Source organism: Drosophila pseudoobscura, chromosome 3, assembly GCF_009870125.1.
Source record: "Drosophila pseudoobscura strain MV-25-SWS-2005 chromosome 3, UCI_Dpse_MV25, whole genome shotgun sequence".
NCBI classification, from domain to species: Eukaryota; Metazoa; Arthropoda; class Insecta; order Diptera; family Drosophilidae; genus Drosophila; species Drosophila pseudoobscura.
Genome location: NC_046680.1, coordinates 16,834,628 through 16,906,561, shown reverse-complemented (window position 1 = coordinate 16,906,561; position 71,934 = coordinate 16,834,628). Strand labels below are relative to the sequence as shown.

Here is a 71,934-nt window from a genome sequence, read left to right as displayed (position 1 = left end):
TGCTGCAGTACGTGCAATTATTCGCCGCGTTGCGCATTATTAGAAGTGACTCTCCGATGTCGATGATGTGGTTACATTTGATAGCATAGCCCTCCCGCCCGGTCTGTCCATGAACATGCCCTGCCCTGCCCGCGATTAATGGCTGATTAGACAGCCAGACAGATAGCGATTTGGCGGCTAGCGATTTGGCGATGGCGATATAGATACAATGTACGTGTATGTATAGGGCTACAAGTGCCGCAGATGATTGAAATGTATCCGATGGCAGGTAATCGTGTTATTTGGTATTTCCTGGCACTTAAAAGGTGGAAATTGACATTGAAAGAGCCTAAGAATGGTTTCTAAAATGACACTTGCTGATGGGAACTATCGTTCTATTTAATAACAAATGTGCTCTCTCCACAAACACTTGAATCTACTTTATCGGTCCCTGCAGTCCATATAAATCGTATATTTTATAGATTTTCCTCCACTTTAATAGAAAAATTCGCATAAATCACTGGAATATTTGGGTCACTAAGCAGAGGCCTCTTTAAATGGAAAAACACTTGAAGATTGCCACAGAATGGTATTCGGATTTGGATTTAAAGTCAACTCCAACAGCAGCCCCGCCACATCAATGGGAAAACCACATCCAGAAGCTGCCCCAAACGAACGGGTAATGTAAGTTGCACAATTTGTGGGGGGCAGTGGTGGGAGAGTGGGGCAGGGAGCAAACAATTATCAGAACAAGATAAACACAGATGAAAGGCAAATACGTAAAAAGGCAACAATCAGAGATTGAATTGAAACCAAAATCAAGGAGAATATGAATGGAATTGAATATGTATCTATGTATCTGTGCGATACGTGCCACCGTGTCTGCTTCTGCTGCTGTTGCTGCTGCTGCTGTTGCTGCTGCTCGTGAAAAAAAATGAAAATTTTCACTTTTCCAATATTGTGCGCCAGCAATCGAGAGACTTGAAATGCAAACAAACAATCGGTTGTTGGAGGAAAATAGAAATCCACTTGAGCTACTTTTAACGCAGCGGCAGCAACAGCAGCAGCACTACGTGGCTACATATGTATATACATGTAAGCGGCCACAACCGACAGATACAATAATTATTACGATCAATTTAGATGCAGATTGCATGCGGCGGCAATTGAGGTGGGTCCCGTCCCCGAACAACGCCCACAAAGTGTACACACACACACACAAACCCAACTTGTAGATACAATTTTGAAGTCTGCCATTGCCACTGCCTCTGCCTCTGCCTCAAACTTGATTACTGGCCAGCTGGCACTCGGACTTGTGCTCGGAGTTGGACTTTAGCCGGGTGTTTTGTTTGCATACCAACAGCAACTGCAACTGCAGCCCCCGAAAACATTGTCATAATAATTATGAACCAAAAATCAAGAAAGAAAAAAAAACAAGGCCTCAAGAGAAACGCCTTCGTGGTCAGTCGGGCAATTAGATCGGCGACTGGGGCTGTGGCCGTGGCTGTGGCTGGAGGAGCCGTGCCACAGCTGAGAGTGATCTCAACTATGAGATACTTGTATCTCCAGTCGGTGCCCCATAATGAAGTCGGTTCCCTGGCACTGGCAACAGTCATAAACAATCCATTGTTTGGCTTATCCTCTCATGTCTGTATTATGATTCGAAATGTGTATCCTTTGAAAATCTGTGGATCTGGCATACATCGTATGCACTCTCGTCAATTTCGAGATGTTTTATTGCTAGAAAAATACATGACGATTGATGTTTTTGGCTTGCCAAACAAATTGAAATCTTTTACAGAATATAAACAAATTGGATAGGATATAAATAGAGTCGTTAGTTCCAGGGGTATTTATACTGAGTTATCTGAAGATGGAGGGTTATATCTCAACTTGAATAGCAGTAGGAATACTAAGAGATTCCTGAAATCGGGGCTGGTATTAAGCCACATAATTCCAATCAATTCCGCTGCTCTTCTTTGCTTGAAATGTGACTCAGAATTCTTTGATTGATTTGAAGAACTACTTTCAATTGCTAATTCTTCAGCATTTCAACGAGTAGGTCAACAAGAAGCCACTTGAAAAATCTCTACATCTTTACGCCGTGCCGCGTCTTCAGTCACATATAATCAGCATTTCCACCACCATCCCGCCCCGATAAGCATTTCCATCTGTGGGGTGGAAAACTAATTAGAAGATGTTGACAAGAAAATGAATGGGGGAATGCAAACAATGTGCCGTCTTGATTGGTACTTGTCGCTTGGTCGAATGCAACAACTGCAATTTGCTGATAAGACACGCTCAATATTCGACTGTTGATGGAAAGCCAGCTGGAAAATTAACAACTATTCTTTGAGTTTACAAAATGCAACTTGTGGAAGCTCTCAGAAGCGCCAGGCAGTCTCTCTGCTACCAATTTCCATTCCATTTCCAATCCATAAATAATTGCCGACTAATGGAATGCTTCCGGCCTTCAACCGCCCGCATGGCTCCTCCAGATGCTGATGTTTTTCACAATGCAAACAGAAATCTTAACGAAATTAATTTTAAAGTGAAATTCCTAAGACCTTCACGACCCCGAGCCGAGCCTAGCCGAGCATTTATGAAAATGAATATCGGAGTCCGGTTGCCTGCCACAAAAGCCACAAAGTCCGAAATGACAAGCGGAAGTGCGAGCCGGAGAACCGTTGCGTTGTGGCTGAGGATGGACCCCCAAAGGTCTCTCTGGGGCGGAAACTGCAGCTTTGGCATAGCTCAAAACCCCTCATACATTTTTAATTTTCTATTTTCTTTCCAACGGATCTCAAATCAATGCTTCTATGCCTGTGCCGAGTGCCGTGCCGTTTGGTGGCAGCAACCGCAGCACGTTCATGGGGCAAAGCCCTGCCCGGCGCAAACCATGACAGGTGGCGCTCTTCCTGCCTCTTCGGCTGGTGGCACGGCGTTGCGTTTTTAGGCGGAGCGTCATAAAAATTGAGCTATTAAATAATTTCTGTCACACAAATTTGCTTTTATTGTTTATTTCCGTTAAAGGGGGGACGGGACCCAACCCGTCAGCTGCCTTCCCTTTCCTAGCAGTGAGTGACTGTCTTCCCAGGTAATTAGCATTATTATGCACAATTCCACATATTTACTTAGTCGTTGTTTGAAGTTCCATTAACTCGTCGAGCGCATTTTCCACTTAAAAGTTGCGTGCTGGCACTGGCACTCGTTTTTCCCCGTTGATTTTTGTCACTTTGTGTCTTGTTTGTCGTCTTTGAGGTGTCGTTGGTGTCTTTGAGGTGCCCCTTGGACATGGACAACGTTACTCATCCGGAGCTGCGACTTTGATCTCCGGTTTTTCTTTGCCCTTCCGCCGCCAAAGAAACACACGTGGCGAGGCCTCTTTGATGTCTGTTTGTAACAATAAAATTGCATATTGTTGCAAAAGTTTTCGCAGTACAAAAACCCATTAAAAACTCGGGGGAGTTGTCCCAATAGTTTTCCCCCCTTTTCCATGCGGCACGCAACAAGTGTCGTCTCTGGAAATGTGAATTACTTTTCTCCGACGATGGCGGTGGCGCTGGCGCTGGCTCTGGCTTGGCGGTACTTTTCCTTTAACTCTACCTCTATTATACGATGACAATAAAACGAAATGAAGAGGGGGAAGCAACACCAACTGTCTGTCCATATAATTGACAAGCTGTTCCACCTTTTCCGACTGTTACGACTGTTTGTCTGAGCGGCTTTTTTCTCACCCTAGTTTCTGGCAGTACCACTGCCAGTTCCGGGGCCAATCCCCCGACCAATCTGTTATCGGAAGAGTGTACGGAAAGGTAAATAACTGGCACAAATCATTGCTGGCCGCGTAAAAATCATTTTTAAATATTTATGTTTCAATGGATACGAAATTTTCAGGAAAACAAACAGTTATTTGCCATATCTTTTTTCGTTATTCACGTTTTCATATAAACAAATAGCGCGCGGTTCTGAATGCTACAGCAGTTGTGACATATTGACCCATCGTGCCCCCGGACCCGTGGCACAGCTCCAACCTCAGATGCACTCCCCGAACCGAACCGGGTCCCTCCCCCCCTCTGCTCTGGCATCATTTTCCATGGTTTATATCCTCCTGTTTTTTTCCACTTGTTTCGCTTCGTTTGTTTGAATCTCCTGGGCTGCATTTCGAAAGTGTGTCAATAATTGCAATGGCGAACAGTGGCATGGGGCAGAGGGGCTTGGCCAGTACAGGGGGAGTGCCTACCCATAAATGGTATTCAGTTCTTCTGGGCAATTCGATATTTATCTGAAAATTATCAGTTGCGATAGCGCTGGGCCATCAGATATCTGTAGAATTATTTTGAATCTTTTGTGTGCACACTTTATCAGTTTTTCAGTTTTTACTTTTGGGGATTTTGCAAACGAACTTAATCCAGACTTTGGACATTTTTTCCCTTCATTTGCAGTTTCATTTTAATACCTTCATTTATCATATTTTATACCAGTTCCATTCTAGATGCGGTTTCGCCCTACCCACTTCCGGCAGCCGCCTTTCTCACAAAGCCGCTCATCAGAGCCGCCTCAAAAGTATTTCAATTCTGGTTCAAGCGCATTTCCGCCGAACGTTAAACGCACCTTAGGACGGGTATGGTATATTTATCCACCAAGGAAAACAACCCAAAATGTTGTATAAATAAACAGCAGTAAAACTTAAACAAACCGTTTGTCCACAGTCCACACTCGTCGATATGCCCCATGCGCCATGTTCCGCGTTCCTTTCGATTTCGATGTGACGACGCATTGATTGCGGCCGCCCTCTCGTCTGCCGTGTGTGGGCATACGTCTGATTTTGCTGCGAGCCCTGGTGGCACCATTAGGACTGCTCTGACCTGGTCGTAACTGAGTTTCCTTTTGGGTGCACTGCTGCCATGTGACGGATAAGATCGCATACATAACTCATTACCGCCTGAGCGATATGATAGACGACTGCGTTCGGAATCCAACAAACCGAATGGGAGAACGTGAGGGGGAAGGCGCAATAAAACCAGAGCTGAAATCAGTTCGACTGCAACTGGAGTTCTATATCGGGGGGTATTTGGTATATTCTATAGTACTATATGGAGATTTGAGCTCTATAGATCCCTCTCAGACCCATATATTTCAATGGTTATATGCAGAGCCACAAAATCCAGAAATCTAAATATGCTATACCCCAGCAACAGATCTGTAAGTACACACACCTTTATCTATGTATCTATGAATTACTGTGTATTTTCCTTTCATAGATGTAGAGTATTTCACACTTCGTTTGTATACAAGCATTATATTCTAGTTTCTTGATGGGTCTGTTATTGTAGTTTTTCGATGGTCTCTCGCTGGCTGTCGGCTGTCGGTTGTCGGCAGTCGGTTGCTGATAATATGATTCGTGCCCAGTGCCCCGATATGAGTGCAGTGGGTGAAGAAAAATGAGACGTTGACATTGCTGCCTTTCCGATTGCACTCTGCCCGCTCCGATTGTTTTTCCACTGCCGATATGTGGTTGTGGTTGTTGTTGTTGTCTTTCCACATTGCAGTTGTTTGTGTTGTCTCCTCACGGAGTGGGGAAAACGCACACGCGTTAAGCACACAATTATGCAGACAGTCAGGCATTTGGCATTTGCTCCAATGCGAGCATACACCCGTACGGAGAACTATTCGTGCCGGACAGCTCCGTTTTACAAACCGAAATTAGATAAACAAACAGAGAGACAGACCCGAAAATTCCATAAACAAACAGCAATACTTTGATTGCACTGCAGATAGGCCATCGTCCATCGACACACAATATTTCAGAGTGCATCAACCAAAGCGCCCCACCTCCCCATTTCTCGCGTCAAAAATGACTCAATTTCTCTCGCCTGAGAAAATGAAATTGAGAAAATTTGTAACTTCGTGCTAATATGCTAAATCAATAGTGGCCCTTTGGGGTCGAGTGCATGGAGTGGTCAGACGCCGACTACCGTTTTGAAATTTCAAAGTTCCACAAAGAGAGAGAGAGAGAGAGAGGCGGAGAGAGTGGGGCAGAGTGTGGCAGTGTGTGGCAGTGTGTGGCAGTGTGTGTGTTTTCGATGGCAGTGAGCGCACTTTAATGCATCATTTATAATGCAATATTATCCAATGACAAAAAGCAATTAGCAGGCTTTATAAATCAAACAAACCCAGTGGGCGGCAGTGGGAGAAGAGGGGCTCGAGTGTACAGGCATGGCTGAGACCGAAACAGAGACGAAAATATTGTCAGTTTAAATACGAGTATATCTGCTATCTGCTACTGATTCGCTCATTCGCCTTTCCGTTTGGATAATTCATTCAGTTTCAATCGAAATTCTTTGCTAATGGGAATAATAAATGCATGCATGAAGTGGAAGTCGGAGAGCGGGGAAGTCTCTGATTTGGAAATTATTCTCATTGTAGAGCTAAGTTAATATTTAATTGACTTTAGATTGACAGAAAAGTTGATTATTTTTGTTAGATATTTTTTGTCTCAGCCCACAATCTCTCAGCTTTCAATCTCCAACGCGATATTTAATTTGAATTAAAGCTTACGATAATAATTGGCCAATCGTTGACCATTAAAGATAGATACTCGGTAGATGTTGTGCCCATGGCAATCTTAATTGCAGTTCTAAAATGAAACTAATATCGAATCAATTGCAAATCAATTTCTTCAGACACCCACAGAAAATATACAAGAGAACCCTCTTCCTGCTCCATGGGTACTCTTACCAGACGATAAATATTTAAAAGCCTGTCGACTCGGTTCGAAGCCAAAGTGGGCGGCGGCGCACTGTCTCAGCTTCCTTCCTTGGCAGTCCAGATACAGATACAGTATCTGAGCCGTCTCTGGCTCCTTTTTGGATTTCTGTTCTGTGTGCAATTTAGATAAGTATTATGACATATTTGACACTCTTTCACTTGGGCTTGTGTTTATTTACTCGAAATGAAAATGCAATGAACCCGACGCTGGATCTGTCTCTGGCTCTGGCCAAGACGCCTTTTGCTGGAAAAATCAATGAAATGCAATTACTGAGAATGCCGCCAGGCCAGACTAGACCAGACCAGACCAGACCAGACCGGGCGGACAGACAGGAAGAGTCCAAGTGGAACTGTACAACAATTGCTGGTGTTGTTATTAATATATGTGTGTATACTATATTGTATATCTGAAGTGGGCGTGGACTGTGAGACACGCACCACTCTGGCAGCCAGCCACCTTTAAGCCCAAACCCTCCCGAACGCGCACAGTATTTGTTGTCGCCTAAGCAATCAGCATAACTGATAAGCTGCAATTACCTGCATTGATAATTTCGAATGTATTTTCATATAATGCATACAAAACCCCAGCTATAATAATCGTAATACCATGCCATAAAAGCAAAATGACAGGCCCCAGTGTCTGTCTGTGTACATCCATGTGTGTGTGTGTGTCTGTTGCATCTGTCTCCTCTGTCCTGTGACTCCGACTGCTCCTCTGTGTGCCCTGGGCGCACCCATCATATAATTGAATAGCCCCAGCGACGTGTGTGAGATTGCGGGTGTTTCAGTTTCATTTTCAGTCTGGATAGCTTTCCGTTTGGTTTGGCTTTGGTATTGGGTGGCTCTGATTCTCACGTGTGCTTCTAATTTGTAAGAGTTTAATTTGATTATCGTCCGAGTATGAATGTGCCCCCTCCGCCTCTGCCCCACTGGAGCCACAGCCGGAGGCTAGCCTTTGAGGAAGGAATCTCTGGATGTTTTCCTCTCTGCTTATCGCAGATCTCTTACCATATGTTGCCCCATTCAGCTGCTGCTGAAGTAACTTCCCCTATCAGTGTCCCTCTCTTTCGGTAGCCCATATCGGCTCGAACATAATTTCAATTTTCCTCCGACATAGGAATGGTCATATCTCTCAGCATGTTCCAACTTCCATTGCTGATCAATGATAATATTTCCAATGAGGGAAACAGCTACAGTGCATTCTTAAGCAAGCAATCTTATCGGCCAGGGAGTCACGAAAACTGGCTTCGAGTGTTAAGAATTATTAATAATAAATTACAAATTAATACTGGGGACCAGGCCCAGAGGCCCAGAGAGCCAGAGAGTCATTGAGCCAACTCTTGTCTCCCCAGTATGCGCCCCACGCTAATGAAATTTCAATTAGCTTGTCATGTCGCAGAAGGAAGTGAGTTCCACAGTCGAGCGGAGTCGAGTACGAGCATGGCACATTTATCAGTGGGCCCGGGCTCCAGTGGCAGCCAGATCTCTTATGAAATCTTAACCCATTTTATATTGACAAGTGTAATTATGCGCACGACACAATTGTCATGTAAAATATGATCAAATGATGGTTCGGGCCGATGCAGAGCTATGCGTTATGCAACAGCAACAAGGCAATCTGGCAACAGTGCCATAGTGCACCAGAGACGACGCCCACGTGCAGCCAGCTGCAGTCACGTTGCAGTTTGTCATCCTTCTGGACATGCCACAATCGAGAGGACAGGAACAAGAGAACCATTGGCATGGCAGCAGCCAGAGGGAAAAGCATTCTAATGACACAGGCTACGTGCTGGCGTTGGTGGTCCTTTTTGGACAATTAGTGCCTGGAGACCGACCCGACCCGACCCCTCTCCCAGCACTCAAAACACACACAAACAGGCTGTGGGGGGCACCTGTACAACAGAACAGTTTGAATATCTTATGGATACATGCATAATTTATGACATACTTTTCTATTCAATAACAGAATTGGATGTGGCTTGGAAGTGAAGACACAATATCCATATTCCTCATCTCTAGATAAACAATGTGTCTGCTTTTGCATACAATAAATATTTATTCTAGATTCGTAGATGAATCGAAAAGGATATAAAAGATGCCATCGCCAATGGAAGTACTTTCAATGCGACAATGGTTTTGCTTTCCGATAATCAGATAAGGAGTTGCATATCTGTATGCTCCGGTATCCTTTCTTGGGATCTACTCTATTCTTTTTGGTGAAATTTCCCCTACAAAAGATCGTTTTCAAGATATGTCGAGTATATAGTGGCCATAGCTCCTTGGGAAGGGTATTTCGAGTTCCCTTTGTCATTATTTCAATTTATTTTTGTTTGAGTTTGGACCTGCTTACAATTTTAGTCATTGATTGCCCAAGTGTCTTGCACGATGGTTCGTTAGTAATTTTTTTGATTGGAAGAAAAATTATTTATGACTGTGTGTACAGGCGGGTGACGGGGGAGGGGTATATTGAAAATTCAAACGCACGCACACAAACGCTTTGTTTTTCCTTTCAGATTCTTCCACCACTTCTTTTTGCCTAATTGGAATTCATTCATCGAGACATTTGCATATTGTTTTGTTGGCCCAAGCACTTGACTGCCGTCGGCCAGGGCTCTGCTGCCGCTGCCACTGCCCCTATCGTAACTGTAGTTTGTTTTTCGAGTGCCTAGAAAGGTTCTGCTTAATTGTGGCCACAACGCAAGGCTCCTCGACTCAAAACTTAATCATAAGACATACAACCAGAGACCCGAGCGCTGAGCCCCGACTTGAGTCCCAGGCCATTTGAGCAGTCAACACATTATAAGGGGCTGCTGGCTTCTGGCTGCTGGCTGTAACTGTGGCTCTTGCTGTGTCTGCCCCAATCAAGCGTGCGCGTGAGTCCCATTCCCAGCCGTTTTTGCGGCGGCTAACTGAATTCAATTACCAAAGTGCCTGCTATATGCAAATAAGCTATAAGTGCACTTGACAAACGCACACACACTGTCCGCAAACACAGATATAGAGATACAGATACAGATACACTGGCTGAGATCTAAAGAGCGACCTCAACAGGCTGGCCTACAAGGCAGTCGTCGACGGCGTCGTCGTCGTCGTCGCTGGTTACAAATAAGTCGAGTTGTTGCACTCGAGCTACCGGCACTTGCCTCTATTTGGTCCCCTCTCTGCCACAGTCACTGCCACTGCCACTGCCACTGCTACTGCTGGTGGTGCCTCCCATGTGAAAAGTCAGCCGTGCAGATAAAAACCTTAATATAAGCATAATTAAGTTGATGATTTGTACAAAAAAGGGAGAGAGAGGAAAATGATAAACACAAGTGGCCTGCCTCTCTGTGGCTGGCTCTGTGGTGTGGTGCCTGCTGTGGCCTAGAGTTGCCACATTCGAGTGTGCGTGGCACAGTGGTTGCCCTTCTGGATGGTAGATCGAAGAAGGGGCTACTGAAATAATTTCTATCCCACTAGAAGCAACCCATCCGTCCATGTTCCACTGTGTCTTACTCTTGAAGTTCAGTCTCAGGATTTTTTCCTCCGCACAGTTATGATGCTATAATGGGCCGGCTGGTCTGCCAAAAACCGTGTCGATGACGTCGCACCAAGTTCAATGACTATTGTATCTGCTCTCCCGATCTTCTGGTTTGTCATTGTTTCAGAACTTTATTTTAATGCTTCAGTGCCCCCACCATTGCATAACAATTAGTTGGATCTCAGAAATGGATGGTAAAAAGTCAATCGAAATGGGCCACAAATAATAATTCACAACGCAGTCGCTCGGAATTTGAATAGATGTCTTCATTAGGCAGTTTTGATGGGGTTCTGGCGGGGCCCCATATGTGGGCTGGTGTGAGGTGCCTGGCGATGACACATTTCGAATGCCGTATCGGGCTGCACCCCTTTTTTGGCGGGCAAGGGGGAGGGGGCAGAACTCTTACACCATTGTATCTATGCTAAATTTATGCCTAATGAGCGTGGCATTCAGTTTGATAACTCATTTGTTGGCCTCTCGAATCTGGCTCTGGCTCTTGCCACTTCTTCTTTTTGGGGAACAGCACACATTATAAACGAATTGAGGCTAAATTGGTTCCACATGAGCTTCGTTCGGCTACCGATGTTGAAACGCACACACTTCTACGAGAGTATCTTTGATTTTGGTCTTTTGGGGCGGGTGAACCCTGTTCATAAATAACTTATTCCAGTTTCTGGTTGCGAATACCCGAGAATCTCCCCGACACACCACATCTGTAGGCAAACTAAAATCAAAAGAAGCTAAAAAACAGAAGCAATTCAAACGAAAAACCGGGGAGCAAAAAAAAAATAATATTAAGAAATTCTCCGGCACACACACACACTTTAGGAGTTTATCATTGTAATGCAAATGAAGGAAGTGCGCGATTCTGGCGTTGCCGTTGCTGCTGCCTCTACTTCTGCAGAATTCGAGGTGAGGCTGTGGGGCAGAAACAAAAGCAACAACAACAACCACATTGGAGGCAACATTTTGATGCCGTGGGAAATGCGAAAGCGGCACACGATTTGCTCAATCTCCTCTGCCGTTCTTCTGGGGGTCGAGGGTGGGGCGCAGAGTACGGTTAGTGCAGGCAGTTTATCAGTCAGCCACTCTCTCAGTCCGTCAGTCAGTCAGTCAGCGAAAGGAATTGCACAAGAATGGAAAGAAACAGACAAAGTTATGAATATGAATAAATAATTTTACGCAGATTGCCAAAGCTAAGATAAAATATGCTCACACACACTCGCATGCAGACTTTGCACACCTCACACAGATACTTTCTTTGACAATCAAAGCCAGCGTAGAGCGCAGAGGGTGCTAATATGCATATCCGTACCCATACTCGTATCCGTACCCGTAAGTATTTTGCAAGAGGCAGCTCTCCGAGTGTCGGAAAAGTGCAAAAGTGCGATAGAAAACAAAAGTTTGGCTCTTACAAAGCTACTGCCAACTCACTTTGTGAGTAATTTAAAGTTAAATGAATATTTCTCTGCATCTGCAGAGGATATTGTATCTTTTGGGGCAGAAGTACATGCTGTAATCATTTCTTAATGGGAATGACTTTTATCTGTGTTCTGTATAACTTGGAAGTCTTATAGTATTGATTTTCTTAGGCTGGTATTTTCCAAAATTTCTATCAATGCAGTAGCCTTGAAAATCCAAAGTACGTGGAATGACAGCAAGCAGTGTGATTTAGTTCAGATACACTCGTGCACCAGGGACACGGACACGGACTCGGATACGGAATAGCGGATACGGAACTTTGCACAGCACCGCAAAATAGTTAAGTATTCGAGTTCACGAAAAACCGCATGCATAAACATTCGGCTACAGGACAATAGTTTAAAACAAAGCTCTGCCAGCATTTCGGTGCCCGATTTGGAGAGGCCCGACCGAATCCACAGACCTATCCACCACTCCACCGCCCCACTCTGTCCATTACAGTACTCCACCTAGTAGCTGCCACCGACCCGACAGACCGACCGATCCAAGCGACCAACTTGTTTTGTAGTTGTCTATTTATGCGCTTAGTGCTGTATGCAAATAGTTGGCGTGGCGTACCTATCGTACTCCCCGACCTGCCCGCTCCCTGCCACCACTCGCTGCTGCTGCTGCTGCCACAGTGAACCAGTTTTTTGTTTCGAGTGCCCTTCAGCCCCCAAATCCATCCTGTGTTTGCATTTTTTATTAACAAACAGCAGCAGAAAATAAATGAATCCAAAAAAACCCCTAAATAAAGGGTATGCAAAATATTTGCTGGAAATGAAAAACCCTTTTCGTTTTTTTTTTGTTGTTTTTGTTTTGGTGTGGGCGGCGATAAGCCAAACTGAGGGGAGGTTTGCCGCCCTACCCTTCTATTAAGGGTAGCCACCCCTGTATAGGGACTGCTGTTGTTGTTGTTGTTGTTGTTGTTTTTGTTTGTGTTGTTACAACGATATTTCATGTATACCACGCATAATCGTTGTTGTTTTAGTGTATTAATTTTGGTTTTTAATAAAGCATAAATATTTGTGTTTGCGCTGTCGACTCGCCCCAGGATCTCACTCCTCCCTACCCCCCGCTCCGCCTGTTCGCTGACCGTTTTTATTGAAGTTTGGCAAGTCAAAGTTTAGTTTTATGCCCAGAGGGGCATATTTTGTAAAACGTTATTGACTTTATGGATGGTTATAACCCAAACATATGTGTGCGCCTGGGCCCCCAAGGGTCTCATTACATCGGTGTTATCCGAAAGCAAACTTCTATGTGAATAAAACAGCACTGCCACCAGATCGAGACGAGTGGGTGAATGTGGAGCGCTTTATCGAGGTGCTGCTGCCGGGCAGTATTAATTGCAAATTCCTCAATGACAGCTCCGACATATTGATATCCATATCCACAGCCATATGCCTTTTTATGGGCAGAAAGTGATTTGCCTTACATATGCATTTTGCATGTTTTAATTATAAAACAAATCAATTTGCCCCCCTCCAACCCGCTTTGAGCAAACAACTTAATGACATTTATCCATTTCTTACAGTCCCTCAAACACACACACACACAGTGCCTTATGCAAGTGCACAGCTGTGCAATTTGCATAAATGAATTTTTTATATTGTTACTCGCGTTTATTTTCCCCGCTTTCCCTTCTTTTGGTTCTGAAAGAACTTGGTCAAGAGGGTGCGTGGGCGACATTGGTTCCGGAAAACTTTAAATCGATTTCAGTAGTTCTACTCGACTTTCCAAGTAATTGATGATGGAAACTGATTAAGTTTTCCTCATTAAGGTTCCTTAGCCTTCCTCCTCCTTTTGCTGCTAAGATATATAATGCAGGCTTCAAATCTGTTCTTCGATCATTTGCTTTGAACTTATATAAACAAAGAGATATGTATGTTCTTTTAGGAAGATGTTATAAACGCTATTCGGGGAACTTGTTGAAGAAAGAGAGCTTTGAGGGGTTCTTGGCCCTGACTTTTTGACCAAAAACAGAAAAACCCATCAAAATGCCACCCCCATCCGCTGAAATATCTTCGGTGTCTGTATCTGTAAGTGCATTTTCCATTTTGCCATTAAATTTGCTACTTTCTTGAGGTTTTTATTTGTGTGTTTCCTGTTGATTTTCTCGTGTTGTATGTGTGTATATCAACTGCTTATTGATTTTCAATTAGTTTGTTTTGCTTTTCACTGTCGACTGTGCGGCAAATGTAGTTGCAGTTGCGATTTGGTTCTTCCTTCCACTTTTTCGCATTTTCCCCCACCAAAGTGACATACTTAATTTTCCATCGAGTGTACTTTTCGTGTGTCTATGTGTGTGTGTGTGTGTGTGTGTGTGTGTCTGTGTGACTTGCACTCATAAAATATGCAATCGCCAAAGCGCATCCAACGGATTTGGCCAACGATTGCGGCAAGACTTTGGCAAGAGCTTGTGGCTCTGACTCTGACTCTGACTTTGCCAAAAAAATGTGCCAGGGTTAGACCAGAAATAGACACATGCCAATATGCTGGGCCATAAATAAGAGAACGCCAGCAGACTTGGGCGAGGTCTGCAGTCTGGTCTGCCGTTGATTCCGGCCCTTAAAGCCTGCTCTTGTTTCAATTTAAATCCTCACTCAACTACAGCTAATTAGAGGAGAGGATAGTTCAGCATTAATTCATTTACCAGCCAGTTTCCCCAAGCGTCGAAAATAAATACATTTGACCTTTTGTTGCAGCGGAAATTATTAGCTCGATCGAGTTGGTGAGGTTTTTGTGAATTTTGCGGTCTGTCGGAGCGAAATTTATGCAATTACAAACGCAATTTTCGCATGGGACCGCATTTTAATTTCGTTTTATAATTTCGACAAATAATCATTTACATAAGCGAATCGCCATGCGAGTGCTTCGGTGAGTGTTTGCGGCATATGCAAAGTGTTTGTTTGAGTGCTTTTCCCCCAGCACCTACGACACACAATATATGTATAGCATGCACTATTTATATATAAAATAATTATTTACAAGCAATTAACTTTGCGCATAGCTTTTATTTAGTTAGTTTCGTATGTGTTTTAGTTAAAATTTTGCCATTGTAACATTTAACGTTTGCCCCGAATAACCGCATTAAAAATTAAATATGAAATAATGGCATTTGTGGTGTCGGCGGTCCATTGGGAAGGCTGTCAGCTGCATCAGTCAAATGTTGAAGCCTTGTTTTGTTGTTCGATCCATTTTCGGCCCTATAAAGTGACACGCCCATGGGGCTGCGATTTACTTCCACATGGGATATTCTGCTGCGGTCTTTCCGCTGCTGTTCAGCATTCCTCATGAGTAATCCGTCTCAACTCGTTCAGTTTTGCAGAATCGGATGTCTGCCATAGTCCAACGAATGATTAATCCAACGATCGGCGATTTCTCTCTAGAAATTGTATAATCTTTGATTCTGATTATCCAAAGAAATAAATCAAGAAATGGAGCTATCCGAAGGAGTCAAGGAGCGTTTGGGAGTGGACATTCCACTGGGGATTCGTGCCAATGGTGTTTTATCTGGGCTTCTCCAAGGGAGCCGGGCCCTGATGCCACCATTGCCATCCATCCTGAGCACACTCTAACCCGAAACAAGTCGTGGGACTTCCAATTTTCCTGGCAATTCCGTATTACCTGAAATACATTTCGATGATTTAACCCTTTCCCACCCTAAAATTTTCATTGAATAAAAGGAGATTCGTTTTGTTTTAATGTTTTCACAATATTTTGTAATGTTTTTGCGTTTATTTTCTCAGATATATTTCTTGTTCTGTTTTGTTTTTCTGTTTTATGTAATTGTAATAATTAATTTAATAATACATTTGCCATTAAGTAAATTGAATTAAATTAATTTAGTTCCGTCCTCTCTCGCTCTCTCTCTATACAGTATACGACATTACATACATTAATAAATACATTAAGTGCTCTAAATTGTTGGTTTTTTGTTGATTTTTTGCGATTCTTCTATATACACATTACATTCAGATTAAATATAATTAAATATTTCAAATAGTTATTGTTTCGTGTAGCTTAGGATGAGTGCTCCAATTGATGCGAACGAATGTATTTGTTTAGTTGTAGTTTATGGTTTTAGTATTTGTTTTTAGGTTCTTTTATGCCTGGCTAGAACTACTAAATACGTCTACGAATTACAGTGTTTTTGTGTTTCGTTTTTGGGGATAGGGTGGGGCAGTTCTCCCGCTCTCGGGCTCCCCGCTTTAACTATAGTTAATTAATATATCACATTGAATTTGAAAGTGTTTTAACAACATTTCTAGTAATTGTTTTGTTTTTTTGTATATAGATATATGCTAATTATGTAATTTTTATGGGTATTTATATACGTGTCCCTCTCGCTCGCTCTCTCTCTCTCTCTGTCTCTGCCTGTCTGTCTGTCTCTGTGGCTGTGGGATCGTTTTTGTGGTGCTGTGCTACACAACTACAAAACGACAACCACAACTACCTTAACGACAACGACAACGACGACACATGAACGAACACCAAAGGCGAAATGCAAATAAAATGTTGAAGAAAAATGCCTACGAAAAAGTCTTTTTGTTTTCTACTAGTGTGTGTTTGTGTGTGTACGTGTGCACGTGTGTGTTTGTGTTCTACTTCCGCCGGTTGCGCAAGCGAGCGAACAGCTTCAAGATGGCCGCCCCTGCGCAGGAACCGCCCGAGAGCAGTGCGAGGGAGAAAGAGATGGCAGCAGGAGCAGTGGCAGTGGCAGTGGTGGTGGCAGTGCCATGGGGCAGGGTCAGAGCTTACACCAGGAAAGCCTGTCCATTCTTATTGGCCGTCTCGCCGTTGGCAGCTGTCTGTTGCTGTTGCTGCTGCTGCTGCTGTTGTTGTTGCTGCTGCTGTTGTGCTGCCGCAGCGGATGTGGAAGCCTGCGCCGTCGACTGCGTACTGGTGCTGGCCTGACTCAAGCCGCTGCCACTGCGCAGATGCACGGGCGCCGTTGCCTGCTGGGGCACGGGCATGGCCGCGCCCACCGCCCGGAACTGGGGCTGCAGCAGGCGCTGCTGCTGCTGCTGTTGGTGGTGCCGTGCCAGCTGCTGCTGCTGGTGCTGATGGTGGTGCATCAGGCCAGTGGGGATCATGGAGAGGGCCTCGTGCTGGTCGTAGGCGCTGTACTCCGACTCGATGCTGTGGTAGATGTGCTCCGAGGGCGGGCGCATGGGCATGGGCATGGAGTCCACGATGCGAGCTGGCCCCCCCGGGCGGGTGGGCCTTGGCGAGGGGGTGGCTGTGGTGGCGGAGCTGTAGTTGGCCTCCATGTCCTCGGTGCAGTAGTAGGCCGGCGGTGGCGGGGCCTGGCGGAAGATCATGCCCGGGGAGACGGGCTGCTTAAAGCGCTCATGGTGGTCCAGGGTGTAGTTATTGCCGCGCGGCGACAGCTCGATGGGGATGGCGTAGCGGAGCTTCTCCCAGAAGTAGCGGTCGCAGGTGAGCAGGCGGTTCGATGGCACGGACTTCAGGTAGGGCGAGAGCTCGGCCACGTCCTCCGCTTCTGAGGAGACGCTGGTCTCCTCGATGATGACCAGCTTCTGGGCCAGTCCGCGGAGGGCCTCGTGGAAGGCGTTCCGGAACTCGACGCGATTCCATTCGGTGGCCAGCAGGTTGCGGGTAAGCACCAGGATGATCTTGCGAGAGGCGCGAGCGCCCTCCACCAGCTGAAGGTGGGAGGCCTGCGGCGGCAGGTCGCGCTGCTGGATGCATAGCCGGAAGGGGGGGCGGCCGTGCTCCAGCTCGGCGGCGATGTTGCGGCACACGAACTCGTAGTCCTTCTCCGAGTGCAGGATGATGGCGTCGTACAGCTTGCCGGCGTCCTCGAATCGCGGCTCGCAGACACGGACGCCGTAATGGGCGAACAGCCACATGCGCACGCTCTCGCGAAAGACGAAGACGATGATGAGGACCACTACCAGGAAGATGAGCACAAGGACGGCGGCCAGCAGAGGCAGGCGGTAGCCCCCGGCAATGTCCTGCGACGAGGAGATATTGCTGGCGCTGGCATCGAGAAGCTCGGAGCAGTCCGGTCCCCCGGCCACATTGCCGAGCAGCTCCAGCTCCCGCTTGATGCCAGCATCGATGCAGTAGATGTCCGCCGAGTCGCGCACCACCATCGCGTTGTCCGACACGAACTGGGCCAGTTCCCGCAGCTGCTGGCAGCGGCACGACCACGCGTTCCTGCCCAGCGTCAGGCCCTGCAGGCTGTTGCGGTACTGGAGATTGGGCAGCGAGCTCAGGCGGTTGTTGTCCAGTCGCAGCACCTTGAGGGAGACGAGCGGCTCGAAGCTGCCGTTGGAGATGTGAGTCAGCATGTTGTTGTGCAGATACAGCTCCCGGAGGAGGTTGAGCGGCTGGAACTCGGTGCCCTCGAGGGCCGTCAGCTTGTTGTTCTCCAGGTGGAGCACGCGCAGATTCGAGAGCTGCGAGAGGCTGCCATTCTGCAGGGTCATCAGGTTGGAGGAGTTGAGGTAGAGGGCGCGCAGGTTGCGCTTGCCCGCCAGCTGACCCGCCTCCAGCACGGGAATGTTGTTGCCGTCCAGATAGAGGTCGCTCACGTCCTGGGGAATGCGGGCGGGCAGGCTGACGAGATCCTGCTTGCCGCAGTCGACGATGTTCGTCGACCAGGTGGCATCGTGGAAGCAGCTGCAGTTGTTGGGGCAGATCACCTCGCACTCGCACTGCTCGTACTCGCAGCAGTGGCACGTGGGCGGGCAGTGGCTGTCGTACTTGCAGACAAAGTCCGTGGACGCCAGGCTGGAGAGGGGGCGCAGCGGGGCGTTGCGGCTGTGGGGCATCAGGCACTCGATGTTGGCCAGATCCACCACGCGGGGGTGCTGCCGGGTGGTCAGGTTGTTGATCCGCTGCAGCCACTCCATCGAGCAGTCGCACTCGAAGGGATTGCCGCCCAGGTAGAACTCGGGCACCGGCTTCTCGGCCGAAACGGGGGCCACGCGGAGCGCATTGAGCGAGATCTTGGACAGCACGTTGGCGTAGAGATCGACGCGGGCCAGACGGGTCTTGTCCACGAAGGTGTTGGCCTGGATCTGGCCGATGATGTTGTTGTTGATGAACAGCAGCTCGATGGAGTTGGGCACGGACATGGCGCCGATCTCCGTGATCCGGTTGTGCGAGGCGTCCAGCGTGGTCACGCGGATCTCCTCCTGCAGCTTGTAGTAGTTGCCCAGGGCCTCGATATAGTTGCCGTGGATGTCCAGCCACTTGAGGTTCGACGGTATGAAGGCGTAGTCGAACCACACCAAGTGGTTCTCCGAGAGATTCAGCCACAGAAGGGAGGCCAGGGTGGCGAAGATCCCATTGATGTCCGTGAGGAAGTTCTTGTCCAGGCGAATGGCCTCGATCTCCGTGTTCTTATCGAAGGCACCCCGCTCAATGTTCTGGATGCGGTTCTTGGCCAGATTGAGGACGCTCAGGCGGGGCAGATCCTGGAACATGCCCACGGTGATATTTCCGATGCGATTGTCGATCAGCCGCAGTCCCGTCAGCTGGTTGAGGTTGCGGAACGTGTTGTTCTTGAAGTCCGAGATCTGGTTCTCGCCCAGATCGAGCGTCTTCAGCATGCTCAGGTCCTGAACGGCCTCGGGCACCTCCATTAGCTGGTTGGAGCTGAGGTCCAGTTCCTTCAGGTCGGAGCAGTTGCGGAAGGCCTGCGTCTCCACGATGCTGATGAGGTTGTTGTTCAGCGTCAGTTTTGTGAGCACGTATAGGCCGTTGAAGATCTTGTTGTCGAGCGTGTGGAGCCGGTTCTCGGCCAGGTTCAAGGTGTGCAGGTTGTAGAGCGGCAGGAAGGCGCCCTCCTCGACATGGCCAATGGAGTTGTTGCGCATGTCCAAGATCTGCAGGAAGTACAGCTCCTTGAAGGTCTTGGCCCCGATGCGGGTGAGGGCGTTGTTCGAGAGGTTCAGCACGATCAGGCGGATCAGGCCGGCGAAGGTGTTGTTGTCCACATGGTGGCTGGTCAGCTGGTTGCCGCTCAGATCGAGGACCAGCAGCTGTTCAAGGCGGTGCAGCAGTCCCTTGGGCAGATCGTACAGATCGTTGCCCTGGAGGTGCAGCTCGCGCAGCTCCTTGTTGCCCGCAAAGGCGTCGGCGGGCAGCGACTCCAAGTGGTTGTACGAGATATTGAGCACGCGCAGGGAGCTGAGACCCGCCAGGGAGTTGGGGGCCAGAGAGCTGATGTTGTTGTGCTGCAGGCTGAGCGTCTGGAGACGGCGCAGCCGGGAGGCGCCCCAGGCGTCGGGCAGGGAGCGCAGCTCGTTGTAGGAGACGTCCAGCACCTGGAGCTCGGATCCGCCGCTGACGGCGCCGTTGGCGTTGCTCAGGGCCGAGCCCACGCACAGCTTCTCGGAGAAACCGAGATACTCGGCGGACCGGATGCGGTTCTGGGTGAGATTGAGCAGCTGGAGGCTGGGCATGGAGCACCAGAGGCCCTCGGGCAGCTGGCGCACATTGTTGTCGGCCAGATGGAGTTCGCTCAGATCGCGCAGGCCGTGGAATGACTGGGCGTGCAGATCCAGCGTCTTGCCGGGGCCCCACATGGCGTTGTGCGTCTGCAGGCTTAGGCGCTTGAGGGAGAGGAGGCCCTCGAAGGCGTTGGCCGGGATCCGCTGCAGCTTGCAGGCGTCCACCTGCAGCTCTTCCAGCTTTTGCAGGCGGCCGAAGATGCCCGCGGAGAGCTCGCTGGCGTGCAACAGATCCTGGCTGCACTGCAGCTCCAGGCGGTTGGCCGTCTCGGCCACCTGGAGGTCGAGCGGGGCGGCGGCGTCCAGCGCCCGCACGTTGCACTTGATGTCCATGGTGGTGCGGACGAACTCCCAGGCGCACTGCTGCGCATGCGTGCTGCGCACGGGAACGGCCGCGGCGGTCAGGAGAAGCAACAGGCAGAAGGCCAACATGTTGGATGCTTCGCTTGGTTCTTGTCGTTGGTTTGGTTTGTTGGAGAGCCTCTGTGGGAGAGGGCTCTTAACGGTTTCGGTTGCTCTTGGCTTGGGTTTTGGTTGTTGTTGCAACACTCTGTCACTTTCTGGTTTTCATTTTTTGATCGCTTTTTCCAACCCGCGTGTACCCGTAATCCTTGTGTGCGTGTATGTGTGGTTTCGGCTTGTGGCGTGACACTTAGCGATTTGCACTATATTTTTCTTTTCTGTGAAAACAATTTCCACTTCTTGTTGTTGGTTTTTGGTTTTTTTATGTTAGTATTTTTTGTACGTAATAGCTTTTCACGATACGCGAGAGACGACTCAGACTCAGAATCAGTTTCGTTTCGTTTCGTTTTGGTTTAAATATTTCTTGTCGGTTCGCGTCGGAGCTCGTTTCCTCAGAACATGTTTCGTCCGCCGCGTTTCAAGCCAAAGTGATTGCTGGAGTTGGCCGCTGCGACTCCGTTGGCTCGTTGAAAATGTGGAAACGACGAGGCAGCAGCGCCGACGACGCGGCGTCGCGCAGCAGCAGCACACCGACACGAAAGAGCCAAACGGCAGACGGCAGACAGACAAAATCTGTGTGTGTGCCTGCACGTTCGTGTTCTGCCGCGCGCACTCTTTTTCAATGCACATGCACTCACACACATGCAGGCAGGCAGGCAGGCAGCGGGCAGGCAGAGGAGCATGCATATGCATGCGCTGCTTCGCTCTCACACATTGCGCTCCCACATAGCAGAGGCAGCAGCAGAGTCACTGGCAAAACAGAGAGCTGAGAGCAGAGCAGCGTTAACAACAACAACAATTGCATTTCCTGCCTGCATATGTATGCTCGAACATGCATGCTCTCTCACGCTGCTGCTCTCTCTCGCTCTCGCCATAAGTAGGGGAAATGTTGCATGCACACACACACACACCCAAACACATGGCGGCAGGCCAGCAACAGTTAACCCTACAATGGCCGCACTAGCTGTAGTAGTAGTAGTGGCTTAAGTACATGTTGTGTGAGCGTGGAATGCTGAAGAATCTGCTCTCTCGCAGATCTCTGCCTCGCTCTCTGGAAGAAGAGAGGAAGAGTGGGAGAGCAGTCTACAATTAGCATTGGAAAGTGGATTAAATACTGGAGGAGTTCAGAATAGGTTATCAGTGAGGCTGCTTTCCAGCCAGCGATAATCATTTCAGTGTGCTATAAGCGGGGATTATTATCAGGGAATGCACTTGAAATTGAATCATCCCATACAAATTAGGGCACATATGCCTAGTCGCTCCACTATGAAATACCAGATTTGTTTTTAAGAGAATCACAAAGATCTTAAAATACCCTAAAATCTCCATAGATCTTTGGATATCGTTTGAAACTTGTAAGATCAGATCTCCAAATTCGAATGAAAAAAGTAGTCTTAAGTTCCAGCAACAAGTTCCTCCATACAGCCCGTGGCTTCTCTGTCTATCCCATAGAACCCCGTTCGGGTTAAATCAAACCTGCAACAGGCTGCTGTTGGCTGGCAACATTTCGCCCCCAATCCCCATTCGCATCCCACTCCCACTCCACCCTCCCTCTGCTCCCATGGTAGCCCAGTTCTCTGACTCAGTTCGTTTAGTGCCTCGTGTTGCATGCTACACACGACGTGCAGGCAGGCCCCTCCAAGGAGGAGTGTGTAGAGCTTCAGTTTAGCATGTTGCATGCCGCTTGGCTCTTAACAGCTGCCGCTGCTTCTGGTGCTGTTGTCGTTGCAGCGGCAATTGCTGTTATTGGTGGTAGCACATCCGTGGCCAGTGGCCTGAGTGGAGCATCAGCAGCAGCCGGCCTCTCTGGTGGCAAGAGGCCCGGAGAGTGTTTTGTTGCCATAAAATGTTGAATCTATTGTCGCATGTTAAATATATTTTAGCAATATTTGTTGTGTGTTTCTGCTGTCAAACATTTCTTGTGGCTTCTTAGTGGGAGTCCGTTTGGTTTTGCCATGTTTTGAATTCTGCCACATCTGCGGCTGCCTCTTTTTGCCGTTTGCTTGTGGCAATTGTGCAAATTGCTTAGCTTTTTTCAAGCTGGTGGCTGATCGGGAAGAGCATCTGTGTGTGTGCGAGGGAGAGACGGACGGCACCAAACTTGTTAGTTAGAGACGTTGTATTCTTTATTTCCATTTGCAGCATTTGTTCCACGCTGCTACTGCGCCTCATTCGGACGACTGACTCTGTTGCCGCCTGTCCCATAAACACTGCATATGAGTGTTGCAACCAGCAGTGGCACTGGCAGTGGCAGCGGCAACAGTGGCAATATTACAGTTTGAATGCCACTATTATGCCATTTCGAATGGCAACTGCATTCAGGCGTGCAACAAGCTGCTGCTGCCGCTGTTGCTCCTCTTGTCTCTACAAAAGGTCTTTGGGAAGTTTTCCATTAACTTTTCCGGAATGGGGGGGGGGTCTTCCTGCTGCACTAATTTTACCGGGTTCTAATGTACCCTCTATCGTGGGGCATTGCCCCACCTGGCCCAGATATCCCGAGTATTTTGTGCGAGTTTTGCCAGCTTTTTCGGCTGTCGACTTATGCCACTTAAAATTACATTAAAAAACTTTCCTCCTCCTCGCGGAGTGTGGCCACCCAGTGCATAGTACCCAGTACCCAGTACCCAGTGGCTGTGGGGCACGTGGGGCAGAGTTGCAAAGTTTGCCCGGCTTTTTGGATGTTTACGCTTCCACTTCCTCTTCCATTTCGGGGTCTGTTGCTTCTGTTGCTGCAGCAGAGAGCTTGTTGGCTTCTTTTTTGTTTTGTTCTGTGCCGTTTTGTTATTTTGTTTTTGCGGGACTGCAAATATGAAAGTTTTCTTACTTAATTATTTTGTTTGTTTGTCGTTGTTGTTTCTGTTAATGTTGTTGCTGTTGCTGTTGCTGCTGTTTCTCCTACGGTGGCTGTTGCTGTTGCTCTATTGCTATTAATTAATTGAGTTACGCTTGCCCCGTTTCTACTCCTACTTCGGCTTCTATTGCTGTTGATGCTGCTTTTGCCCTAGATGGTGCTCCTTCCCTGCTGTACTGTGGATGTTGCTGCTGCTGCTTCCCATATATGTTGCTCTTGTGGATGCTGCTGCTGTTGCTGTTCTTATTGTTGTTTGCTTAGTGGTGCGAATATTTTATGAATTTTTAAATTTCATTAACTCGACATGTGCCCGAAACTTTTGTGACAGACTGTGTCGTATGTCGTCGACCCTTGGAAAGAAACTGCGTGACATAACTATGGCATAACTAAACTAGATAAATAAAATAAAAAAAATATATTTCTAGAAGAGGTAAAATGGGATTTTCTGGTCATAAATTTTAAGGAATTTATGAGATATTTACCAACTGTATCATTAATATTTTCAGTTCAACTTCGTTAATTGGAAAGATATTTGAGAGAACTACGATTTTTTGACCTATTACTATGAACCATTACTTATCAGATGACTATACAAGAATTTCGCGCATCTGCCTGCGTGCTTCTTTAGAGACACCAACCTTGTGTGGCAGAAGGCTTTCATAAAAGATTCAAAATGCTTGTTGTTTTGGGCACCGCACGGATGGGTGTGAGGGGGCTTGCGCCTGAATATTATTCATACGCCGCATTGGCCACGGCCAGAATGAGAATGAGAATCCTCTGAATCCTCAGTGCAGCTTTCATTTCGACTCGCATAACTATGTCAAATTAGTGTCTGTCCGGGCGAGTGGCTCTGTGGCAGCATCGGATGCGCTGCTCCTCCAACTTTCCCAGCGGTGTATTTAGTCATGCCCCAGAGAGGGGTGGCAGGAGGTGGCAGGAGCGATGGTGCGGTGGAGCGAGGGAAACTTTCCCACTTGGCTCCGCTCCTGGGGAAATTGTATTCAAATGCAAACTAAACAGAAACCGAAACAGAAACCGAAACAGAGGAAAAAACTATTTTAATTGAATTAGAAAATGGCAATGGGTCAGAAGCACGTTTGTAATGCATAATTTATGTCTGTTCACTGAGTTTTGTTTTCTGATTTTCCATTTTGCAGTGGCAGTGGCAGTGGCAGCGGCAGCGGCAGCCGTTGCCAATCCGCATCCGAATGCGGCAAGCGTTTTGCCCGATTTTTTGAGGCCAAAATTTTCATAATCTTTTGGTGAAATAGAAAATTGCCAGAAGGAGCAGCAGCAGAAGGAAAACTCATCTTGTAAATGCAGTTATGAATATCTTTGGAGGAGTCGCTGCGGCGTAATGAATGAAATGTGCGGGGAGATGGGAATGGGGACGTGGAAGCCATCAATACACGTTTGTGTCTGTGGCTGTGGGTGTGTGTGGTTATCCAAATGGATATGGATGTGGCATCGAGTGGAAAGTGCGTCTGACAGCAACAGCAATGCCTGCTGCTCCTCCGGCTGTGCCCGATGCCTGCAGCTCCTGCTGCTGCTGGGGAAGAGTCGTCCTTCTGGCAGCTGTCAAGCGCACTTGCATTACATTACTCCTCCTAAAGCCTGCCTCCTCCCGCCTCCATCGAGGAATCGTACTGATCAACAAATTTCAGTTAGATGAAAGATCGAAATTATAGTAGATCAAATCCGCAGAAGTGTTGCCACACTTAAGAAAGGAAGCAAACTACCATCAAACCATTTTTTGGGATAGTGTTTTCTGTAAATGTATGGATAATTCAGATCCCATCAGTTCTATTAAATATTTTATAGATTTATCTTTTGAATTTTTAAATTCCTGTTGGCTAGTGTGATTTGCTATTGAATCGAGTGCTTGTTGTTGGTTGGTCTTCAGACCAGGACTCTCATTTGATATGCGGGTTCGGTAATGCGCCCACACGTCGATACGATGGCTCTGAAACAATGCCAGGCATTTTTATATATGCCAGGCGATATTTATAATACATATACAAGCGTGTTCGTGTACACTATGGTACAGTATAGTATAGCGACATGTTATGTGAGTAACGAGCGAGATGCCGACGACCGTTCAAGTGCATCTTAAAGATACTTTTGCTGGTTGGATGGCGGCGGCTGCATTGTGTGCTGCTTGGCTTGGCTTCGGCTCGAGTGGTGTTGCCGCCTGCCTATTGTTGCCACCAGCAGCCAGCGCCCACCCCCGCTGCCACTCCACCACTTGTAGGGGTTGATATATGAGCTTTAATGTGCATTAACTCTTGTGCCATATTTCTCTTCAGCCTTTGCCATGGAATGGGGTTAATTACGCGGTTATGGAGGACATTCTTGGCTGCAAACTATTTATCGGTCGCTTTTGATTAATGCTTCTGTCCGTCTGCAGAGGAAGCGGAACAATTCGGTATTTTGCGGTGAAAAATGTTGTGACTGTAGTGATTTGCATGTCGGGCGATTATTCTGTTTACCAATTGAAAGATTCCAGAAGCAACGATATAATCACCAACTTCCCCAAGTCTTTTTCGAGTAATTTAAATATTTTTATAATTTTCTAGAAGTCCACCAAAAATATCCCCAAAAACCAAACAAAAAAATACCAATTCATTCTGCCGCTGCTGCTTTCGGCCACAACCTGTAATCATGGCTAAGCAGAAAAAGCCGGCCAGACAATTCTAATTGTCAGCCGCTCTTTCGCTTTATTTTTTTTTTTGCTGCTAAAGATTTCGTTTCGTTTTTCGGGGTCGCAATTTTTCAGCGTTTTGCTAATGCCACACGAGAGCTGCTTTAAAGATCAGACAGAACCCTTCATTAGGCACACGAAGAGCAGCCCAACGACGACGACGATCGTTCGACAACTCATGTTTATAAATTGGTCTATAATTTCGTTTCGTTTCGTTTTATTATTTGTGCAGCTTACAGCGGGTACCCTCGGAGTTTTCTTGTGGCTTTTCTGTGCGGAGGAAAACGGCTAGCTGGCTGGCTGGCTGGCTGGATGTTTTTGCAGGCCCAAACTAATTGCCAAAAATCTCTGGAAAAATGGTCTAAAGTATAAATCTTTTTACTGCTGTGCGGAGTCTAAAAATAACATTCCGTTGAATGCCGGCGATGTTGTTTCAGCAAACAGTTTAGACGCTGGTTGTGGTGGTGGTGGGGGGAGGAGGCGGCCTAAGCCCTCGTCTGAGCCTACATTTGTAATGGGTCTATCTGCAAGATACTTAGATACATTGGCAGGTAGCTGGTCTGTGAGAGAGTTGAGGGCCAGAGAGTGAGAGCGAGCAAGAGAGTAAAAGAGGGGAAATGTCACGCACACCACTTCAGACGCTGCTCTGCTCGCACCAATACTTGCGCACCGGATCTGTCTCTCACTCATACTCGTGCAGCAGATCTGGTTCTCGCTCTCCCGCTGGTCGACCATCTCTTTCACGATCAGCTTTCGTTGTATCTGTCTTCCCTTTCGCACAGTTTCCGCAGCGATCTGCGCTTTGCCTGTGTGCGTGCGCCGCTCACTCACACACTCTCAATGGTCGCTCTCTGGCTGCTCTCTGGGTTGCTCTCTCTCGCGCGTTCTCTTTGTGGCCCGCTCTCATTTTGCTGTCATTGACACGCTGAGCGGCAGGTTTTCTGTTTCTGTTTGCTGGCAGCAATTATGTATCTTGTATCTGCAACTCGCTTGCTTGCTGTATGCTGTGTATCTGTTGGGTTGGCCGAACAGCCTCAAATGCCTGACATTTTACGCTACTATCGCCGGCGATTTTTGCTCGGATTTTCGGCCCCGTCGCGCCTGAGCACTCACTGAATCCGCGCTCGCCTATAAACAAACTATAATCCTTTCCCCCCGCCCCTGACAGTGCCACACAAAACCCCGTTGCGGCGTGGTGTGGTTTTCTTGTCCCTGATTGAGACAATATCGTAAAATATCGCCTCATGTGAAATTCGATCGCTAAGCAGATCCCAAGCAGCCCCTCTACAGCCCCCGTCCTCTCTCTCACTCCTTGCTGTATCGCAGCCGCAAAATTTAGTTGCTTTTGTCGCCGTTTATTGCCGCTTTAAGGCCTGCGCTCCTCTCCTCTCCGCCCCACTTTGGCCACTCAACTTGTTTTACCACACAAAATGCTCTCATTTGGCCATAACAGCCACAACCACAGCCCCAGTCGCAGCAACAACAGTTTCAGATATATTTTCCTTTTTATACTCTGCAAAAGAGGGTATTTATCGGAGAAGGAATCATTTTCGTCCACCCATATATATTTAGCCGTCCCTCAGAGTATGATCAGAATATGATTAAATATTCTGCCAGGTCTCTACCAGATGATCTGCATATGACCTGTCTTTTTGGATGTAAAGGAAGTATTACAAGAGGAAGCCAGCAAGGTAGGATCGCTGTATCTTCTAGCTGTCAAATAATGGGATCTGTGAGAGTATCTGAAGTTTCGGCCATCGGAGTTAGTATTTCTTTTCTTTTTACAATGTATTTTTTTGTTGTTGTCTTGGTCTGGCGTCTTTGGGCTTAAATGAAACTAAATGAGGCAGTAATCAAGTTGTGCTCAAAGAGTCTCCGTCTCCCGCCCCCCTGCCAGGCACCTATCCTACCTCTCACACTCTCTCTCCTTGTGGTATTTTCGTTTCGCATTTTTTTCCCCATATACTCGTATTTTTTTCTTATTTTTTTAATATGTTTCTTGTGGTTTACAGCAAATTTCACACTTGGTCTGGCGGTCTGGCGAGTGGGAAGTATCTGACGCTCTGTACTCTAGACAGTCACAAAACATGGCTGAGGCATGGGCTGATTGATTTTTTTAAATCGAGCAGAAAGGAGAGAGAGAGGGAGGGATTGCCAAAGAATGGGAAGTTGGGTGGGGCCTTGCAGAGCCATTGTGTTCGGGATCGGGATTTTCAAAGGAAACCAAACGAGTTGACAGGATGGATCCGCCATTCGGGTTGGAGATGGAGTACTTGCCCTGTGTTCCAGTTATTGTCGAGTCAGCGGACTGATTTATTCATTGGCCTCGACCCACACTAGCTTTCACTATGGATCCCCATCTCTTGACAATTTCATTTCAATATTTTCGTTACACTTGAAGGCGATCCCGGCTACCGCTTCGCATCCGAAATGCAGTCGGAGGAGGGACCATCCTGGCCACCACTTCACATGCGGCTGCTGCTGCTGCTGCTGCCACGAATTGTATAATAAATATTATTCATTTGGCTCTGATTTTTCGAACCAATGATGCCACTGCGGCCACTCGAGGCCCACTACAGAGGCACACACTCTTACCCATCCCCAGTCCCAGCCCCCAGTCCCAGCCATGACTCAATTAAGAGCCGCACGTTTATTGTGCTTGCCCGCGTAGTTTTGTCTGTTTTCTTCTGTTTTCTGTATTTTTTTTATTAACTTTATAGCCTGTTCAACTGTTTTTGTTCAACTTACTTACTGTTTTTCCCGTCGTCTTGTTTTTGTTGAAACGTCATCGTAAATTGCAATTAATTTTGAGGCCCGAACCGAGCCGGCGACAGATGATGGCTCATAATTTCTGCCTGTAGGTGTTTCATTAAACGCAGCCTTGAGAGTGGCCTGTCTTCAATTATTTTCACACCTTGGAGAACAGAGCAACAAAGTTTACGAAAAAAAACACGAAAGCGAAACTCCACTTAAAATTATGCCAATCACGAAGCCCAACTTTTGTTTTTGTCTTCGAGGGGGCGCACTTCACACAGTCGCGGCTCAATATTTTCGAAAAGTGTTTGAATAAATCACGCAAATATTTATATGCCAAATCATGGCCAAAATGGAACTCAATCTATTTTTGGATAAATCCAGAACTATTTTTGGAATTAAGCAAATATTTATTGGGGATAGGTTGAGAGTCCTTGAATGTATCACTGAAATATCTTTAAATAGTGGCGTTTTTTTTTGTATTACTTTATGGAAATATATTAAGTGCCTTTTATTCAAATTTCAGTTGGTTTTATCAGAGACTCCCTCTCTCTGAGGAATAAAGTGGGGCAGGTCGCGGCCTTTAAAAGTCTGCTGTGGTGTCTCCAGAACCCAACACTATCTCCATCCGTGGCCAGCCATTGGAAAGCAATAAAGTCGCCGCTCTATCCCATTCTAAGAGTTAATTTCTAGCCTTTTACGACCCCACCAAATGTCAATTGATACGGAATTTCATTTGATGTTACAGCTGCTTGAATGGGGCACCGCTCGCGTGTTGATACACGCCTACTGTTGCCTGTGGCAGTGGTAAGGGAGGCCGCCGAATGCAATTGGCCATTGCCATAAAAAACACTTTGTGGAAGAGTTGTTGTTGTTGTTGTACCTTTTTTATGCATCGTCGAGCGGAAAGTGTTGCATTTATCTGCTACAGAAAGCCCGGACCTTAGCGAGGATATCCAAGGAGTTGTCTCAGCCGCAACGCCTTGAGCACTGAGCGAAAAACTTTGATGAATAACACCTATAGATGAAGGGAGAGGCACCCATCACCCATTGCCCATACGAGATGATTCACCTCCCATTAACATGCGGCTGGCTGCCATTTGCTTCTGTGGGCCCTGTTTTGTAGCAGTTGGATTTGCATATCGCCCATCGAGCATCAGACATTTCTTGGCTCTCAGTGTGGCTGGTAGAAATTACAATAACCACAGCATAAACGAGGGGGAACGTTGTGAGTTGCTGCGGACACCGCAACTCTAGAGTTATACCCGATACTAAGTCAGTATGGCTCTCCTCCGGCAGACGCCGCTAATATTAAACGACACGACAAAGAGTGCGTGCGAGAGAGACAGAAAATCAGTCTGAGCGTGACGTCACGCGCTGCGTAGCCACTGCAAATTGATTTGTTTCCTTTCGCTATAAAAATGATCTGATCTGATCCAGATTCAGCAACCGGATAGATATGGTCATTCTCTATGATTCTGCGTTTTTAGTTTTCTCGAATCTGCAATATTGTGGATTCAACAGATTTTCGTCCTTTGTGTGGGCGGAAGGGGGTGGGGCGAAATTTTGAGATAAAGGTTTTATAGTGAGATCTAACAGAAGTGCGAATACCAAATTTGGTTACTCTAGCTTTAATAGTCTCTGAGATATGTGAAGATCCCCAGATTTGCATCCTTTGCGGGGGCGGAAGGGGGTGTGGCGAAATTTTGAAACAAACTCGTCTCGGTCCGATATATTAGGAGTGTGGATACCAAATTTGGTTGCTCTAGCTTTTATAGTCTCTGAGATCTAGGCGCTAATGTTTTACCCTAAGCAAAGCCGCCTATGCTACGTGTGTGTTAGAGAGAGACAGGGCGAGAAAAAATGAAATTGTTTTCTTGATGCTGGCTATAATAATAATACGATCCAATTCAGATTCTGCAGTCTAAAAGATATGGTTATTGTCTACGATTCTGCGTTTTTTGTTTTATCTTATCGTCGAAATTGTGGATGCCACAGATTTTCGCCCTTTGTGGGGGCGTAAGTGGGCGGGGCAAAGTTTTGAAATATTTTTGGAGCAGTGACATATCACAGAAGTCTGGATCCAAAACATCGTTGCTCTAGCTCTTATAGTCTTTGAGCATTAGGCGCTGAAGGGGACGGACAGACGGACAGACGGACAGACGGACGGACGGACAGACGGACAGACAGACATGGCTCAATCGACTCGGCTATTGATGCTGATCAAGAATATATATACTTTATGGGGTCGGAAACGATTCCTTCTGGACGTTACACACATCTACTTTCACCACAAATCTAATATACCCCAATACTCATTTTGAGTATCGGGTATAAAAAGGATATGCCCCGCCACTTGCTTTTAGACTTTGTCTCCCAGCCAGAGCCTGGGAGCCTGGGCCTCGGCCTGGGTCTGGCTTTGCCTCTGTTCCTTTGCTTTTATTATCATCGGGCTAAGTCGGCGACTTAAGGGACGACGGGACATAAAAAAACACACACACACTCGTTGATAGACGGAACAACAGGGAAAACTGGTAGCCTAGGCCATTAGACATAAAACTCAAGTTGGGTAAGTGCAGACTCGACTCCCGACTATCTGTGGCAGGCAGGATAGCGCTAGATAGATAGAGTGGAGGCGGCGAGAGGGAGTGTGTGGCAGGCAAAAGGTGCTACCACTAAAAGTTGACCCAAATTTTATCATCAATGTGACAGAAAGTAGCGATTAGATGATGCCTTTTATGTGCCTCGTCTCTCTGTGTTGCGGTTGTCGGTTGTCTGTGCCGCCGCCGCCGCCGCCGCCGACAAAGGTGGATTGAATGGATGCCACTGTGCGGGCTGTTCCTGGTCGGGTTACGGGCAACGGGTGCACTCCACACTATCCTAGTACTACTGCCGATATGAATGGGTTTTCCCGGGACCATAAAGCGTTGCTGATATCTTAATTTGCCGCATCTATCGGGGACACTTGAGTGAGTGAGTGAGAGAGTGAGACGAGTCTGAGACGCCACTCGAGTTGTTGCAGCTGCCGACTCTGCTGCTGCTGCTGCACTTGTTTGAATTTCCATGGGCCCATATCCGGTTGGCTCTCTGGCGAGGCGCCGCCCGAAGGCAAATAGAGGCGCATCCTGTGTGCCCCTGTCACAGGCCCTTGAGATTTGAAACGATGCAGAAAATCGCTGCCTTGCCCCGCCGAGCCATTTGATTTGTGTTTGCTTCCTCGTCCCATCTCCAACTAGCCATGAAATGTCCGAGCCTATCGGAAGCTGATAGCGGCCCGGGATGACTGGATGGTAACTCTAGACGTGGGCTGCTGCTGCTTCCTTTGAAGTGGTCTTCCCGGATAAAGTGTTTGATAATCCAATTTTCGAATGCAAATCTCAGCTGCCGTTGCCGTTTCCCGGAAAACTGTGGGGGCCTCGCATGGTCAGGAGAAAAGAAATTGCCGGAGCTGTTTACGTTGGTCCTTACGCCATAAATATTTATGGGACTTTGAAAGGTTTTCTTTGGCGTAGAAAATAAAATTACCCCCGTCCTGCTCTCTCTTTCTCTCTGTTCTGCCACTCAAAAGGCGGCCGCAAAATTGTGTGGTAGCCGCCGTCCCGCGGCGGTTTCTTTCAATTTATATCAATAATGCCGTTAGCCTTAGCCCCTTGGACTTGTTTAGCCAGAGTTTAGCCAATTTTTAATCTTTAGCAACTTTCCAAGGCTGGGATTTTCCTCGTAGTACTGGGCTCCATCGTACTATTTGACACGCAACACGCGGCAAAGAGGAGCGACGACATGGCCTGTCGTGCACTTTCCAGTGCTGGTCTTGGGGCTCCGCCCCCACCACCATCTTCCGTCCTACACCCCAAGTTTAGCTCAAAATCAACTGCTAACATGACATAACTTACGAGCGAGCGGGTCATGCAAATTCCCTCTTCTTTGGGCAAAGTTTTTCCTCTGTTTGGCTCGGCCCGTTATGGTGGGAACTAGGCTGAGACCGGGGCCCAGTAATGGATAGCCGTCCGGCCAGCAAAAAAGGGCTGCGACGTCAATTTAAGCCAAAAGTTATTGGCACTTTGTCAGGCATGGAGTAATGCACTAAGCCATGGCACCACGCATCGGTTATGCGGTTTATACGGAGTCCAAAATTGGGATAAATATATGCTTTATTAATGGGAAATCATATACCGAAACGTTGAGGATATTCAAGGGCTAATCCCAACAGACAATGACTCAAATTAAACGTCATAGCCGGTCCAATCAAATAAACCCCATAAATGACTTAATCTAGTCATAACTTTGCTTGCCATTATCCTGGAAAAGCTCTGCCGCATGCACCCCTGGGGCGGACTTGCTGCTGCTGCACTCCTTGCGTGTGTTCCACATTTGTATGTGTATGTGTACGAGCATTCGGCGGGGCATTGTTACGAGCTCTCGTAGCAGTTTGCGGCGGTATCTAGGCCTGGCCAGCACGATAATTGGCCGCACTAATTTACCTATTTCACTGGATTTTCCCGGGAGGGGCGGATGGCCCCGAGGCATGCCAATCGGGGACTAGAATCGAGCCCTTTGGGGCTACCAATGGCTGCGGGTTGGTTTTCTTGGAAAGCACTTGGATGTCAATTGGGGAATTGGGTGAAAGCGGCCTAAACCCTTTACTTGGCCTAACATCAGTGCAAAGTGGTGCCAGGCACGTCATCCGTCATCCACTCTGCCCTATCATCAAAAGGTGGTTTAAGATTTCCAAGTTGTAATCTGCAAAAGTTTGTCAATATTTGCGCTACTCAAACGGGGCGTTGTTGCCACATAATTGTGCTGACAGAAGACGGGTGGGGGCTGGATGCTATCTAATCTCTGTGCCACTCTTTCTCCTGCTGAAGCCACATCTTGCAGACGCAGAGGCAGAGTCAGAGGCAGATGCATATATGCTAATTGCATTAATAAATGAACAGCTAGCCGCGTGGTAGCTCGTGTATGTAGCTCTACCCTCCGGCTGCAGCGGCCTGCCACTGTCATTCAATTAAAAAAGAAAACAACGACACATTAGGAAAAAACAAAAAGGTCTTGTCTCCGGGCCCCCTGCCTCTTGCTGACTGGAAAAGCCAAGGAAAATATTTAGAAAGTAAAGAAAGAAGCAGAAAGGCCAGCCAAGGCCCAGGCCCAGGCCCAGCGACAACAATGGTGGAGCAACATATGTACCCGAAGGTAATTGTCAAGTAGAGCAGCGGCAGCGACAGACAACGATGGCGTGGCACGAAGCTGTCTGCTGCTGCACGGCCTGCTGTGGCACCACCGCAGACACACGGCCAGCGACGCTACGGAGACGTAGATGGAACGGACGGAACCGCCTCCCCCTGGCTCTTGGTCCCAGTACGGGCTACTGCGCACACACACATTAACCCATTGCAGATCCCCCCTCCCCACCACCAAATGACACACAAAAATGGTAACACAAACAAGACGGAAAACACACACACACTTGAATCGATCAAAACGAAGCTGAGATGCTCTTTGAAAGGCCCAGCCATGCCGTACTGCAGAATGCATGTGGATCCGGCTATACCCTCTCGAAGGCAGGGCACAAACAACAAACAGCAGCTATGTGTGTCTGGCTGGGGCCCGGAATACCTTGCTGGCAACACTTTTTGGTAACATTCTTGTGGTTTTTGGCCTTTCAATAGACCCAAAAATATGCGCGGTCGCGGCGGGTTGTGGTTTGTGGGCCCGCCTCCAGGGGTTGTCGGGAGGTTAGAGACATATGCGTGACAATTAATACAAGACCCCCCCACGGGGGTGGGGTACGGGAACGGGTTGCGACGGGTCGCTGACAAAGGTACACAAAACGGAACTGCAGACACACCGCATCGCTTGTGCTTGCTGTTGTCTTTGGAGGAGTCGTTGTCGTGTCTTCTTGGCGGCATGCAGGAATGGAGTGGAGTGGAGTAGAGTGAGGTGGAGGGGGGGTTGGCCGGAATATCCATGTTCCCTGCATTCAAGTGACAGTCACAGCGCCAGGAGCGACTGGATGTGGGTGGGAGAACAGCCGCAGACCCGCAGAGCCGCAGAGCCCTGGTCCTAGTGCTGTGCTGGGCACCTGCCCCATAAGCTCCAACTCCAAGTCAAAGCGAAACCAATTTGCGGGCATAAAACAAACTGTACCTGTACCTGTACCCTCACCAGTTCCTGCTGCCCGGCCTCCGTTATTACATGGGACCTGGACCCTAGGCCTGGTCGCGTGTCGCTTATCAGGCTGCTTTATCAGCCCAGGAACAGCAGCAGCAGGAGAGGCAGAGTCCAGTTGGGCAAAAACTTTGTTAGCGTCTTAAGTCCCGAGCTATTTTGCTACTTGTTTTCAGTTTTCTGTCCCCTGTCCCCAGACCCTTTCCTGTGTGCCTCTCCGGACCGACCCTTAAGGTGGCATTATTATTCCTGCTTCTGCTGCTGCTACTGCATATTTTAATTCTGCATTGGTTTGCCGCTTTTCCCCGCTGCCTCGCTTTTCATTATACTCTCGTATGCATGTACGATATTGTGAAAATGCATTTCCACTTAGATCTTTGCTGATTGCGGGTCTCTCGCTCTCCCTGTGTGTGTGTGTGTGGGGCAATTGACAGAACTGGTGGCATATGAGTTGGAAAAAGCATTTCCAATTTGCCACAGGGTCTTGGTTGGTTGGGGGTGGCAGAAGTCATTACTTCAAAGGATATTCGTGCAAAGGAAAGGGTTTTCAAAGAAAATACCTTCAGTTTGTACTACAGGATGTACTTTAGGATGTGGAATCTGAAGATTTAAGAACCTTCCACAGCTGAAAGAACTCCCCCAGGTATCCGGTTCTTAAGCATTCACTACATCCTTATTATTCCTAGAACTACGAAGGACAATCCATTACAAATCGCTCCCGATGGGGCAGCTAATTGCGCGACAAATTTAGAGACGATTTCCACTTCAATTTCAGCGGAAACTCCTCCTGGAGCAGAGCGGATATATCCGCCGACTCCAGAAACTACAACGAATTCAAGTGGGAATCGAGTGCGCACTTGCCACAGAGGGGAGGGGCTCTCGATCTTTGGCGAACGCGTGAAATAGATACTTAAACGTCGGGTCCGGACAGCTGTCAGGATAATGCTCGCATTGCCCGTCGAGGGACCTGGGCAGGGGATGGCATGGGGGTGGGGGTTGCATGCAATAACTCAATTTGCTGCGGAGGAGTGCACATACGAGGAACAACAGCAAATTGACAGAAATATGAGCACGCCAAATGAAAAAAAGATGGAGTATGGGAGTAGGATTGAATGAAAGGACCAAACATCGACTGGCACTGTAAATGGTACTGTGAATGCGCTCCGCGAGATGCATTTTAAGTGGCCCCCGACTCTGTGGCAGAGTCATAAATTTGTCATTGATTGCATGTGAAATTTGAGGAGCAGCAGATCGGTTCGGTCTGGTCTGGTTGGGTCTTTCTGGTGCATCTGCCTCTAGATGGGTACCCGTCTCCCTTGTTGCGTTGTTTGTGTATCTGGCTGTTTGTGTTTGTTATCCTTAGAGCAGTTTTATTGCTTTATTATGTCGCTGCGGCATCCTCATTGTGTCATGTTGATGCTGAGAGAACTCCTCAGCCTGTCCAGCCTGCTGGGGATCTCTCTGTATCTCTGTATCTCCTCCGTCTGCCGAGGTGCAATTTATGCGGGCCTACAACCAAAAGCGAACACTGCACGGATTTACCAGTTTCTCACAACTTAAATTACGCCCCGAAAGAATATTGGATTACATTTAGTAAGTTTTTCTGTATCCTTGCATCAATATCTTCCCACTAGAATGCACTCCTAAAGGGAATATGTATCTGCGGGGAGAGGATATCCAAAGTAGCAAGAGGACGAGGACGTGGACGAGGACGAGGACTCTTTGGTTTGTTGCTCACTTAACTGGAATAATTGACATGAACGATTCCTTGGCCCAACTCTTTTGTGTGGTTTCATATTTTAGTACTACCAGACCCAAGTGAGAATCCTCCTGCCGCTGCTGCTCCTTAGAGGGCCCATCCCCTCTCCCTGAGCAACGCGCCCCGCAACCGCACGGTTGAGTGGCTCCGCTCAAGCTGCAACAGTTTATATTGCATTATTCTGCTTGAATGGCATTTTCACTCGAAGAGAGAAGAGAGAGGAGCCACATAAAAAAAACAACCAAAAAGAACGTCGAAAGGAGCGGCCACAAAAAAAAGCAAACCCAAAGCGGAGCAAGAGGGGGAAAAAGCTCGCACTGCCCCAGCGAAAACAAAGTGAATTTCATTATGCCATTCCATTATGGAATTCTCCTTATCCCTGATGCCCGGCCCTTTCTCTGTCGCAGGACACGGTCAATTTGAATTATGAAAATCACGGCGCAAGGAGTCTGAGGAGCCCTGCGTCTGCAGTGACTTTTGAATGGGTTTTACTTCCATACCATTGAAGCGTTAACGGCTCCAGCTGTTGCCCACGAAAGGACACAGGGACACCCCCCATTGTAATCCTTCGAACAAACTCTGGGTTAACGGATAATTCCCCTGTGTGTGTGTTTGTGTGTGCTAGGGTCCTTCCTTGGCATTTTGTGGCACTTTTAATGGTATCAGGGCCATCAGGTGTGCCTTCTTCTGCGGTCCAAATGGAATTCTCACCGTTCTTTTTTTGATCAGAGAATTCCCAGGCTGGAACAGCTGTTGGAATGTCGAAGGATACAGGATTCTGTGGAGAGATTCGGAATTCCACATCCATTTTCATACCCTATTCCATCTAATCGGAATCTCTTGGGAGACCTCTGAGAAGACCCACTCTTTCTTTTCTTTTTTCCTAGCTTTCCGTGGCACGTATTGTCTGGGCAACGATCTCGTTGGGTTTCCTGCCAGCTTAATGCCCCACATAAACCATTCCCTGCCACAAAACTAAAGCAAGACAACAGAATTTGTCAAGGCTTGATCATGATAGTGACACACACACACACACACACAATAGGAGTACTCCTCGTGGCAGTCTTCTCTTCCTTGTACTTGGACTTGGCCTCATGCGCCTCGTGCGTGCTAATGGCCAACAATGTTCGGTTATACCCACATGCCGCGGGTAGCAGCACAGCAAGCTGCAATCTGCAAGCAGCAACAAAAGCCAAACAAAAGTGTGGCACAAACTTTTTGTCACACGTAGGTGTCCGCGGCCCAGTCATACACCATATATAACAGGGACAGAGTCAGAGGCAGAGCTGTAGCAGCTTTCTTTACCCAGAACGATGCCATCAAACTGAATGGACCGTGGACCACGGACCACGGACCATGGACCAAGCGGTGGTCAGGCTAGCAGCCATAATATCACTTTGGAGTCCGCTTATTATACCCTGGCTCTTGGGCGAGTACGAGGCTATATCGCACACGCTGAAGGAAGACTTTCAGTCCTCGGCTCTGCTTCAAGTATTGGGTATTTAATAGTCCGAATACCCCCCACACTAGCCATCCCTTTTCCCCACTTTGAATGCTGGCAAATCGACAAACAAGGCCCAAAGAATTTTCTACGTTTTTACGAGCACTCGTATTGTGATCTAATCGTCTCCCGCTCACTCGCTCAGAGACGAGACTGAAGGATGTTGAATGTTGAATGTTGGGCTCTTGAATGTTGGCTGGTGGAAGCCCACGCTCTTGCAGTTTTATTATTATTGGTTTCTGCAGCATTTACCGGAGGAGCTGTAGCTCTAGCTGGAGCTGGAGCTGCCTGCCATTTGCATTTCTTATTGCCTCGAATTGTCATTTGAACGGGCCAAACACTCTAGCGATAATGCGCGAAGATCGCCTCGAGCTGCGATCTGTGGCCTGCCCCTGCTCCAGCTCCTGCCCTGCCCATGCCCATGCCTCTTCTGGCAGCTTGCCACAAAATTAATTGCTTTGCTGATTTGAAGCTACAAATTTGTGTATGTTTGTCTGCGGAGGGAGTCCAGCCACAACTCCAGTTCAAGTCGTGCCTTGTGACCTTGCTGTGGGGATGAGCGATGTAAATTGTAGATCTCAATTGGGCTTCGCATGTACGGAGCAGTATCTGGCGGACAACCTAATAAAAGCCCTTGACCATCCATCTTCGACCCCAGATCCCAGACCCCAGAGTCCCGACCCCCGAGCCCCGACTACTCGCGAGACGAGTCAGAGCCGCCTTTTGATCAGTCAGTCCGGATTAGCTAGGCGCGCCATTTCCTTTGCCATGAGCTTCCCGACTTCGATTGAAGCTCACTCTCGTTGTTTATAATTAACTCAGTGTCCATGACAAGAACTTGGGAACAACTCGGACTCGGTCCGTTCCTGGGCTGCTCTTCTGCTCTTCACTTCACTCCTGTCACGCGTGCCTGTCACACACGCTGGCCACTGCCTCCTCTACTACACCCATTTGCCAGTTCCAGCCTCCAGCTCCAGCTCCAGCTCCAGTCCCAGCCCAGCCCCGTTCCGTTCCGTTGCTGTCTATGGGCTTTGATAAACGAGCACATCAGAAATGTGACTTGTCATAAATTTGCCTGCGTGGCCATTACTCATGTGTCATGTGTGGAGCGGCTGCAGCCTCTTGCTGCATCATGTCACCCCGCCTGCCCCTTTGCCGGCCCGCCGCCTGCTTCATCCTGGCTGTTTGGTAGGTGCCATGCAATGCGCGATTCCCGGCAAGTTCGACAATATGCCAAGTATGTGAAGTAATCGCCGTTATCAACTTTCGTGACATGATCAGAGTCGGAGTCGGAGTCAAAGCCAAAGCCAGAGCCAGCGCCAGTGCCAGAGAGCACTGCTCCACATTTGCGAGACTCCTTTCTTGGCTTTGGTTACCATTTGGCAGGTTGGCTTATTAAACCCATCGATATCCGATATCCGAGGCTAGAGATGCACTCCAGAGGCCCATGAGAACGAAGCCCAGACTCCAATCTATCCAAGTTGATTGAAAATTCGACCATACCACCAGCAAAGTGTCGTTCATTAGTCTTGCGATGTGTAATGTCTAAATCGGTAACCTGTAAACTGTTCTCACATCAGACGGCGGCCCTCTTGCGGCACAACAGGCGAGCTTTGCTCATTAACCCGATCGGTTGGGTTCTTTTCGGCCGTGGCCCCACAAATGAAGTCATTAAACAATCGACGGCAGCGCGGCATGGATCTGGATCGGGTTCTGACTGCTGTTCTGACTGCAGATGGGGGATGCTGCCACCTGTACAAATTTCTCAATAAATTGTTCACACTTAATTTCTCATCAAGACAATGTAAAGAGTCCAGGCCCAGTTCCAGGCCCTGTTCCAGTCCCAGTCCCAATGCTTAGTCCAGTCTGAAGAAAAATGAACCACTGACAACTCGTGCTGGGTGCTGCTGCTGCTGTTGCTTCCCTCCCCCCTCCCCACCCAAAAGAAGCGGCATGGCCGACCCCAGCGGAACTTCACGCCGCATGCAGCGCGCTGCATAATAAACAAAGCATCAACAACGGCACTGAAAAGCAACAACAGGCCAGGCCTGTGTGGTATCTACTCGAGTAACCTGCAGTGCATACATTTAAAATTTATTAATTGGTTTTTAAAAGCACTCACACCCGTGGAGCCATTCATAATTCCGAAAAACACTCTTGAGGAGTCCACTGGGGACTGGGGCGTGTGGAGTTCCTATTCCAAGTTCAATTTCCGCCTAATTTCATGCACTTTTATGCGGCTTTTGTGTGGATTACGCAGCAGAAAATGTTGAAACGAAAGCAATATACGGAAACCGGAGCGGAAAAAGATACAAAATATGCTGGGAAATACATAAATGAAATGAATCCAGAAATGAGCATGTTGTTTCTATGTAATTTGGCAAATACCCAGCGTGTAAGAGTGAATGGGAATGGGAATTGAGCATGGGATGGGATGGGCGGGAAGTGCCTTTCAAATTTGTTGAATGTGGGCGAGGTCTGTTAATTACTTTGGCAACAAAATTCATGTTTTACCAGAAAACTCTCATTATGATTAAAGCGAAGAAGGGTATCCTCCCAGGATACTGTTTCCATTCATGGTAGCTTTTGGAGTCTGCTCCAGATCTATGCTGTGGGTCAATGTCTTCTTTTGGCATAAAAACATGAATGAAAGTTGGTCTGATTAATGGACATCGATTTGGAGTGATAGTAGAACAATTAATTAGCATTTGCAAGACTGAAACACTCTTTTGGCTACCTCAACAGAGCCCGCATGAGCAGAATTCCTACCAAAAAGAGTGCCACATAAACTGCGCGCTAACAGCGACGCTTACACCGCTTCCCATAAATATATATGCAAGTATGTGTATGAATATCTGTCTGAATTTATGTATGAATTCATAAGCCATAATGAATTGCTTTTATAGAAGGCTTCAGTTCGCCCCGATCTGGTCGCCTGCTGTGCCAAAAGCTGTGGCTGCTGAAGAAGTGCTGGGACCAGACCCAGACCCAGACTCAAACTCAAACTCAAACTCGAAGGCGGCATGAGTAAGTGTTTTGCTTAATTGCCTATGGCTTATTAGGCACCACTTCGGACACAGCGGACAGACAGCGGAGAATAGTCAAATTAATTTTGATAGAAAAGCAAAAAATCACCAACAGATCTATAGATCTGTATGCGGTGATTGGGAGATTTGTGTTGGTCTGTGCGTGGTCTTCTCCCCATTGCTGACTCTGGGTTTGGGTCTGTCTAATGATGATGGCGTTACGAATTTCGACTGCCTGCATTGACCGCTGGGACCCACAACAATTACAAACCGAAACTTTTCTCCATTCTCTGGCCATTGTGCCGGACACAAAAGAATCTCCAGCAACGGTGGCAATAGCCAATCGAACAAAGCAGAATCATTAATTAAATTCCTCTGGCTTTGAGGATCGATCAGAGGAGTTTGAGCTGCAGCTGATGGGGGCCAACAGATAAAGATTTGGCCATTTGGGCAATAGAAGGGGAATAGTATCGGGCAATCGGGAATATCTCGAATAAAGTTTAAAGTTTGCATTACATACTGGGGTTTTTTGCATAACCTTTTTTCCCAGTGTATTCTGTAGAGATGATCACAGGAAGATCTGGATTGGACTGGCTTAGGTTAAGTCTTATGCTTAGGTGTTAACTATAAACAATACTTGTCTGGCTGTTCGAGTATTTACGACTTCCCCCAGCTCCTCCCCCTTCACTTCCTCCTCCTGCCACCCCTTCATGCCCATGAGCGTAATTGCGCAAGCGCAAAGGCACAGAGAACACAAATTTTTAAAATATTCGACTTGGCATCATTTTTCAGGCTCCAACTCCGACTCCGAACTCCACATACAATTAACCATGAGCAGCAACTATCTTGTTACCTGACGCGTTTTTATGATTTCTGCATAAAATTAAATCGTTCTTTGCACCTCTAAGTCCCCCTTCTCCTCCTCCCTCCTGCACCATTCGCAACAGGTTGCCAGGCCAAGCAGAACTAGTTTCTCCCTCTCTCTCTCTCTTGCTGCCTCTCTCTTTCTTTCTGTGCGCGTCTGCTGCTTTAATAATTTTTAGTTTGGTTTAATTATAGTTTTGCGCTTAATAAATTTCCGCTGGCTGCCAAGAAGAAGGCCCTCCTACGGCTGCTACTTCTAGCCCTTTTGCAAAATTTGTTGCCATTCCTTTAGCGAAAAAAAAATGGAAACGGCAGCAAAATAAAAGAAAAATATTAGCAGCAGCAAAGAAAAATGCTAGGCATTTGTTTTTAAATTTACAATGTTAGCCAATCCTGATGCTGGGTCTCTAATTACGGGACATTATCAGAAATATCTAGGAATAAAATCGTTAATAAATTATGAGGACGGCAAATTCCAGCAAGGAGACCAAGAAATACCCGTTGCTGCCTGTAGAAATTTTTTGCAATTGAATTCTCATTTGTCACTTTAAAGCTGATTAGCGTTTTCAATGCTGATTACTTATCAATTAATCGGAATACACTGTATGTACAATATATTTCGTTTCATTTGATTGGATCTCACGGAAACATTCCATCTGTTTCATGTACGATAATATACATATTGGTTTGGCACTTGGTTTAAACATACATAGGTATATATGTACTTAAAATATATATGTCCACATGTATGTACCAGTATGTATGTGCAGATATTTTCCATGGGCATTCGTTTATTATTAATTGCACATTTTATGCTTCATTCACCTTTCAATTAATTAATAATCACCATGCTAATAAGGTTTTTTTGTTTGTTTTTTGTTCTCATCTGTCTGTTGGCTGTTGTTTTTCCGTGGGAGTTTTCCCATAAACCCCTCTCCGGCCAGCCATCATCTGCCACCAGCTTACGTTTATGCAACAGCATTACGTTAACTGGAAATGCTGTGCGCAAATTAATTTTATTTAATTGCATGTCAATGACATTTCTTTTTCCATATGTTCGAGGAGAGCCTCTTTCTTTTCAATGTTATATGCATTTGTTTACAATTAATTTACAATATCGATGGATTTATTGAATGCTTCAATTCAAATAGTAATGAGTTCTGCCTTTACCTGCGCCAAAAAGCATATTGTTTACCCACGTCTGTTTGGGTCAGAGTGCATTAGCCTTAAATGATCCGACTGGCAGACGGAGACGGAGAGGACAAGCCTAGAACATGGTTTTTGGCTGCCGGTTTTTATGGCGGTTCTACATGTCCGTACAAACGGTAGACATGGCAAATAAAAAGCCTCTAAATAGAGCATAAAATGCAGCAACAAGACCCAGACACCAGACCCCAGAGCCCAGACTCCAGAACCAGAACCAGACGTGACCAGCTTGCAGCTCCATATAACCATATAGACACGAAATTCAAGAAACCAAAACGATCTCGACACACTACATGAAATTTCTCATTGAAGTGCGAAACGCCGCGGCGTCGGCGGCAACGCCTTAGAAGTAAGCGCCGCTCGCACAATATCCGGAAGTGCACCAGAGACTCCTCCAGAATCTGGACTCCTGTGTGCGGGGCGAGGGGCAGGCGTTTTCTCTATCTCTAATTAACAACAACAATGGACATGTTTCTGTGTATGGGCGGGAGATGGAGATGGACGCCCCCCCAATTACCATTTCTGAACTTTTACGCACATTTGTCAAGTGGCAGTCCTCGAGGGGATTGAGATTGTGACAGGGGCTTCTTTTGGGCTCTGTCTAATTGCAGTTCCGTTAACGAGCTGCGGTGGTTGCATAACGTTTGTTTGTTGCCACAGCAGGAGGAGGAGGGGCCGAAGGAGCACTGCACTTTCGAGTGCCTTACGCATAAATGAAAAATTTTCTTAATTATTGCATTGATTTGCATGGCAGCGACGAAGGGGAACCGGTCGGATGGTGCACTGGTGACAGCCACTCGAGTGCAGGGACTGCAATTTGTCGCCAGTGTTGCACCAGGGGCCAGTGCTCGAGTGGCTGAAGTGGCGGCTCCGGGCCCAGCTCCGAGCCCAGCTCCGGGCCGCAGTCGAAATTGTGTGAGAGCGTGGCGTGCGTGCACGAGCTGTAGTTTGTGGTGGCTGCCACTCGGCATTGCCTCATCGCAGTCGTCATCTCTTCAGCCCCGTCAGCGTCGTCATCCGGCAGAGGCCACTTCAGAGTCGAGTCCTCTCGCTTTGACAATGGCTTTGGTGAGCGGCCGCCGGGCAGCACCGCTAGCAGTGGCAGCGGTGGCAGCTGGCACGTTTGGTGGTCGAATGGCACCACCACCGGCGGGGGCAATTTCGCTCAATATTTATGATTAAAGCTATCGTTTGACTAAGTTCCAAAGATTAACACATTTTCAGCGATGACACGCCATTCAAGCCATCAAACTTCTAATGTGACCAAGGCACGGAAGGAGTTACGGATACGTTGAACTGCCAAACGAATCTGGATTGCCCTTTAAAGTATTGAAATCCTGTATTGTGGGTTAAGTTTTGATTAAAAATATACAAAATTTAGCAGGAATTGGCCTTAAGTTGGGAACGAGTCATAGGTCTTTTGCTTAAATCTTCAGAGAGAGAATCTATCTTAATGGGAGTCTCAAACAAATCTCACAGATATTCATAGCTCTGTACATTTTCTAGTTTTAATGTAAGCAATGGGAGCCTTAAGGTTTTTCCTGTTCGTTTAATACCCAGCACAAATACTAAACCCCCTCGTAGTAGTTGGTATTAGAACTAGCACAGCCATTAAGGTTGTACGGAGGGAGTACTGTTGATGGCAATTAAAATATTTCTGTGCGAAAAGCAGCGCTGTACATTGCGACTCGGAGGTCCTGCCACGTCTGTGCTGTGTGTATATGGCTTTCAAAGTTGGTAGAAGATCAGCGAGAGGCAGAAACAAGTACAAAATAAATAAATAAAATTCCGTACATAATTCACAACATGCCAAACAGCAAACAGCAGGCCACAACGACAATGCAGTGCAACATGTTGCATTGTGTTGCCATGGTATTTATGCAAATTTGTAGTGCTCCACAATGTCCGGACTCCGAACTGTGAATACGAGTTGTTTATTTATTTCCCTTTTTTTCTTTTTTTTTACATACGTCCACAGATTTTTCTGTGTTGTTTAATGCTTGAAAAATGTATGCCTTCAAATAAATATGCCTACGATATGTGTAAATCGAGGCAGATTTCACGCAGAACTGAACGGAACGAGCCCTTCTTGCCACACATTTTATTTGCACTGAACCACAGATATTTCTCCAATTGATTTTCATAAAGAAACACTTTATTGTAAATTAATTTAATCATTGAAATAACAAAATTACATTCCGGGCAGCATCATATTTTCGAGTTTGTATTTCTTTGACAGACAATGTCTATTACAATTTAATAATAAATAAAAATACCAATTTTTAAGGTCTTAAACTAAAACCAAATATTAATTTCTGAATACATTCAAAGGTTTACCCAATAGTTTTTCCTTTTAAATCACTGGCGAAAATGACTTTAACGCCTACGCTTTACAAGCAGCAGCTGAAGGCTGACGGAAATGCAACACAACAGTCGGCAACAATGTGCAACAAGGGGCAAATAAAACGCTTTGACGCATGCATCGCGCCACACAGCCAATTTGGCCAAAAGGTGGACCAACATTAGGCTGTCTCCAAGCGAGGTGCCTCCACTGATTATCGGCATTACTTTTGTGTTTTTCGTATTCCGCTTTTCGTCTAACCCAAAATTAAGTGGAAAATCAATCACTTTCACTAATTTTAAAGTGATTTTTTTACTCGAATGCAGGAAAATGGGGCTGCCAGTCGGCTCGGATCGACTGGGACTGGGCTTGTTATCATGTGTTGAAACGAATGCCGAATCGGAGTGGAGTCGGGATCGAGACTATGGCCTGACGGAAGGCGAGAAAGAAACTCTCAAATGGGCCTAATGACACGACATTTGTTGGGCATCGGCATTGAAATAAAGAGATTTTTAACTCGCACCAAATGAAATTTAAATTAAAGAGTGAAATTCCCCCCAAGACCAGACGAGAATATTGTCGGCATTAAAGTGCGGATTGATTAATTGCTGTCTCTCTCCTGCTCTCTGTGTCGTAGGCGATTTTTAATTTGGTTTTCAGTGGCTGTTGTTGGCTGCTGTTGCTGCTGTTTGTGGCTGAAACGGTTTGTGGGCCGGGTCGATTAATCAGGAAGATAGTGTCGAGAGGTGACCCTCCCTCTCTCTGGGGTCTGGCGTATGGTGTCAGGTATCTGGGGGTCTAACTAACGGTTTCTTTCAAGAGTTTTGAATTTCGCACAGAAATAATTTGCCAATCGTGAACGGAAGCGCGGTGCATGCGTCATGAGAGGTGGCAAGAGCTAACACTCTTCAGCTGCACGTTGCACGTTGCACGCTGCACGCCCTGCTCTTCCTCCACTCTCCTCTCTCCACTCACTCCCTGTGTCTCCTGGCCGGGTCGTGCGTGCCGCCGCGGATTCGGTTTCGATTTTGGCCCAGACTGTTGACTGTTGAAAATTTCTTATTTATTCTCATGTTAATTTTCTCTTGGCCTGGCCTGGCCGCAACTTGCGTGACTTGATCGTTTTGGCCAGATATTATTTTGTTACATTAAAAAATAATTACCGCATTTGCCTTTGCGTTTCTTCTTGTGGCAGTTCTCCTTCTCCTTCTCTCTTCTTTCCCTCTGTCCCTCTTTCTCTCACTGGTTCTTAATTTTTCTATATCTTGGCTATAGCTTTGAGGGTTTTTGGAGCCAAAAAATTGGTTCATTTGGCTGGTGGCTTAATCATTTCGAATGCGTTGCTAATTTGTTGATTGCCACTTTGCTGTGATTGCATTTTCGTCTAAATAGAGCTGACAGCTGTATTTCCATTTAAGTGTGGAAAAAAATGTTTTGATAATCGTACGACCAAGCAGTTTCCAATTTAAATATAATTATATTCTGCAGAAACGTAAGAAAACTGTGCGATTACCCGGCCAAGGGATCGATGACCGATGTGACCTCGTTTCCAGAGCTACAATGGTGATCATTCTAACTGAGACCTCTTTCCTATCACCAGCCATTACCAGCAATAAGCTGGCAATAGATGCGATTCCATTTCCGATTTCTCCACAAGTGCCCTTTATTTCTTAACCCTTCCACTGTTCGTGTCCTGCCACAATTTCTGTCCTTCCCCATCCTGTCCTGTCGTGCCAGACAACCAGGGCAACAACGAGCATGTTCAGCAAACAACCGAAAGCCAAAACAGAGCATAAAATAAAGTTTTGTGACAAATTTTTCATAAACATAAACCCCAGCGCCATACATTTTGATGGTTTTAATGGACAAAACTGCGCAAAATGATGGCCGCGAAACGTGTTGTTTGGGAAGCCGAAGCCGAAGAGACCCCAAGGGAGACGGGTGGGGCAGGGACAGGGACAGGGAGCAGTCTGCGGAATGTGTTGCCAGGCACCTTCTGCATTCTGCCCAGACATGGATGTGTCTGTGTCTGTTCCTCCGCCTGGAGCTGCAGCTCCATCTCCACAGCTCTCCTGCAGCTCCCCGACAGCGAGTGACAGCGGCAATGTGCAGGCGCGCGCCCATTTAAAATGCAGCAAGTGTCACCATTGACTGAAACGAGGCGCAATAAATATATATGTACAGGGGGCGCTGGCTATATACAAAGTGGCAGTGGCAGTGGCTTGGGCTGCTCGTCTTGGCCTGGCTTTATACGGGCAAGGCATGCGCTGCATATTGGCCACAATGCAGCAGAGCAGAAAAAAAGAACCAAGTAAACGGTTGTCACACTGCCTTTTGCCTGGCTACAGGCGAGTGGGGGAGCTGAGAGGGGGCTACGGCTACCCATCCCTCCTCGTCATTTAAATAACAATAAAATTTGATGACAAGCCGTAATGCAGATCCCCGTCCCTTTGCCCGTCCCGCTGCAGTTTCGATTTTGGCCATGGTTGGAGCTGATTGGCTTTGCCAGCATAATAAAGACATTCGATGCCTTTTTAAGCGTTTCACTTTCGCACGTAGCCGTCGTGGCAGCCCGTAAAAAGTTTGCACCATGTCCGGCTGTAAAAATAAATATCACCAAGTTCTCTCCCAGCTGCCGTTGGATGGTGCTGTTGCTGTTGCTCCAGGATGACAGTCGAGGGGAAAGTTGAACACAGTCTAGACAGACGGACCCAAAGGCCACCCAACCATCCAGTAAGTCGCTGTGTTGGGGGCCACCCAGCCAAACGCTTTCCATTTCATTAGACAATGCCAAGTTTTAATTAAGAAATCGTGCTCTTCGACTCCTCGCCCGATACTCAGCTCAAATCACAAAAAAACGAGCTAAAAGTTTGGCCAAAAGCACAGGAGAAAGAAAAGCAGAACAATGGCAATTAATCGAGGACCGGACTGAAAGTACAGACAAGCCCGAAATTTAGTTCCTGAATTGGAGAACTCTTTATATAATTTGACAAATTTCTCAGTTGCAGTGGGTATTTATTACACTTACATCTTTCTGTTGCTCAAGTACTTCAATACGCTCTTTTGCGTACTCTCACAGGATATTTCTTCGCATAAAGATGGCTCTCCAGCTTACGATTTACCTGGCTCTACGCTGAAGACCTCTTCAAAACTGTTTTTTCCTGGCTTTGTCTTTGCAAATCCCATCAAGCATCCATTGTGCTTTACAAGCGCTCTCGGGGTTCGCCTGCCCCAAGCTGAAATGTCGAATGTGTTCTATATGCCACATGGTGCCCTCGTCCCGTGGGGGAGAAGGCAGAATGGCTATGGCTCCTCAATGGCTGTGGCTGTGGCTGTGGCGGTGCGGTGTGAACAAAATGCACGTTGTCAGAGGATGCAAACAAGTTTGTGTCTCTCTTTCTATCAACTCGCTGCTGCCACAGAGTAGAGGGCCTGTTCCACTAGTAGATGTTGCTCTTGCTGCTGCCTGCCTGCAGTTGCCATCGCCGACGCTTTGTTTGAAATGTTGCTGACAAACCACTCGAAGTTTTTTCCTCTATGGCTCGCATCGTTTTTTCGGGGGTTTTACCCTGTCAAAGGGGTATATCGGCTTTCTCAAGAATATCGTCTGAGAGGTTTGAGACGTGGCTGTGACGAAACACCCAACAGTGAATCCTCATAGAAGGGTATCTGATCTTCGTTCCGTTCAGCCATATTTCGGTTTTCGTTTTTACTTGCCGCTGATGTGTTTCATAAGAAAATCGAGTGACAAGTCGGCCCTCGCTTTCCACTTTACCCAGTTGCCGAAATTATGCCGCCTAGACTCGCCTGCAGTGGAATGGAAGGGAAGGGATGGTGGGGAAAAGGTTAAAGTGTAAGTGGGGAAAACAAATTGTTGGCTGGACCAGACAGACTGGCTGTCAGACAGCAGTCCCCATCCCCTCCCCCTCTGTTCCCAGCAATCACTCTGACGGCGATGCGTTCACACTTGGACAAGTGTCGAAAACTGGCCTACTCGGCAGCGGCAGCGGCATCGGCATCGGCGGCCTCATAGTTTTTCTTCCCGGCCTTCAAAGAAATGAAGAACAGAACTTTGCGTGGTGATGACGATGATGCTGGGCGGGGGGGCATGGCATGCCAGTGGGGACAGAGGCCGAAGAAAAGATGAAGGAAAGTTTTGTTCTCCTCGGTTTTGCTTTTTGTTGAAACATTTTCGTAGAAAATTATTTCGAGTGCCCGCCCGGAACGTACCGGCCTGACAGCTGTGCTCGGCCTCTGCCTCTGGCTCTGCCTCGGCGGCTTTTTATCACTTCACTTCAAGTTTTTCCCCATCATCGGCTTCTCTGCACTGCCTCCTCTTCTCTCCGTTCGTCTCCTCTCGGCCATCTTCAATAACAATTTTCAGCCCGGCCACGGAAATTCTTGGGAAAATATGCACATTCAAAGCGGTTGCTTGTGGCCCGCATTCGCTGTTCCCAGTCGCTTTCGGCGCGGTTCCAGCGAAAGTGTGTGGCAGGCGGTCCCCCAGCTACTCGCCATCCTCACTCTCAAAGAGCCAATACACACACACACACTTTCTAATCAATTATATCGCACTTATATGCAAATTTCTCGCCGGCAAACCGAGCAAACAAACAAATAAATCAATTTCATTCCATTCAATTCAATTTCAATAAGGCTACGCAGCCAGACCCAAAGGCACAATGAACCAATTTGAAAATCACCTTTCTCGCCTGCAAATTGCGTTGTCAGCTCCACCACTTTGCCATCGCCATCCCCATCGCCATCGCCCCATCGAAGCCAGCCAAGTGTTTCACTTTTTGCCTAGTTAACAGCTTTTTCTGTTGGGGCTGCGTGCTGGCTTGCTGGAGCGGGGCTGATTCGCCCTCCGAACCGACCAAATACCGAACAGAACGCGTTTCATATTGAGGCGAGAAATTGGGGAATATCAAATTTCAAAAGTGAGCAAATCACAAAACGGAAGTGAGCTACGGCGACACTAGAATACGCTATCAGATGATGCCGGACGATTTCATTCCATTCTATAATAAATACTGAGTTAAAGGAAAGGTTTCTGGCAGCCAGAAAAGGAAGCTTGCCATCGATCTTAAGATCTGCAAATCAAATATTTTAATTGGAAATCGTTCATTCTTCTCTGTCTTTTGCAATCGATTTCCACTCTCAATCGTTCAAGACATTTCCACAGCCGCATCATCAGGCAAATCCCATTCGAACAATCGCATTCCTGATGCCATTACTCATCCTGGTCCCCGGGCCATGCTCTGCTATGCCCTCCACTTCTTAGATATTCAAATCCGATCATTCATTCGTTCGTTGAGTCATTCACACAGTTGGCAAAAATCCGAACGAATTCGAGTCCATATCCCTGGAATTTCCTTCATTCCTTGGTCCGCATATAAATAAATGCCTTATCATTAAATTTCAATTAAATGACAAAAATAAAAGCGAAAATGTTTTGAAGCCAAATCCACATTGCGGAAATTGTGTTTGTGTGTTTTCGTGGCCTCTCTTGTTTGCCCCCCCAGCTCCATCTCCGGCACCGGCACTGGCACTGGCACTGGCTTCATAAATTTGTTTATATTTTTGTACATTTTGCATGCTCAACAATTGTAGACACCGTGGGGCGATGACAAAAACACGAAATCGGTCTCCATTCATTGACAGTTCCAAAAAGCAAGACCGAATCGCAGATATCGGTGGCTCTATCAAATCTACAAACAAATTTTTGGCGCGTGTGTCGGAGTCTGCCCGTAAGCAAATTTTGTAATACCCAGTAATTGTAGCGATGACAAGGGTATAATGTGTAGGTGGAAAATAAAATCTTTTATTTAGATGATTATAGTTCCAGCCAACGATATCTATACCCAAGGAGTTAATCCTCGAATATTCTATATTTAAGTGCATCTCTCTCAGGAGTACTGGGTGGCAGATGGTCGAGGCACTCCCAAATAGCGTTTTTTTTTTTTTTTTTGTTGCTGCTGCTGCAATATGAGGCTCAAATCATGTTAAACATTTGAATATGTTCGTCCGATGTTGCTGCTGCTTCTGTTGCTGGGGATGTATGTATTTCCTTCGAGCTCTTTTGACAGAGAGGCAGACAGACAGACACGTATGGCGGCCGAGAGAGCTGTGGCACTAAATTTGATCTCTCGCGTTTTGGCACGAACTGTAATTGAAAATTTCGTATGTATTTCAAGAAAACACCAACGAGCAACAAAACCCGACACTCGAAACACTTGGCTTTGGGCTTTTCACGGATATCTATGGGGCTGCGCTGTTGTGGGGAGCGGTAAGCCTCGGCTTTCTTGTCCGGTTACGTGAAATTTCAAATGTCATAATTTCTGACAGTTTGATAGTCGTACAAACCGAGAGACAGCCACAGTCAGAGTCGGAGTCAGAGGCTGCGGTGGACGAATGAAAGCTGAGGGTAGCTGGAGATTGTTTTTGGCCAGAGGTTTTACCAAATAGCAAACAAAGTGACAAGTTGAACCACATTGAAAGCTCAGCCGCACACTGGTTCAATGATGTGTATAAATAAACCGAAGAACAGAAAGAGTAACTCCAGCCGAAGCGATAAGAACTTTATCCCATGCGACATATCGCTTATATCTAGGACAACTGTCCAAAGTTCAGTTCTCCCAGGTATTTTCCCCTTAGAAGTACAAAGGTGTTTCCATAAGTCGTCTTTGGCCAACTATTCTGTTGCCCTATTGATTGCTAACGTGAGCCCGGTGCCAGGGCTTGTTGGAGTCTTTTGGACCACACAATGAGCTTAGTTTTGGCTTGAATGTAAATATTGCATAACATGTAAAGTTCTGCTCAAGTCTTAACGGCCTCCGCCTAGAGTTGGTTACGTTTTAGGGCCATTCCCAGAAGAAAGGAATACCCAATTAGGCCCTTTCCGTCTTTTGGAGGTTGTAGCACTGAAATTTACACGTTTTCTAGTTACTTGGCGGACAGCTGTGGGCTTTTTGTTTTACATTTGAAGCGAGAAAACACGGCAAGTCGCGCAGAGAACTTGCCTCGGCCCCAACAGGTAAGCGAGAGTGTAGATTTTTGGGGTTCGTCAGGCCTGACATTGACGAAGTGGTTCTTCGAATGAAATTGTCATAATTTTTTCGGGTTTTCTACATGTCTTTTGATGCATACAAAGCGCTAATGTGGCCCACTTTGTCATACTTTTCGTTAACAATTGATAAAAGCCACGACAAACCCAAGCCCAAACCCAAAACCAAACCGAACTGAAAAACTGAACAAAACCCCAAAAAGCAGGGCGAATGAACCTTTTACTAACGGTGCATTCCGAGCCTTAACAATCGAGCAATTGTTATTCCATATACGAGTACATTCATGAGTCATTCGTTTTCTGAACAAAATTGCTTCGGAGGAGCAATCGCATACCCTTTAGCTCCATGGTTATGGCTGGGGCGAGCGGCGTCCTTGACCGCAGCATATCACCGTTGAAGATTTTCAGAAGTGAACTGGGATTGGAATGAGGACCGATCTCCAGTTCCGCAACGGCCTCGCCGCCGGAACGTGCTGCTGCAGCGGCTTTAGGTTTCGTGGAGTCTTCGGTCCGTACAAAGACCAGTACTACGAATGGAATGAAGTTATATGTATCCTTCATTATTTCCTTATGTTTCTACTTACACAGGAAAGTGGCCAGCCACAGGAGGTACGATTTCCACATCATCTTTTCTACGTACAGCAAGCGAGTGACTTTTTACCATCCAAAACTAATGCTATCACTTACTAAGGCTATTTTCCGTGGAAATCAATTTGATTCGCTCCCTTAGAGTGTGCCTAATGACAAAGAAAAGATGCCTCTGATTACTTCTTATGTAATCCGCTGGCGAAAGAGTTTAAGCCCTGGCACGTATCCGCCAAACTATTATTTCTATCTGTATCAGCGTCATCTAGCCAGTGAATTGTCGTCTGATTGCCAGAGTTTCTACCGGTGGTTGGATCCGTGAGAATTGTTGTGTTTTACGACCCATCTAATGAAGAAAAGGAAATTCCCCATCCACACACACAGCGCTCCAGTTGACACTGACCGCAGATCCCTATCTCAATATTTAGGTTGCCGTACAAATAAAAGCCAGAGCTGCGGCAGAGCGATGGAGGAGCACTTGAAGATAAATCAAAAGATGCGAAAACGAGTTGGAAACCCTAAAGGCAGTAGTGAGCTGAGACGACGACACTTTTAGGCCGCGTTCGGAGCTCGAGGCCAAGTCTTAGGCCTATGCCCGTGTGCGAGAGATCCCAGCGAAATGATAAATGTTCCCTCTGTGTATCAAGTGTGAATTTTAAGTGAAAAGCCAGCCTACATGCTGTGCCTGCGGAAAATGAAAATGCCTCTAAAAGAGCCTCTATGCGGAGTACGTGATCCAAAGTCAAATCAAGCTTGAGATATGCCAATAAATGATTTTAATTACATCAGTTGTCGGTCCATCAAAAAACATAGAGAATTTTCTCACTCTCTCTCTCTGTCTCTTTCTCTCTCTCGATGCGAAGGCGGCCTCTTCTATTGTTTTGGGCCAAGTTCAAACAAGAAACTGTGTTCTTTTTATGGGCCTCTTGCCACCGTTCAGAAGTAGAGGAAATGCGCTCTGGGCCATAAAAGCCAGACATAAAACCAAATACAAAACCAACCGAAAAATCAAATAGAAAACCCAACCCGAAGCCTGAACCCTAGAAGAGTTGAACGAAGCGACCAACGAAGAAAAAAAAAAGTAGAATTATGTTTTCTAGAATATTTCCCGCTTGGTTAGATTCCATATAATTCCGAACCGATAGAGCAAACCCGAGGATCGTAAAAAGTGCGAACTGTAAATCATGACAGTTTTTACAACCCGCTCGTAGCTCGTACTGGCGACTCGGCGGCAGCCACCGCTACCTGGCATTACGGCATTACGAGCGTCAAAGAATTCTCTGCGGAAATGTAATTCTCTTTATGAACTCCCTGGTCCAGAAAAGAGAAACAGAAACAGAATTTGTATTTATGCACCGCTTTAATTTCCCGCTCTATTAAAGCAGCAACCATTAAAAGTTCTTCAGACACGAATAATCGAATGTCGAATGAATCGGGGGCACAGGCACGGGCACCCACTGGCGGCGTTGGATATTTTCAGGGGCTTTTACCCATAAATCCATATAATAATTGGTTATGAAATCGTTCATTGCAGAGCTTTGAGCGGAGCTTAGACATGAGCCCGCTTAGTCGTAGGGGCGGCGGAGCGACGGGGCTTATTTATGAATCGATGAATTTACGACCGTTTTGTGGGGGCTGGTTATGCGAGTAATGCATTTGAATTTACGAGACGGATTTAATCAAAGGCATAGACAAAGGCAACACAGGCAATGGATATGGCAACGACAAAGAGGTTTGAGCAAATGGCAATTGTCTCCCCAGATCTGCTCCCATTCGATGCCGAGGCCCGTTACGATATTAATTGCCGGCCATTAGCAGCATCACTCAACTTAAAGCATATGCAACAACAGCACCACGGACGTGCCACGGGGGAGTCTCAGACAGATGGAGACGGTAAGGAAAGGAAACTATCTGTAGACTCATACATCAATGCCGCTAAATCCACTTGTCAGGAGGTACAAACGTGAGAATCGTTCAACGTACAAAACCAGAGAGACAGAAACTGAAACAGAAACAGATGCAACAAAAAATAAAAAAGAAAAAGAAATATAACAAAAGCAAACGACAAACGGCAAACAGATCGGGCAACGAGGAAATATTGTCAGGCAACACTCTTTAACCCATGAGATGTAGATGTATCTGTATCTGTATCTGCATCTGCATCTGTGTGCTGTATGCTGTGTAAATGTGTGTCTATTGGTTGCACTGTAGCTTTTGCCTTTTCCCTGGGGAGATTTGTGGCCGGGACACCTGCAGCATTTGAGGGCCGCTCGTCGCTGCGGCAGTGAAAGACTTTTTTATGCTAAATACCATCGCAGTTTATATTGATGACGACAGCAGCAGCAACAGCAGCAGCATCAACCATACTAAGTATATGCAGATCTACAATATAAGTATACATATAGACATACATCTATACGTATGTATATGGAAGGTAGGGAAATGTGTGACAAAACACCACAAGGAATTTTAATCCCAAAATGATTGATAATCATTTGCACGAGGCAGAGAGAGAGAGAGAGAGAGAGAAAAGCTTTATCACGTTCCATTTGACTAGGTGTAAAGTCCATGGGGTATTATCAGCAACGCCCAACATCGTCTTCAGCATCATCGTCATCGTCATCATCATCGGTATCATCATCATCATCATCATCGTAGTCCCACTCTGCCCCGCCTGGCTTTTGTTTGCTGCTAATGTTTGCACTTAATTCACCAGACAATAGGGAACCAGGGATCCGGGGAGAGTGGATCGGAGGGAAGTATTTTCTTTTAGCTTTTACCCACTGAAAACGTGGGGGAGAACAGCAGCGGGAGGGGTCGGCGAAGCGAAGACTGTGGCTGCCAAGGCGAAAAGTCTAAATTATGTCGTTGCCGCCTGACTGTTGCATAGGAAAATGCATCATTTTGTAAGCTTAAGCAAAGACGATGCGCTTTTTGTGAATGGAACACCGGCACACTGAGAGAAATGAAAAATAATAATATCAAGGAATATTTTGGAAGAGTATTAGAAGTGGAAAATGGCACTGCTTCACTGCTTTCTTAGTGCAATTTTCCTGAAATAACTATTTTCTTAGCTGCATAGTCGAATTTGCCATATCATGTGGCATATTTGACTGCCAACAATATGTTTCTGTCCGCCCCATCCCCGACAGCCCCTGAGATGAACATTTTCCATTCAGCCAAAGTTTATTTCCATCCATTTAGTCTTTTGTTTGTGGGTCTTTGGATGGTGACACTTTTTTCTTTTTTTTGGGATCCAAACTATTTAACCTGCCACACACTTCCCCCGGGGCACTTTTGGTGTGGCATCTACAGCTGACGATGAGTTGAAAATTGAACAAAAGACGATGCGAGTCATAATTTATCATGATGCTGGGATTAGTTGAGATCTGTTTTACAACTGTTTATTTTTAACACGTTGCACATACGCCCTGTGTGTATCGCGTATGACAATGCCACTGCCACTGCCACGGCCCCTGCCCCTGCCAATAGACGAGTGCCGAGTGGCGAAGACTCGGGCTAATGTTCAAATTTATTGACTATCAAATGCTGAATGCATTGTGTGTGCAGTGGCAGTGCCTACTGCATTGGTTTGTGCCACTTTCACGAGAGCCACGAACACACCCAACCTGAATTATCGAACAGTGGACACCCTGTCATTGTGGCACTTGGATCTCGGCATAGATTTCCTGGGTCGTTCCTCGTATTTTCTGACAAAGTCAATTGGATCGCAAAGATTGGATCGTTGGGGCATCTCGCTGCATGCCGCTGCTTGGCCTACAACAGGCCTCCCCTCAAAAATCAACCACGCCCCAAAACTGAAACAAAGTTGAGTCCTCCATAGCTTTTGGCCCAAAGTGTTTGTAATTGTTATGGCCAAGAGGAGAGCGACCGCGAGAAGGAAACTCGTTCTTTCACTTTGGCCTGCAAGCGCGAACTTTATGGCTACACCTACCCAGAAACCAACGGCAGATGATCATCTTGGCAAAGGCCTCACCGTCCCCAGTCCCATTCCCATCTGCATCTCCTTCGGCTTTGAGTTCTAGCGGTAAATAAAGTTTTGGCAATACGGCCGCGCCCACTGCTTGGAGACCAGAGAGACCCCAGACCACAGACCCCAGGCCCCAGGTCCCCGAGAGCCGAGAGACCACCTAATGAAATGAATTTCACCTCTCTTTTGGGGCGCAGTATTAAGAAATTACAAGCAAACGCTTGCCCCACGCACTACGAGGAGGAAATTAATTTGCGCGTTCGCCAAATTTAATTCAATTTTTTTTAACAGCTCGGACCAACGCGGATGTACTGCCACGCCCCGAAACGAAAGTTGACCCACTGCTGGCTGGAATGTTTTGCTGGGATCGGTCCTGCCTGCATTCCAAATCCCAGGCCAAAGACTTCGGGGAGCACGGGGTACGAATTAAGACATAATAAAGCTGTCCCTCAGTCAGCCGGGCCCATCCGTCAAGAGATGGTGCCGTCTGGTGCCGTTCTTGGGGCGTGTAACGCACTCCGAACACCTTCGCCCCAGACAAGACGTTTTTGGCTTAAACGATATTTTTCGGCGAGGAGGGGGTAAGACACAAAGTGGGGTCGTCATACTTGGGAGTTCATTTTGCAGTCGCGGCTCAAACTTGGCTGACGGCAAGGGAAGGGCCGATACGGGAAGGGACTGATACGGCGGGTTGGTTGGATATGGTGCCTGTTTGACAAACGAGTGTCATTTATCAAAATGTGACACTATTTGCGCCAAGTCATGTGTTAACTGCACTTTATTTTATTGTTATACTCTCCAGTCGAGTCTCTCGTGTGGTGGAGCACAAAGGCCAGCCCTGCCCTGCCTCCCGCTTCTCGTCTTCGTCCTCTGCCATCGGTTTTCAAGTGCTCTCATAAAATATATATCATAATTGAGGGTTACGTTGTGGCTTTTTCTTTTCTTTTTGGGGAAAAGGCCATATAAGTAGTACAGCAATTGACTTTGCCACCAGGATGGAGGATGAGGTATGACCAGATACCGGACCAGAGATACGAGTAAGAAAAATTGGACTGTCCAGCCCCCGTGGCCTATGTTCCTTGCACTCTGATTCCAGCAAACTGATTTCAGATTAGCTGGAAATACATTATTGGTAAATTGATATGAATTTTCATTCAAAAATGCATTTATTGAGGACTCTTTTGGACAATAGCTTAGATATTTTTGTGGTATTCCTCCACTGAACCTCATAAAGAAGTAATTTTCTTCCTTTCCAATTTATTAAGTGTTTTTTTCTTTGGTCGCAACCGGCATTTAATGCCAATAATATAAGTATTATGATTATGTGCTCGAAAGTTACAGCGCTCGTCGCGCTCTTAAATGTTGTCTTTACCCAAGAGACCCAAACAACGAAAAAAAAAAAAAAACCCCCCAATTCCCGAAAAAACCAAAGTCCGAAGAGTAATTTCTTGCACGACATTAATTTCTTTTAAATTACGCATAATTGAAGCACGGGCACTCGAACTTGATCGATGGCCGCATCGAAAAGTCGGAGTCGGAGTCCCCCCAACAGCAGCAGCAGCAGCAGAGTACTCCACCAGCGAAACAAGTTCTCCCGACATGTGTTTGAGAGGTGTGTGCTCCATCCATCCGACCGTCCTCCTCTGTGGAGTACTCGAGAGTACTTTGAGTGAAATTCCCAAAAAGAAAAAAAAGATTGCTCTGCTCTGCCATAATTATTTCAGTTTTTATTTGTGGTCGCTCATATTTTCCATATACGATTATGAGGGCAAGTTCTTGGACTGAACAGGGCACAGGCGGCGACATTGACATTCGAATTAGACACCTGACAGCAGCAGCAGCAACAGCAACAGTATTTCTGAGTACGGGGGCTCTAAGACTCTGTCATGGAGTGACGGTAATTCGACGATTTCTTCTATTTTCTTCCATTGAAGCCTTGGCTGCACTACTTTGAAATTTGATTTAATTCTCCGTACACTCTTTTTTTTGGTCTCTCTGCCCGTGGGCTGAGCGAGATCTTGGCCTGGCCTGTCAGTCAGTCTGAAATTTCATATTGTGCTCGGGTCTTACGGGTATTTAGTTTTTTTTGTTTTTAGTTGGGGTTTGCCGTGGCTTTGTTGGCGCGATAAGCGGATTTTTTATTACATCAGTTTAGTGTCACATTAGCGCAGCACTCGCTGGTTTGCTGGCTTGCTGGCTCGCAAGCTGTGGGGGCGACAGATCTGTGTGGATGCCAATCCATTCCCATTCGAATCCATCCCATTGATGCCCAGTTTTATGGCTAAGCAAGGGCCAGGCCAGGCCAGAGATAAATTTTATAGCCACAATTCCTGGGCCTTCAACAAGCTCTTTCGTATATCCATCTCAATCTGCATCGTGATCGGCGGGGAATCGGATCGGATGGGATGGATCGGATGCCTGCAGCTCGCATCCCATAAAATCTTTCAACGCGAAACACAGAACTTATGAATTTCTTAATTTTTACGAAACGCCCGACTCTCTCACAGATCTGTCTGTGGCCTGGCTTGGTCTTTTTTATGGCATTTCGTTTTGTTGCGATGCTATCTGTTTCTGTTTCTGTTTCAGGTTTTGCTCTTTAAAGTGTCTCGCAGCAGGGCTCGGTCCCGGTCGCGGTCCCGGTCCCGGTGTCGGTCGATTCATTGCATGAATCATGGGCCAGTTAAGAGCAGAATTCTTAAATGTTCGCTTATAGGGTCAACGCTTTGTGGCCTGGCACTTGTAACCCAATTTCATTCCCCGAATTAATTGTAAATCAAATGGCAGCCCAGATTGTTTTATAAGAAATATAATTGCATTTCGGGGAATATATATACATATATATTTAATGCCCAAGATTCGCTTTGATCAGAGTCACTTGGTTTTAAAGTCAATGTTCTCGAAATACAGTTCAAAATACTTTATTTGATATTCGATGCGAAGATGGTTTTGTGTTCGTCCTGCTGCTATTACCTCGACCTCCGTTGGGGCTGCTTTTGGTCCGGAGTCGCAATGATCCCGTACTATACGCTCATGGCATTTCTGATGTTCGATGATCTCGAAGAATCCCATGAAGCCCTCGATGAAAACATGGACGCTCGTCTGGAAACTCACGGCTTTTGGGTGCTGGGCATAACATACACAATAATGGGTATACTCTCTTTTCCTCTGCTCTTTGCTGGCCTGCTGGTAAGCATGCTCTTCGAAGGATCTGCTTTGAAATTCTATCGAGTTTTTGTATTTTCTCCGAGCAGAATATCTCCTGGCTTTGTGTCGCTTTCCTTGTGTTGCAAATACCACCGGTCTTGGTGAATTGCTACTATCTTTTGGTGGCCATTATGTATGGCATTGAACTCGAAACGTTCATCACCTATGGAGTGCCTCAGGGTAAGTTTCTCCCATTGCAGATCGACGACACGCATTACACATCCCATTCGTTGCAGTATTAGTGATCTACATCGATCTGGTGGCATATTCTTATCTAGAGGAGAAAAGGATCATTGCCAACAACCGAAAATATGAGGCTGAAGAAGTCCCAGTAGCATAACATTGAGGTTTTTCCATTAGCGTATGGCCATAAGCTGCTTTCGGCAAACCAGTTAGCGAATTCCCTTGGGGAATCGTACGATCAAAAATTTACCAAATTTAAAATTAAAACCACATACTAAATGCTTTTTCCGGTAGAATACACAAACAACAGCGATAAGGTTGAGGCTCTCTGCCTGCAGAGAGAGAAAGAAAAATGTCAAGAAATAAAAACCAAAATGATTTATCATAATGGGAGTTTCGGAGTCGGAGTCAGAGTTTGAATCGGGATCGGAATCAGAGTCTTGTGCTCCCAGCGGCGTTGCCTAAACGGGCGATAACGATGTCCGAGAAGACGACGACGACGATGATGACGATGACGACGACGACGGCGTAGACGATATCGAGACTGAGAACGGTGCCTCTGGATGGTTGTCCTCGACCGGGCCGAAATGTCAACTCTTCATATAAAAATTAACGAAATATAAATTAAAAAATATTCCCTACCTCCATCGTTGGGCGATGAAATGAAAACCAGATACAGAAATATTCGTTTCGGTTTCGGTTTGGGCTTGGGTTCTGGAATACAGTTTTTTGGTCGTTGATTCTGTGCCTCCGCGGTGCCCCACACCGCTGGCGATTTACGAGTATGTCCCTTCTGGTATCGGGTTACGCCTGCGCGACATTGTTGCACGGGTTGTGTTGGGGTGGGGGGAGGGGACCCGAAAACCGACATCAGAAATTATGAATTGGCCGTTGTCTGCTGGGCGCCCGTTTTCGGTTCGGTTCGGCTCGGGACGGATCGGATCGGATGGGGTCCTATCGGTGGAATGCATCGCTGCGTTTAAGGCCTTTATCTATGGGCCAATGCATTTTTATCTAATGGAGGCAGCAGCAGCCTCTACCCATTGATTGGGGTCTGGTTTCATGTCTGACTTATGACAGTCTCGTATCCCCGGAGCCCCATACACTCTGATAGCTTCATAAGCTGCGATAAGCGCGATCCGAGAGCGCTAATTGCTAGCAAAACTTTTTCGGGGCGCCAGAGAGACAAGGGATATCGGAATGGGGAGACTCCGACTTCAGGTGGCGGCGGTGCAACATGCGGCGGCGTATCACCTGCATGTTATCGCCAGACAAATGCATTTTGCAAATTATTAACATATGTGGCGGCTGCTACACGACCAGGCCAACAACACCATCAACAGCACCGGCAACGGCAGCCGGCAGCCAGCAGCCAGCAGCATGTGCAGATACAGATACATTTGTATCTGACGCCAGTGGGTAGGAAGCTGCCGCTGCTGGTCCGGCTCTGGTTTTCGCTATGGCTGCAGCTAATTGATGTCGGTGCACAAAACTTGATTTATTTCTATTAATAAAGCCCCCAAATGGAAACGGTAGTGGGTCGGTCGCAGCAACGCGGTGCTGCAGGAGAGTGCCGTGCGGTAGATCGGTTTGGTGTCTGTTTGGCCAGATAGCGATACATTTTCGGCTGCCATATTTGGCCAGAGACCCAGTGGGAAATGCTCACCAACCGCAAACGCTTGTTCTGCCCATCAAATGGTAATAGAATTTCAGTCGGCTCGAACTATCGAATCGGCTTTTCCACTGGGTGGATATAGGCCTGGCCAATAAATCGCTTGTTTGGCCACAATTACACACACGTAAGGCAAACCGAAAATGGCCAAATCAGAAATAATCTGGCAACAGTTGTTGTTGTTGTTGTTGTTGTCGATAGAAATCACATAAAAACCTGGTTGCATAAATTTTAACACCGATTTTAATCGACGGATTGTCGAGCGAACCAGCGAGCAGCCCCAGCCCCAGTCCCAGCCCCTGTCTCTGGCTCTCCGGCTCCCGCTCACGCTCCCAGATAGACAGCTCATTGAGGCCCGGCGATCACACTTTATGGCCAGGTTTTTGGTGGTAATTACCAGCCGGCAGCAGTTCCGGTCTGCGCTGCAGTCAGTCTATAATTTCGTTATAAATTATTGATATGTCAAATCAAATTCTCGGCCGGTTTTCTTTTCGTTGGGGTTCGAGTAGTTCACAAGATTTATAGCCTGCAATTTGGTCTCTGGGAGAGTTTTTGGTTAAAATACTCGTAAATTGGGTGGCTGGGCCAGCAAAGTGGTGGTCGCTGAAAGTTTATCAAAATATCTGTGAAATGTATATAAATTTATTGAGTTTCCCTCAAGTACGAGGGAAATGCTTCAAGAATGTCTATGATATTCTTGATATTCGTACGATTTTTATTGGAATTTCATGGCGAAATTTCTATGTGGATTTTATAATTTCTGACATTTCTAACAACTTCTCCATCGCACCTCGTACATATCATATGCCGCAGTGCACACATAAATATTGTTATATGAGGAAGGAGAGACGACGACGTGGACCGACCAACAAGACAGATTACGACGATGGCGTCTGAGGCCGGCGGACATGTACAACACTTTGCTTTACATGGCGATACGGAAAAATACGCAGCGATTTCCCTGCTAAGTTTTTCCGGGGCATGCACATTATCCGCTGAGTTACCTCATGTTTTGTTTTTGGACTCTATTCGACATAACTGGAGCGTTTTTGGCCACCGCCACAACCTGATTTGGGGGCGACGGCGACCCCAAACAAAATGCCCAACTGCTTGTCTCAGGCATTTGCATTTCGATCTTTCTGCGGCGGCTAACTGGCCAACAGCCAGAGCAAGAGCCAGAGCCAGAGCCAGAGCCAGACTAACTAATCCTATCGTAATAAAAGTTTTCTGTACAAAATTACAAGCACTGTTTCGCGAGGTGGGGGAGGACATGGACATGGACGTGGACGTGGACGCGGATTTGGATTTGGACAGGGAGTATGTGTGTACCAGAAGGCAATGCCAATCCAGGCTGGGTCGGTGTCCGTATTTCGCATTCCCATTCGTTGAACCACATTAGACTTTCACTTTTAAGCCGTTCAAATGGCCATTTGGGCATTTTAGTCAGGCGACTGCGCTTTGAATTTATGTTGATTGGCCGCATTTGTGTTTGTTTGTGTTTTTTTTTTTTTTTGGCTAAATGTTGTTAAATTGTTTTTCCGCCGAAATGACATGTTTTGACAAATGATCTAGGCCGCGCTCGTGGGTAGTACATTATAAAATAATTCAACATAAATGTGGTTGATCTTGTTGATCTGTCATTTTGATTCTGATTGAAACTCTCAGTCTCTAATGAGGGATACCCTCACTGCAGAAACTCTGGTAGTAATAGATCCAAGAGATCACGTTAGTGGGACAGAAAAGTAGCCTCCTCGAATCCTTTGACAATGCCGTGCCCTGAATCATCCCACAAATAAACACTAATAAACCAGAAAAAGGGGGGGGAACAAGCCAGGACATGCCAGTTGGGTGATTGGCTCTGTTAGGCCATCCTTCCTTTCGCGCACTACATAAATTTCAATATTTATGGCCAAGTTTTTTTCCAACAGAAACAGCCACACATGGCCAAGATAGACATCCACAAAAAAAGGAGAACGGAGGGCCCAGGCCAGGGCTCGGGAATTGCGATTCGGATTTGTAGGCGTTTGACAAGCTGTTGTGCCGCTAGTGGGCGTAACCCAAATAGAGGCGTTGACGCTTACTCTTTCCCATCTCGACAAAAATATACGACTTTCGCTTCCACGGAACGAAGGGACAAGGATCGGATCTGGGCCAGAAACAGTGGCAGGATAGCGCAGCCTGGAATCGTAAATCGCTGCGACATAAATTCAGTGCACTTTCTGACGTTTTGTTTGCCTCTAGGAGCATGTGGACGAGGACGAGGACGAGGACGAGGAGGCGTCCTCCTACCTGGCTGGATGGCGGCGGCACCTGACACAAAATTTTCCCTGCTTCTGCTTCTGGTTTTCCTGGCCAACGCGCACGCTAATCTCTGTAAACAAATCACTGACTCTTTGTGTCCTGCGCCTGCCAGCCTGCCTGCCTGGGCGGCGTGTCCTTGGGGACATGTTGCTTTAATTGCTGCCAGACGTCGGAATTTATGGCCATCAATAAAGTGTCAACTTTTGTGTGTGTGTTTCTGTTTCTGCCAAAGCGAAAAACGGCCAGAATAAAATGCGCTTCTGGCTGTAAATCATCGCGAAGCGACTTTCCTGGAAACTAGCTGTGGCAAGGGAATCGGCCACTGCCACAGCCACAGCCACACAGCCTCTGACTCTACCACGGACTCTGCCTCTGTCTCGCTGGCTCTGTGGCGATGCTTAACTTGCCTGAGACACGCTAGCCGGAGACGCTGCTGGACTGGCTCTGGACTGAGTTTTGGCATTTGCATTTCAATTGAAGCGAGTAATTAATGTATCGCATATCTGTAGAATTTTAATTGCCAAGTCAATGCACTGGCCCGGGGACCAAGATCAGATGCATCTGCATCTGCAGCCATGTGGCAGCCACTGTGCAGGAAAGTCTTCCATTTGTTTTGGATGTGCAGCACTCGAGGGCAGGGCACTCCACTCCGATGGTACGATGTGGGGTAAGAGGCGCGCGTGTGGTCTCGTCACGTACCACTGTGCTAAGCCCCGCAACGCCAGCTGCCGCACAGAGGACCCAACAATTAAAATATGAAAGGGTTCTTTTCTCTGCCATAAAACTAAAACCAAAACTATTCACGTTGTAAGCTGACAAAACCGCAAAGCCGAGGGAGCAGCGCCCCGGCATCCAACTGACCAACCAAATCCCTGGCAAATCATGAATCCCTGCCCTCCACTGGCTTCCCGGAGTTCCTTGATCCGGGCTGTATTACACAGTGTTTGTGGAAAACTAACAGGGGGAAAAAAATGGGAAAACAAACGCAGCAAATGCTCTTGGACTGCCTCCGCTGCCTCTGCTGCCTCTGCTGCACGTGATGATTGCATCATTGTGTCAGCTTAGTACGTGCTCTGCTACGGGCTTGTCACATAAAAAATGGCATACAATTCTCGGGCATTCAATGCAGTTCCAGGAGCCCCCCATCCCATCCCAATATTCATCCTCTCCACTCCGGAGCACTAGAAACATTTGCAAGCAGTGTGATTTCTGGTCGTTTTGGACAGATGTTTGGTGAAGCCAGATAGAAAACAAAAAAGGAATGTGGAAATGTCTTGTTTTGCCAACTTGTGGTGAGGTCTACAAGAAGGTCACAACTGGTGGATAGAGGGGGACAAAGGACTTGACACTTGCGTCTTGGGATTGGGATTGGGTCACAAAACGGGTCATGATCCGTTATTACTTGGAGCAGATTCCGGCAGTTATAAGGTGTGTTCCTAAGAGTTCCCTGTTACGACTTCCATAGTCCCTTTGATAGTGAGATCTAGTGAGTTCGTTCGCAGTGACGCCTCAGCGTCTGGCCCGAGTTTTGTTCTTTGAAGGCAATGCCGAAAGAATATTTTTATACGCTGACCGATATCCGCTTTATTGTTATGCAAAATCCGGACATTGAATTCATAAAAAGTGATATTAAAAACGCATAAAACCGGGCATCCCGAGCAAAGCCATGACTTTCGCCCGCTCCCCACAAAGCCAGGCCCTATCTTATTTTTGAGCTCCACAAAAGAGCGCCCGCGAGGAAGAAGAAGTTTCTCATATAATTTATGAGAAATGCGAGCATTAAACTTCATTAGATCGACATTTAAGGGGCCCCATAAAAAACAGGAGAAGAACCGAAACCGAAAAGTATCTTTCGCTTTTTGTTTGCAATTAGTTCGAAGCAGAAGCCGCATAAAAACTGGAACTGGAGCTGGAGTCGGAGCTGTAGCTGCTGCTAGTTCATTGAGGAAGCATCGAACCCAATATCAAAGGCGCACATAAATTTATTTTTAAAGAAATGCCGAGGAAATGCACCACCAACTGCGTCATTGTTGGCGGTTGCATTTGTCAAGCGGCAGCAGCAGCAGCAGCAGCAGCAGCCGTCGAGCAACTTGCTCCCAGCGTGTGTTCCCCGTGCAGCTCCACACACAAAAAGAAATTGAAATTAAAATATTTTGGTAGTTTATGTGTGCTGTCGATGCTGGAGCTGTGCCTCTGCCTCTGCCTCTGCCTGTGGCTGTGCCTGGGGAACACCCACCGAAAGGCTAGAGTCGCTCGATGGAGAGGTGGCAGCCATGTGTAAACATTTGGTGGCCCTGTCAAAACTAATTTGGGTGCCGCGCCGGTGATGCTTCGGCGTGGGCTTTTGGGGCAAGTGCACAGTACTGCCAGTCCCCCTTTCAATGGCGGGGAATCTGTGCGTGATCAACCGAGGCTAGAGAGCTTCACAGCTTCACACTTGATGGCGAGAAGTGTTGAAAATGTCATAAATTTCATTGCCATATGCGGGGATTGGAGCATGTCCCCCCTCCCCCTGTTCAGATGTGGCCGCATGTGGAGGGCCCTTGGGGCCGCATGTAAATGGCATCAAGGAGGCGTAACACTTCAGCCTGCAACTGGGCCTAAGACTCTCTGCCGCTGCCTTTGCCTCTTCGTCTGCTGCGACTTCAAAACTCAACACCCTGCCACGTTCCAGGCGATTTTTCACGCTACCTAAACACGCGTTTGCCTTACGGGCCCGGCGACCTTGACCAATGCGCGGCGTGAAGCGGGCCATAAAGATCAATTGAGAAAATTCTGATATTTTGGGAAAGTTTGTCACCCCATGGGAACGGGAACGGGAACGGGAACGGGAACAGGACCTCCCGGCCGGCGTGTGTCGCGACAAGCAAACGAGCTGTCTGGAAATAGGTGGATATATCCCTGGAAATATTAGCGGCTCTCAGCTATCGCTCTGTTGCCCTTCGATTTGTCATGCTCGAGTGTCCTCTGACGTCTTGACTTGGCCGGAAACAGGGTCTCGGGCGGGGTAGGACTGCAGCTCCTCCATTGAATGGCCATAAATCAGGAAAGGTGTATGCAGGACGCGACTTACGCCCATTCCTTGGCTCGAGGCGCGTGCCTTCTGCCTTGCGCTGCCCTGCCCTTCGCCGAACTGCAGTCTAATGCCCTTTGGCGCATATTTTACGAGCACATCCATTCTCAGAAGTCCCCGTACCTGTTGCCGCGGCAACAAGTGTAAAACTAGCAGCCATTTTGCTCGGACATCAATTCCCGGCTCTGGAGCAACCTCCCCAAAGTCAAACTAAAGCTGGAGAGCCACTGAATGGACCACAAATCAGAGCCAGAAACAACCTTGAGTCGAAACGGGAGGTGGAGGTGGAGCTGCGACTGGCCTGGGATGGAGATGGGATGGAGGGAGCAGCAAGCATCCATCGCGTAAATTGTGGCAGACACTTAAGAGCCGAGACAAGATTAAATGTTAAATTACGTTAAGGCAGCGTAGATAAGCCGTGGCAGGAACAGGAACGGATCCCCTTCCCTCGCTCGTTGCAGACCCCAGAGTGCGTCTGCTCAGGGAGTGCCGTGTGGTGGCTGCTCCGCGCCCAGGTCCAGGTCCAGGCCAAGGTGATAATGATAAGGAAATGCAATCGAGTGGAGTTCGCCAGCGACGATTCGCGCCGTGGAATCTCGGAATGGGAATGGGTCTCGGGCGCTATTATCTGGGACCTGGGCGCGTATAAAGTATGAAAACTGATGCGTGGCATAAATTATCAGCACTTACAGTGGGCTGTGTCTAAGAAATTTCATACAAAATCTATGTGAACTTAAAAGGTAAAGAACATTAAGAATCCCTGTAGATCCCTATTATGGAGAGAGAAATTATGGAGAGAAATTCAAATATGCTACTTGCTTCTACAAAGAAAAGTCTTATAGGAGTGAAGATAAGATATTTCAACTTCTAATTCCTCTGTGAACACAACCCGCGGATCATTCACAGCCCAATGTTCGTACTCTTCTTTAGCAACTGAAAGAATGATCTGTGGGTTTGTTTTTTGGCCCAGAGTCTTGCTGTTTCGCCCACTGCTCATCAGCATTTTGGCCTGTCCTGTCCCTATCTGCGCGCCCTGCACTCTGCTGCCTGCTGCCCGCCCGTGTGTATAGATGCAGTAATGCACTTGAATCCAAATCACAGTCGGCATCGCTATCATCATCGTCCGGACTCCGGGGCGAGGGACGGCCAGCGCCAGCCGGGCCCCCTGCCCGAAGAGACGCGACTTGAGGACTGGCTGTGTGACCCAGGCAACTGACTGATAAGCGAAATTGATTTTTGCAATTATTTTCAGCATACTCGCGGCTCGGAAAATGTGGCTGGAAAATGTGTCAAGCGACGACGACCTCATAATTTTATGATTAGTTGAAATGCTTGTTAGTGGGCAGCAGCAGCGTCTGCCTTGAGCCCAGGCTCCTCCTCCACGTTGGTCAAAGAAGGCAGCTCTTTCGCTGCGGCAACATCAGCCGCCGCATCTGCAACACGTACGCACACTTCTCACCCATGCTACAGAGGCAGAGGCAGCAGCAGCAGCAGCAGAAGATGCAACAACGGACCGAGGACGAAAAACCTTTGCAAGAAAGACCGCCGCGCCGACTGTCCGTGATAAATTGCAATGATAGCAAAAGTACTTGACTGTTGCTGTTGCCAGTTCTCTCTTTCTCTCTCTTTCTCTGTTGCCGAAAAATAAAACGAAACATTTTTTGGCAGACGTGTCCCCGGACCGGCAACGCGGTAACGCGGCAAGAAAGCAAAAATTAACCCCCGGCAACGGCGAAAGAACGCTTCGTGTTGCATGTACGAGTCAGTCAGTTTGCAGAGAGACCCAAAAGATGATATATCCGAAAATTCCATATAATGACTGCCAGGCAGCAGCGCCGCAGCAGCAGCGGCAGAGGCAGCGGCGGCAGCAGCAATAACGGCAAGTATCCAACGCGCATTAGAAGGAGGAAAAAAAAAACAGAGGAAAAACCCCCGACCCAACCGGCGGCCCAGACATGGGAACTATTTTCACGCTCAGTTGCAATCTGTCAATGCCGTTCGCCACACCGAGTCATGGCAGCCAGCCCCGACCCGACACCGGCAACAGGCACGACACCTTTTTGTGGCATGTTGCTGTTGTAGCTGTTGCTGCTGCTGTTGCAACGCCCCGGCACTCTGGCCTGGACAGTCATCCCAGCCTGCTAGCCAGCCAGCGAGCCAGCCAGCCAGGCGCGCTGATATATCAAAGCCAAACCATCATCATCTTATTAAAGAGTGCCAACTTAATTTGCTTCTCCATGTTGCCAGACAAGTTGTTGCCGTTGCCACAGCCGTTGCTGTGGCTGTGGCTGTTGCTGATGCTGTTCCTCCTGCTGCTGATGGTGCTGAATGGGGTTCGATGCTGTGGTTCTGCTGTGGTGCTGGTGCTGCGGCTGGTGCTGGTCTAGGTGTTGCTGAGGGGCGTTGCTGCAGACAGTTAGAAATGGGAGAGGAGTCGAATTCTGAAAAGCCGAAGAACCAATATCCTTGCCTGCAAATTAAGGCCAAGAGCTCTACACATTTATTGGAAATACGACGGGGAATTTCCTTCATATCGAATCGGTTTTAATTTTCGTTTATCATGTATCATTGACCATCTCATGGATACCCAGAAACATGCTCAGAATCCGTTTTCCTGATGGCCGTTCTGTGCGTGTGCCAAAATGTTGGATCCTGAGCGACCCTGCCACATCGCGGAGAGCCACTTCACCTTCACCTCCATTCTCCACCCACTGGCAGTGTGCACTCAACACCTTTTGGGCTGCTGCCGCGCTCAAAGCTATAATTAATAGATTATCATCGACAACGTTTTAAATTCGCATTAAACTCGCCAGCGAGCCAAATTGCAGCGCCAAAGTGGAAAATGGCAAACTATTTTCTAGCAATTTTTGCAGCATATTTTCCCCGCAGCTTCTTCTTCATCGTTTTGCTCCATTCTTGCCATTTTCCAGGCATTATTCCTTTGACTGCTGTTCGCTTTGGTCACATACGCGGAAGTGATTTTTCCACTCCAGTGACGTCGTCATCCTCGTCGTTGCCATTGCTGTTGCCGTTGCCGTTGCTGTTGCCTTTGCCGTTGCTGTTTTCTGCTGGGTGCAACAAGTTGCAGCAGGTTGCAGGTTTTGTGGGTGTCTGCTGATGATGTTGCCTCACGTGCTGCAGCTACACCAACTGGCCTTTGGTACTCCTCTTGTGGCCGTCTCTATTGATAGACAAGATCGATGATGTAGCTGTTGCTGTTGCTGTAGCTGTGGATTCGGCTATAGTTGTGGATGTATTCCTTGCCAGTTAGTTAGTCGCTGGATTCTGATTGAGAAAAATGTTCCTTTGTAGCTGCAACGCCCTTGGAACGAATACCGTTTCGGTGCGGCTATTTATGCGTGAAATATTACGGGACTCATTTGACCGACCTTTAGTGTGGGACTGCCTGGTGAGAGCGCATCCAGCGTAAGCCTTTCCGCACGAGCTCCACCAATGGCCAATATTTGGCCAAGAAATTAACGTGATTGGGCTCATTAAGCAGTCAACTTATTTGGCCAGGGCCCACAAAAAGCGTCCCGTGTTTAATAAGCAAATATCAACACCTCTCGGAAAGGTGCTTGCATGCAGTTTGCCGCATGCCGCATGCCTGACCTCACATAAGGTTTTTGCCAATGCCATAGATGCCCTTCACCACCACCGTGGTGGCAGGGCTGTGGAGAGGTCTGTCGTCGGAGAGTCATCCATCTGCTGGGTCTCGCACTCCTCCTCGTACACAGCAATCAGCAAAGAAAACAATCCCCAACGACGACGACGGATGGGATGATGACGATGCTGATGACTTGAGTAAATATAATTTTTCAAGATCAATGTTTGTTTACAGAGCCAGAGCGTAGGCCAAAACTGCATTATTGGCAGCATATTATGCCCCGAACCGCTCCTCAACAAAAAAAAAAAAAAAACTCGGAGGAAGTACTCGGGGAAATATGAACGAAAGAAAGAAAGAAACAAAGACAAACAATGGCCAGAAGCAGCAAGCAGTAAGCTTTGG

General features: G+C 47.2%; 2 protein-coding genes across 2 annotated transcripts; one reads left to right on the top strand and one right to left on the bottom strand.

The window, feature by feature from the left end:
- Positions 1-15,596: 15,596 nt before the first annotated feature.
- On the bottom strand, positions 15,597-21,164 carry 18w (18 wheeler). The gene has a single exon (XM_001361409.5). It carries the CDS (start codon positions 20,650-20,652, stop codon positions 16,489-16,491), a length of 4,164 nt encoding a protein of 1,387 aa, XP_001361446.3. The 5' UTR covers positions 20,653-21,164; the 3' UTR covers positions 15,597-16,488.
- A 39,211-nt stretch (positions 21,165-60,375) lies between these two features.
- LOC26532934 (uncharacterized) lies at positions 60,376-61,272 on the top strand. The gene is made up of 3 exons (XM_015184851.2): positions 60,376-60,678; positions 60,744-60,876; positions 60,933-61,272. The coding sequence occupies exons 1-3, from the start codon at positions 60,433-60,435 to the stop codon at positions 61,034-61,036; spliced, it is 483 nt and encodes a 160-aa protein (XP_015040337.1). The 5' UTR covers positions 60,376-60,432; the 3' UTR covers positions 61,037-61,272.
- The last annotated feature ends 10,662 nt before the right edge of the window (positions 61,273-71,934 follow it).

Bases quoted from the DNA above. Each gene is read 5' to 3' on its own strand.
- 18w (XM_001361409.5), bottom strand. From the start codon at position 20,652: ATGTTGGCCTTCTGCCTGTTGCTTCTCCTGACCGCCGCGGCCGTTCCC.
- LOC26532934 (XM_015184851.2), top strand. From the start codon at position 60,433: ATGGTTTTGTGTTCGTCCTGCTGCTATTACCTCGACCTCCGTTGGGGC. The intron at 60,679-60,743 runs GTAAGCATGCTC...TTCTCCGAGCAG, and splicing joins TGCTCTTTGCTGGCCTGCTG to AATATCTCCTGGCTTTGTGT. The intron at 60,877-60,932 runs GTAAGTTTCTCC...CATTCGTTGCAG, and splicing joins CACCTATGGAGTGCCTCAGG to TATTAGTGATCTACATCGAT.